We start from the raw sequence: 72,089 nt of genomic DNA, 5'->3' as shown, positions 1-72,089 counted from the left end.
TTGGAGACATATGGGGATAGGTAGGATGATAAATGCCAAAGCTATAAGTTATTGGCATGTGATAATTTAGCTTCCAAGGCACCGGTATTTATAAGTTGGTTTTTGGTGTAATTACAATCACATTGCAATGGTGTCTAATAAAAAAATATTATTTTAAAGAGAAATAATATTCCTACACCACTTCACACACCCACATCCAATACACTAATCACAAATACGTCAACAATGATTTTTTTTTTTTACTTTTTTTGATAGATTTTTCTTTTTTTTTTAAAATTATTTTGGTTAATTAAATATTAGAACTTGGTTAATACAGTTCAGAGTTTGGTAGTATATTCTAACATAAAAAGTTTTTAAATTATAAAGCAAAGTTTAATTGAGAATTATAAATTGGTTATTATAAATTGGTTAATATAGTTTATAGTTTGGTTATCGAGTATTCTGATATGATATATTAAATCTTACATAGTAAATCAATTTTGGTTATATTATTAATTTGATTGATACTGTTGATAACTTATTTAAAGAGTTCTTAAATATAAAAAAAAAAATTAAATAGTAAAATAAAGTTGGTTAATGAAGTGTAAAAGTAGGTTATACATTTATAATTTAGTGTTATGGTTAATAATATGTACTTTCTTAGTTAATAAAATAGTGAAAGTAGTTAATAAGTTACAAGTAAAATTAATGGTTAATGACGTATTTTTTTTAGTTAATGCAATTGTGAAATTGGTTAATAACATATATATATAATATTTATGGTGATGAGCCTCATTTTGTACTATGTTGCTTTTAGATAATGGCACTGGCAGATGTACATACAAGTTTATGGGGTCTGATGCCCCCCACCAATTTTTTTTCCACTAAACATTTACATATAGTATTTCTCTCATTATATAAAAATTGAAATTTCTTGGCCCCCTTCCCTTCAATTTCTACGTTTTGCTTAATCTCTAATATTATATCTCTTATTTTATTTAGTCTTAATAAACAATTTAATAATTATATTATTTTTATTTTATTAAACAGTATTCTTAAGTAATTAATTTTTTATTATCAATTACCGAATACAGATTTACTCTCTATGTTTTTTATTATAAATCGTTTTAGACTTTTCACACAGATTAAGAAAAATAATAATTATTGTATAAAAATGAGAAATTATGAAGATTTTTTATAAAATTATCCTTCATTAATGACATGTGAAAAATAAATTTATATAATTGAAAGGAGAGAGAATAATAAATATTTAAGGATATAATAGGAAAAGTAGCATTAATTATTCATTGGAATTGTAAAATGACTTATATTTAAATACAAATTATTTTTTCAAAACGACTTATAATAAAAAACGGAGGGAGTAGTTATTTTCTTCTAAGTTCTTATTATCATTTTGTATGTGTTAAGTTTTAGTCCCTTTATATGGCCTAATATAAATTTATTTTAATAGGTAGTATCAATTTTATTGATGAAAAATAGTATACTAAATTTTTTTTAGGAAGGTTAAAAATTATAAATTTATATAAATCACCAATTTATTTTATTTTTTGATGAATTGAAATACGTTGTAACATTTATAGCATAATTTTAATAAAAAACTTTATCTAAAAATTAATATTTTTAACACTCATTCTTCGACTCGTTCAACGCAGACATTATTTTTCTATCAACTTATACGATTTAATAATTGTATTTATTTTTTATCTTTTTCATTAAAAAATATCTTTTAATTTCTTGCTCTCATTAAGCAGATTTTTAGATCCGCCATTGAATAATGAGTTGGGTTGGCCGGATTCGGGCCAAAAAACACCACTCAATCTAAACCGCGGATAGTTATTAAAGACTCATTTTTACCCAAATTCATATTCGATTTAGACGGGTGTTTCGGATTAAAGATTGATCCAATATTTATTATCTTAATAAATTCATTCTCTTAAAAAAAATCTTTTTTATACTCTCTTCTTATTTCTTAACCAAAGAGACTAATGCGTGAGAGCTCCCAACATATTCTCATTTTACAACAACTCTATCCCAAAAAGAGCCAACAATGTACTATCAAAGTTTTCTATTAACCAAGGCACTGTAAGGAAATAAAAAGAGAGAATTTCATAGTATTATCATTCTAACTATTCAAAAGTTCATGTTTTCTACAACTTAGAAAATGTTACAGTGAGGGCATAAACGAGAGATACCACGATAATAACATGATTATCAAGTGTGTCATTGCTGTGTCATTCGGGGCAAATCTGGGTATCTGTGGTTCAATCTTTTCTACGCAAATCCGCAGATTTAAATTTGGTTGAATCCAACTCCATTACCCGTTAAACCTATTGGATGGATTTAACCCGCCCAATTTGATATATTTTTTCGGTCTTGTGCGGTTTGAATTGGGTCGCGGGTTCTTGTCCACCCCTACATAAATATTGATAGTGGCTACTTGTGGCAGAAAATAATAATAATTAATTGCAAATAGTTTCGTTGAATTTGTATGTGTTAACTAATATTTTTTTTTTTGAACTATATTATAGGATTAGTGGGACCCAATTTAAAATTTTAGATGTAAAATATGTAATTGAGTTGTTTAAATAATTGGAAAGTGTGAAAAAAAATATTATATGAATATGTTAGCGGAAAGATTCTTGTTGTTGCCGGCCATTTGAATACGAAAGTTGACAGCTTTATTTTCTGAGTTCTTGGATGTGAAAGAAGACGATCAAGAAGATGCAAGAAAAAGAAACAAGGAAGCCGAAGTTTTCATAAGCGGCGCCACTGATCTTGAAGAGTCAGAACGGGTTGGCCAACAACAACGACGTGATCTTCGGTGATGGTTGAGAAAAAAATGGGTTGTACCTACAAGGCACTCCGATGCCAAAGTAAGGACGAGAGCAAAGGTACAACAGAAAGTATAGATTTTGGAGAAAGTTTTCAATATCTTGCCCTCTAGATGTAGAGGGCTATTTATATTATTCTCCTAAGCGTGTGACTGGGTCACGCTATCTTTTGGGCTGGGTGCGATTCCAGTGTCAAAAATATACGTGATGGTTAGAATAGTCTTCGTTCATCCGGACAAAGTGAATTAGTTGTTGGCGAGGATGGGAGAGTTAGCATGCTCGAATGATCCATTATTGTGATAAGATCGTTGTTCATATGTGCTCGGTAGGTGGGCAAAAGAGATATTTTTACCCTTGTTTGCCTGAGTGTGTGGACCAATGCTTATTGGGTCGGGTCTATAAGTAGGAGTGGATTAGGCCAATTCTGAAGATTGGACCGGTCCACAACAAAGAGATTAAAGAAAGTGTTGCAAAAAATGTTTTTTTCCTTTCACTAAAAAACGACTAAATATCCTTTTTGTCCCTTAAGTATAACTCGGGGTCCATTTTGGTCCCTTAAGTTCAAAAAGTTCCAAAGTGATCCTTTAAATGTTTAAATAGGTCCATGTTTGTCCTTTCTGTCCAAACCGTTAGTCAAAGTCAATGGATTTGTACATCTGGCAGACAAGTCTTATTTGCAATGTTAAAAGTTAATACGACTTGAAAAAATTCTAGAAACATTTCAAAAATACAAAACAACATTGATAACAAATTAAAAATCAAAACTTTAACCTTCCAACCTTCTTCAGTGATGTTCCACTCACTTTGATTATCAAGACTTAACATTAAATCTCGTGTTCTTCAACCTGGCTTCATGTTCATTGAAAAAGTGGTGTTGTTATTCAACCTAGGTTCATGTTATGAAGAACTGGGTTTGAGGATGAAGCTGAAAAAGTGGTGTTGTTAGAATCAGAAGCACCATTGCCACCATCTCTGATTTATGTTTCGATTTTTGCAACATGAAAATCACATATCTTGAATGGGTCAAACGATTTTGGCTTTCGCTTATATTTTGGATTCGATTCTGTTTTGGATTTCGATTCTGGAACGGGCCAAACGATTTTTACAAATCAAAATCACATATCTAAAACTTGTCAATGATAAATTACATTCACTAATAAATCAGAGACAACTTGTCAATGTAAATTCATAGCCTTTGAAAATTCTTCAAGATATGCGTCTGTGTTTTTCAAGAGTAAAATTATATTCTAAGAGCATATCTTAGAGAGTCTTCATATAAACCACTATTTTCTTTCCCACTACATCACTTTGATTGTCGATTAGATGACGTAAAATTTAGGATAAATAATTTAAAAAGTATCTTTGTTATATTGAATTCCTGATAACTTTTGTTGTGGTAAATGATTATAAAGACTCAGAAAAGCAAATAGATTCCTCAAGACTCATAAAAACAATATGATTTAGCATCTCAATTAATAATGTTTTGAAAAAGTACTGTAAGAAAAGAATTGGGAAAGCATAATGCATACTAATTGTTTGATGTTTTCTTTATTTACTTTTTATAAATAAATAAGACTTCAATTATATTTAATGTGTACTAGTGGTAAAGTATTATGTCCAACAACCAAGGAGACTAAGGTTTGGTTCCCGCTCAAAGCAGATTTTTGAGACCTCAGTATTTTGTCTACATTGACTACATTGACACCTTTAAAAGTTAAGGGACAAAAATGATCTCAAAATATAGATAAGGAAAAAAAAACTATTTTGTCTTAAAAAATTAACCACAATTTTCCACTAAAACCCCTAATATAACCTAATTATAATTAATAATATTAGTCATACCAAATTTTCATTTATTAAACTGGATTTTTAAAATAATATTTATATTAAATTATTAAAATACCCTTCTAATGATAAAAGACTAGTTTTTTTCCTTATCCTTCAAATTCTTTTGATTTATTAAAATAATCTGATTGTATATAATAGTTTAAGTCTAGATATACCAAATAAAATGACACTAATGATCAATTTTAAAAAAAAAAGTTAACATGGTCATTTAATTTATTTTATAATTAAAAATTCAAACTCTTATCATTGTGATAAAGACTAGTGGAATGACCCTTACTATTAAAATTAATAAATCGATATTTTAATTGTATTTGGTAAGAATCATAGATTAACATTTTTTAAAATACTTACTTTTTGTACAATAATTCCTTTATATATAAGACATTCAAAATAATTATTTTAATATATTGCAAGTTTGAATTGTAAAGATTATTTCCTAAAGTATAATAAAACTTGTGTTCAACCTCTAGAATTATAGAAGTTGATTATACAATTTATATTTTATAATTAAATTACCAAATATATTTATTTTCTATTTTTATTTTATAATTAATTCATTAATTTTTCTCTATATAAATATATCAGTTTTCTGCTTTTGTTTTTGAAGCAATTTGAATTGAAATGGCTAAAAACTCTTTCATGCTAATTATCACTCTTTTCTTCTTTATTTCAGGTATACTAATCTTTCCAACATTACTTTTTCTTTTCACAATTATTTTTTTACATAGTTTTACACTGTCAGTGAATCATAACCATTAATTTTTATGGAAATTTGACTTTTTTTTAAATTACCTATAAAGTATTTTTTTTTTAAGAGTTGTGATCTTCTGACCGAATAAAATATTTTACACTGACATTTAAGCTCTTATTTTTTATGCTAATTATGCTTCTTCTTTTTTTTCAGTTATGAAAGTCTCAATGGCAAAAGAATGTGTCACAAGTCGTGAAGGAGAATGCCTCCTTGAAGCTTGTGGAGAATGGTGCTTTAAAACTTATAAGGGGCATGGAACTTGTGTAGAAGCTGGTGGAGATCCCCTTCAACCTACTTATAAATGTATTTGCACTTATACTTGTTCGATCTAGAATATATTTTTCTACATTTTGAATGTAAAAGTATATAAAAATAAGTTTGATAAATTTGAGGCTTTTTAATTACTTCAAAGTTATCAAAGTCTTCTTGAAATGTATAGAAAATGAAAACATAGAATAAAATAACAATATTGATTTTGTTGAGTAATTTTTATTTTAGTATGTTGATCCACTCTTTTAATGGTAGGATATTGTAAAATGTTGTTTTAAAACCCAGGTCATAGATAATCAAAATTGCTATTAGTTAAGAAATGGATATGGTTCCAAAATCTCACAAATCTCCATAAGAGATTTTAGAATCACCTAAACCAACTTTACTTTTAGACTTACAAACATCATACTATATAATCTAAGGCTATGTTTGGGAGTTTGGAAGGGAGGGGAGGGGAAGGCTTCCGAAAACGAATTTTTAAAAAATATAGAGAAATATTTGACATTTTTTGAAAAAATGATTTTATTTAGAATGATAAAAGAGTCATAATCATTACAAAATTTTTAATTTTCAAAATAGTATAACAACCTAAAAGATATTTGGAAAATTTATATAAGCCCTTCAAAACCCTCCAAAACCCTCCTTCAATACAATTTTTGAGTTCCCCCATTTTATGGGGTTTTTGGTGTTATGAATAAAACCAAACCCTCCAAAACCCTCCTACTCAAAATCCTTTTATTCTTTTCACCCAATTCTTCTTATTTTTTAAAGCCCTCCCCTCCCCTTCCCTCCAAACTCCCAAACATAGCCTAAGAGATCTAAGAGTCTCCCTTCACATCACCCCTAAAGAAGTTGTCGTTGGATCTTAAATAGCTTCTTCTAAATCTTCACAGACATTTTCATAAAAGACAAGAAGAAGATATGGATAACAATAATCATATAGATGATTAAAATCACTCGATCCCCCACACTAATATACATATGCTTCCACAAATGAAGTCTCTTAGACAACAGAGTAAGAAGATATTTCCAAGTGGCTTTAAATGGGAATTAGCCCCCAAGATATCTAAAAGCAAGGGACATAAGCTTACAATCGAGAATATCACTAACTGAATCCAAAAATATATAATCTGCATCAACTCATATTAGATTACTCTTGAAAAAATAATTGTACGGCTCGATATCAGGTCAAAACCCCTAAGAATAGCCTTAATAACCCATGTGCTCTCTACATAAGGATCGATCAAGATCAATGTGTCATCTTTATACGGAAGATGGAAGACACCAAAACAGACGATCCAACACTAAAACTAGAGTAAAGGTTCAACTCAACTGTCATACTAAACATGCCACTAAACCCTTCTTCTGCCACTATAAGGAAAAGAAAAAGCAAGAGGATCGTCTTGTTTCAAACCCTTTATACGTTAATCTTTTAGATATGGGGAATCATTCACCAACACCGCAAAATTTCTATAATACACAAAACTTTTATTCTAGATCTCCGCTTGTCAATAAAATTGAACATGATAAACATATAATATAAAAAAATTCAACTACATGAATCAAACGATGTTCGGTTTCTCTTATAGATTCAAACTCTAAAAAAGAGAAAAATACAAAGTGCGAAAGATGGATAAAATGATTGCAAATTATCATAGAAAGACATGTAGTCACTTCTAGCCACAAGAAAAATCATACTTAGAAATTTCAATAAACTACATATACATATATAGAGTTGAATTGAGTACATCTAAGACTCTTTTATTATGTATTATGAGAAGGAAATACCATGACAACATTTGCATAGCCAATTATGATATTCATGCATGGTTGTTACATATAAATAACTAAAAGCATTGAGTTACACATAACAACTATCATTGTATCTTATCATGATTGACAACTTTATTAATTGAAGACTTCATATTTTAGGGAGGGAAATAAGATTGAAGCAACATTATTTAACTCTAAAGTTAAGACCGGATCCACCTAATTTCTCTTCAATAATTTTGGATAATTTTTCAACCATTGAAGGTGAAAGGTAATTAGTCCAATCACCAATTTCACTTTTCCTAAACAAGAACTTATTATCAAATTTCCCTCTGAATGTTCCTGTCTTGTTTACCTCCAACTCCTTCATTTTCTCAAAGCTACACAACTTTATTATATTTTCAATCACACCCTTTTTTTCTTCCTCCAAAGTAAAAGGGCATTCCAAAAACCCAGCCAATTTTTTCAAGTAAAAATTCACATCTTCTTTCATATCTTCATACTTCAAAAAAAGAACATTTTTTGGTCTCTCTTTGTTCTCATTCCAATAACCCAACATGTGATTCCAAAATGGGCCAAACCCAAATGTCCCATAACAATACATTTCAAAAACTTCCTCTAAATTCAATGTAGGTATTGAAGGTGGTTTAGCTTTGTTGATAAAAAACCAATAAGAGATCAAAGTGTCAAAAGGGTTCCTACAAATATAAACTATCTTGCAATTAGAATCTTTGATTGACTTTGACAATGAATCATAAGGAATATGTGTGCCAAGAAGTCTTGGCTCATGAAAATTGGACAAATCTGAAATATTGCCATGTTTACCATAAACATGGTATTCAATGAATGGAACAAGATCACGTGGATTGAAACTAAGCAAAGGATGGTTTTTCGATGAAACGAAATGGTGTTCGAATTCGCGATTCACAACTGCGAATGTAAGCGCTTTTAACCAAGTTGTGCCTGATTTTGGAAAAGTTGCAACAAAGACATCACTATCTTTAGCTTGGAAGTGATTTTGGAAGGTGCTTATGGCTTGGATTTCATTTGGGTCACACCAAAATCCTTGGAATAGATATATGTAAGGTGTTCTTCAACCTTTCTCTCTTGGAAGGGATAAAATCATTTCCTTCATTTCTTGGCTAAGTTGGATTTGTTCTTGAATTAATTCATCTCTATCATGTTTTGTAGACATTGGGAATTGATAGGATGATAGAGACCAAAAGTTATGGTATGTGTTACTTTAGCTTCCAAGAAACCATGTATTTATAGAAGAACCTTGAGGATTTTTTTTCTCACTATTTTGCTTATTAGTATCCTAAAGTCATTTGTTAGTAAATTAATAAGAAAAATCTTTGCATTATAAATTAGTCATTTATTAATCTTATAATAAACCTATAATCATTTTTAAGATCTAGTAGTTTGGACGTGACAATGTTTTATCTAAAATTATAAATTTAATTTTAAGTCACCTTTGATAAATTAAAGATCGTAAACTTATTTCTTTTAAAATTTTCTTCAAAATTTTGATTTAAAATATTGGAACTCATCACATAAACACCTCATTTATAATGCGTCTAATTATGTAATAGGAGCGGTCCTTACACACAAAAAATAGACAGGGTTCCCCGTGTCATTTATTATATTTTATAGGGTTTTAAATTTTTTGGCAATTAGGTCCATTGAAATAAAATAGACTTTAAAAAATAGATTAATGAATATAATAGTGTCTTGTAAGAAAGGTTAGAGGGTTTTAGATTTCTTGTAAACCTAGAAGAGCAAAGAAATTGTATGTCTCTTGAAACAAGCATTGGAGGGTATCCCAACCTGTGTACCCAAAGGATCCTATAATTTATTATCACTCTAGTTTTTCTCTTCAACAAAACAAAATAAAAATTCTCCATGAATATAAATTTTGAAAGTTGTCACAACTAAGAACAAGAGAAACATAATTATACTTGATTGTTGAGCTAACACTTTGATTGTTCATAAAATGAATATTGCAGTAAATAAGAACAATGATTTAAAGAAAATATAACATTAGCTTTGATAATTGTTTGTTGATAATTATAGATAGCATTTTTTATTAAAGACTGCAAACCAATTACAGCGTTTTGAAGGGCTATTAAATCCCCAGTTTTTAACAGCATTTCCAATAAAATCGCTATTAAAAACCCAATGTATAATACCGCTTTCCTAAAAGCACTATTATAGCCATACGCCTCTTTTTTTCTTTAAAAAAGAATATTTATAAAGATTCTTTAAAGGAGTTGTTTTTAAAAACAATTTTATTCATCATATAAACACTATAAGAAAACTTATATACAATTCATTAGATATGATTTTTATTATATTCCAATATATGAAATGTATGAGTGAAAATATAATGAAATTGCATATACGTAAGATAAAATTATATTTGTCATTTTTTATTAAACATTAGTAAAAATTATACCTAAAAATTATATTTTAATTTTTTCCCTATATTATTCAACGCATTTATCATAGAATATCCTAACAACCAAAATACAACTCAAATACTAATAAAAATGACATTCTTCATCGTATAAAAGAATTTGTATAAAAATGAGCTATAACATTTGAATAGATGTCCAATAAGAATCATTGAAATCGGTCTTAAGTAGAGTTTGCATCGGCAACACTACTGCAAAACATGTAAACAACAACGTCAAAGTTACCACGGTTCACCCAAAACCGTGTTGACACTTCTAAAATCATGCACTAACAATTGTGTTTTATTTTTTTATTAAAAATTTTAAGATTATAATTACGGTTATTTATCTAACCTTGGTGATATAACTAAGCTTTTCTGGGTTCGATCCTGAGGGTCCTTAAATAGTTAATTCATATTAAGTTAATGCACACCTATTCAATTTTATTTATATTGAATTAAAAAATAACAAGTATATCACTACGGCTCCTTTATAAAACCGTTGTTACACACTGGTGCTTCTGTATATATGTTAAAACTAAGTATTTATTTTTCCACTAAAAAAAACAAATCCTAACACCAACGCCGTCGACATCGTCGGGAAGAAGACAAGAATAACCATACTTATCGTTGTTGTTCGATTTCATTTCAAATGTCGCATTTGAAGACAAACTCATCCAAAAGCTTTACTATATCTTCTTCCACTGTAAAATCTACTTCAGAAAATTTGTGTGGTTGTGATAGTCGTATGGTTTCGTACCAATGCAAGAAGGGATAGAGTCAAGGAAGGCTTTTTTGGAGATGTCCATTTTAGAGGAGTGATGAAACATGTAATTTGTTCATATGGGATGAAGACATTAGAGAAAAATCGTGAAATGAATATGAGAGTAATATAAAGTCAGAGTTGGAAGCTATGGGTTATTTGAAGGTTATGTATGAAGATTCAAAAAAGAAGAACAAGAATTTGAAGAACAGACTGAAGTCAGAGAGATTTTCTAAAAATTTGAAGTTGTTGTGTTTTTTTATCTCCTTCATGTTTAATATTTACTTTGTTATGAAATACAATAGTTGAAGTAGGGTTTGAAATTTGAAAATTGTACACTGATTCTTATCTGTTTTATGTTTAATATTTACTTTGTTATGAAATATAATAGTTGAAAATACAATGAACTTGACAGGAATGCAACTAAAAGACGGTTTCTTACGAACAAATTCATTGCAAACTGTTGAATTTTCAATTACAATTATCGGTTTGTTAGTTTATCCAATTTGTAGTATAAGCGGATAGTTTAAGTTGATAGTTTAAGTTATTACGTTAATAACCTTAAGACAATTAAACTTTCAATATTACAAAATCAAAAACCATTATCATATCTAAACCTTCTCGCTGAGATAAAATTAGACCAATTATAGGCCTCGTCATCATCAGAATCTAAAAAATTAATTATTTGCCTGAACACAATACCCTCTTCGGCAACATCTTAAATTTATTGTTGGTTTTGCACCACAACACCATCTACAACAACATCTTGACGCCGATGTTGATTTTCCACCACATCATCCTCTACATCAACATTTGGATTCTCATATTTATTAGTATCAGATTTTTTATTAGTTATAATATTCTAACACACAATTCATCAACAAACAGACCATCAACTCTGCCGCTGGCTATTGTGTTCACCTCCCCCACCAGACCATTATACCACCGCCACCATAGTTCCAACATTATTCAGCTTACTGTAACTTTGGTTTCTAATGATCTCAAAATATAACTTCCTTCGCTTCATCATTTAAAGTTTTAAAAAATCCTTCTATAAATAAATAAATATAACTGTCTAATTATACATGAACATACTTGTTATTTATACTTATAACGATATTGCTTTTAGAACAAAATCTATCCTTGCTTCTAAATTGTACATGAAAGAAACGGTTAATCAAAACTATCCTTTCGTGATTACGATTACCACGCCCCATTGCACTACATTTTATTTAACCATTGTAAACATTTTATCAAAGCATGATTTGAACTTAATATCTTTTTTTATACATTTTCAATATATATAAAAAAAACCAATTATACAATTAAAAATGTGCATGTGTATCTATATTTAGAATACAATATTTGTATGTCTAAATCTAGAATGCAGAATATAAGGTTATGTAGACTAACTAATGTTTACAATATATAGTAATCATTGATGATTTAGAAAAATTATATTTCTTCACTCATATAAACATAATTTCGAACTTCAGGGACTTGAACAGATTGCAGTGAAATCGAACTGTTTTCTTCCATCAAACTCGGAGGAATTAAGTTTCCTGAATATAGGCTTTTTATGATCCAGCTAGAAGTCTGCAAAGGGAAGGGAAAGAATGCACTTCAGAAGTAAACACAAAATAGCTTAGAGAATATATGAAATGAAAGCTTGAGTAAATCTAAAATGTGTGAATACTACTTACCATAATAGGAATGTCCCGCTCCAAAGCGCAGGACTTCAGGTGACGCGATATTGTAGCCTTTTCTTCAACTACAATGGCTCCCATCAAAGTCCTTTCTTCATCGGTACTCCGAACTAACCATTGAAGAGTTTTGAACGCCCGTCCACCTCCATGCTGCGCAACATTAAATAAAAACGGAAAAAAGGAGAGAGGAGTAAGTACAGACTTCATACAATGTTAAAGAGATGTTGGTTTTAACAAAATAAAAACACATGAAGGGACAATTAAGAGAGAAGAAAAAGAAAGGCTGAAAACCACATCTTACTTTGATGATACATGCAAATTTGGTGCAGAAACTATGCTTCCCGTGAAGCATAATGCCTACTCTTTCAAAAATATGCTTTCGGTTTATGTGAGGAACTGTCTTCCCAATTCTGGTCCACTTCATGTCATCTCGAGTTGGAAGAATCATGTATCTAAGAAAAAGAACCAGAATCATCTGATTAATTTCAAATTACGATCTAAATTCTCAAAATCATGCCTGGATTAATCTGTGTCATGATAAAAAAAAATTATGTATCTACACTTTTACTGAGCACTCTCATAAATTCCAAGAATAAAAATGTCAATTTATTAAGAGCTGAGCACGCGACTTACTTTTCAGGTGGCAAAACAGTTCCAGATGCAAGACAATCAGTAAGCCAGTCAACTTTTAGTATTGAGGCACCAACAGCACAGCCATACATGAATTTGGTGGTTTGCAGCTGAAGAAAACAACATGCACCATTGTATTTGAGTTAAAAATGTAATTCGTATATGACAGAAACATAATATGAGACGAAGGGAGTACTTCGTTCTCCTTTATCGAGACAAATTTTCTCAACTATTATCCTTAACTAAGCATAAGCTCATAATGTGTAAACTATCTATGTATAGATCATCGAGTAATCATAATCCAAGTATTTCTTTCAAGTTTAGTATTTGATTGGACATATAATTAAAAAAGAACATATTACATGATATATGTAAACTATAAACGAATGACAAATTTTTTATTTACTACACAATTACCAATTCTTGAGACACGCTATTGTTATAGTATTAAGAAAAAGGAGAAAGGTGATATTGATCCTGGGAACAAACCTTTTTTTTACATAGAATAATAGGAAGCTGCAAGCAAGATAAGGTTGAACTTTTTTTGCCCTTTGAATTTGGTGGAGAGGGAATATCGTAAAGAACCACCCCGCCAGAACTTCTTATAAGTGCTTCCAGTTCCCTTTCCATTTGACTAGGTAATCCAGTGAGGAGGAACTCTCTACCTCGAAATATGAATTCGTTCACTGCACCTCTGCAATAATTTGTAACAGAGTGTTGCATACGATGTGCAGAAGTGGTCAATGACTTTGAAACACGTTGTCTTTTTGCTCTAATAGATGAACCTACATTATTGCAGCCAAAATCAAGTAATTTCTACAACATGTAATTCCTAAAACAGAAAGATAAATTAAATGAACGAAATTAAATCCATACATCTTTTATGAGAAGATTCCAACTTTGACAATTTCCTTTTCTGATGAAGCTCTTCCACTTTATCTGAGAAACGTACTTGCTTTCTGACTCTAACATCTCCATCAATCTGTACCTTACTAGGATTATTGTTCTGTTGATGCTGAACAACAGTCTCCAGTACTACATATTGGTTTATATTTTGATCAATACTGATATCATTTACACCAGCTTTAGGGCCCAGCAAGCGCTGGCGTATCCTATGGTTTAGATTAATAGGTGACCTCTTTTGTGTCAGTTCTGAAGCTTTTAACTCGTCACTCTTGTCATCGGTTATTTGTATAATTGACTTTTGATCAATGGAATGTTGATGATTCACTTCATTTTTGTTTTCATCTGCATGTTTGGATGCAGAGGGAGACTCTGAAACCCTTGTGTCCAAAGATGCAGCAGCAACATCACTTTGATTAGTTGAAAGCGGCGTCGAATGAAAATTTTGCTTAAGGTCTTGGTTTGGTGTAATCATGCTATAAGTCTTGAGACAAGTATGCTCAACCCTGGTTAACTTCTCAGACATCTGTTGTACCACCTCTGTTGTAATAGTTGGAATATCTTTCCCATCTATTATAGACATGATTTTCTCATCTCTACAGTTCAACGTAGCATTCTTTTGACAATTGTCCGCCTCAAAGTCAGAGACCAACGGTGCAAAATACTCGGTGTCATTTTCTTTGTCAATAAGAGCTTTCTCATAGTCATGTCCTGAAGCAATGCTACATGGAACAACTGAACAGAGAGGATCAATTAATGATAGATTAGAACATCTGACCATATCTTGAGAATGCAATACATCCTCATTAGGTTTGTTGTGTGAAACTTCACAAGGCATACTTAGTTGAGAATTAATAGCGCACATGGGATCATGTTTCATCACACATGAGCTCTCATCTGGAATAATATCTGCAGATTCTGAAAGAAAGCTTGTCTCTTTGAGACACTTGGGATCATGTTTCAGCACAGGTAAGCGCTCATCTGGAACAATATCTGCAGAATCTGTAAGAAAGCTTGTCTCTCTGACACAGTTGGGATTATGTTTCACCACTCGTGAGCGCTCATTTGGAACAATATCTGCAGATTCTGTAAGAAAGCTTGTCTTCCTGAAAAGAAACTTCGGAATACATTTTGCATCGTTCTGGTTCAGTTTTGCATTGTTCTGGTTCAACGAAGACGAATCTAATTCCTTCCAAGAGGGAGACAGAAATTAAAACCAAACAAGAATATGAGCAGAGTATGAAGATAGTGTAATCAATGATAGTAGAATACAGAGATGCAAGATAAAAAATAACAGTCTGAAAAGGGGATGCAAATTTATATAGAAATTCAACATAATCAGGTGACTCAAATGTAGGGACAATGTGCAGGAAGTGAAAAGGGAAAAATGGGCAGGGTCTTGGCTGGAAAAATGATTTGATGGAAATTTTCAACCATCCAAAATTAAAGTTCATCTATCATATATGAAAATTAGCATTTCTCCACAAACAGATAAGCAAATGATAGAGGACCAAGGCATTTTTTAAACTGGTCATTAACAAATGAAAATCATCAACAGCTTGAAAAACAGTTGGATTCTATTTGAAAAACAGTACACCAAAAGAAAGTGACAAATTTGGTGTGACTAAGAGAAGTAAAAGATGAGGAAAAAGAAGAAAATACCAACCTTACATGCCCAGCCCCCTAACCAGCGGCTTCTAAATCTTTCTGGAGCTAGGTAAGCTGCCCAGTTCTCATTTTTCTCATCTTCTGAAAAATTTAACATCATAAACTACATAAGTTTTACTAACTAGGGAGAAGAAGGCAATAACATAACCAGGAAAGTACTTAAAACTCACTGAAATTTTCAGAAGTCTGAAAAGGTGAAGAGTTCAGACAACTTTGTGGCTTGATAGAAGTAATATCTGCCATAGCCAAACCATCTGTCTGGAAAGTGGAAATCAGTGTATAGCATCAATTATTATAAGACAGAGAAAGAAAAATAAATCCAGTAATATTGGAGAGATGCTTGATGCTGATCAGAAAGAACTGAATAAGAAAGATAATTAAAAATATTAATAAATAAATAAATAAAAAGGAGAATACAAATATATATTTTTCGCCATTTTTTTTTAATTTTGATTTCCTTTGCAAAGCATATGTTAAATAAATACAAGTGTAAAAACCAGTTACTCCATTTGTCTCAAACTACGTGTCCTCTTTGAGTTTTACACAATTTTAAGATGATGACTAATTTTTTTGACTTCAATTAAAAAATAGTGTCATTTACTAAAAAAAAACTTATTAATAGTAGGTAGTGGAGCAATTACATGAATTGGAGTACAATAAATAAGGGTAAGTTAATGGGAAAAAATGTTGCATTGGTATTCCCAAGGGACAAAAAATTTGAGCCAAATAAAAATGACAAAGAGGATACCTATTGTGAGACGGATGGACTATATATCTTCGCCTAAAACAATCAAAGCCTACGCTACATAAATCTCTAATTCGGTAACTCTGAACAACAGTCATTGTTCTGATCATAAGTTGAACATCAACATCACACAGCTGGGTTTGTGGATTTCACACCTCAAGCCCAAAGGAATATTTCATGAGTCGGAGTGAAATGTCTAAAAGAATAAGACCGTCCATATACATACCATGACTTAACAACCTAAGCTTTATATATAGCTGGTTTATAACAAGCCAAACGTAGATGCTTCTCTAGACAGGTGGAACGGAAAGGGCAAGGTAAAGAAGTAACTTACCTTGTTAAGGGATAAATCATCGGTCTTATCATCTTCGTATTGATGAGATGTAGGAAGATCATTCACAAAATTCTTTGGAGTATTAGCCCCCAAATCAGGATCATCATCAGAATCCATCACCGTCTCAGCACAAAAAGAATGTGGAGATGAGTCTGGATTTTGCTGCACTCCCATCTCCATGTTGACTTGTAACTTTTTTTGCTCAGAATTATAATCAAATTTATCAAGCTTAGATGTAAGCACTACATCACCGTGTTTATCATTGCCTTTATTATAATTTTTATCACCAGACACACCTTTTCCATGAAATGTAGCTGAATTAGAAAGATTTTCTTCAAAGGAAACACCAATAGATAAGCCTATATCTTCATAGGCATCTTCCATAAGGAAATCATTTAAATCAGAGAGGGAATCACTACAGTCAGATTCTACACTTGATGAAAGGAAGCCATCTTCTAACCCCTCAAGACGTGCCTGCTTCACACGAAGTGCAATTTCAAGCACGGCTTCTGTACTCAATGTTTCTGATACTGACTCCATCTTTACTAAATCATGTATGACCAATGCCTCGGATGCTGCAATAGAAAGTTCAACTGCATCACTGATATCATCACTTTTGAAATATTTGACCTTGGATCTTTCTTTTTGTTGCCTAACAGAACCAAATGTATCTACAAGAGATTTTAAAGAATCTTTTTTTATTGTTTCAGGAGTGAATGAAGCCAATGCATCTTTTTCACAAGCACGGTTGCCCATCATGGAATGCACATTTTCTCTAAAACCTAAGGAAGTTTGAGCAGGTTGCAATGACAAAGCTTTACTTGGTGCAACCTCATGACGAGATTGATTCAAATCTTGGGTTGGGCAAAAGAGTGAATCCACATCTGAAGAAAGATGCAGATTAAACTGGAACACCTGTTTCAATGAAATAGAAATAGGTCAAGCAAATCCTTGATCATAAAATTTTATCAATGTACAAGTAAATTACTTGGTTTTGGGAAAGAAAATATATAATTACAATTCACAATGATAGACTTTGACAGATACGTGTGCTAGTGTAGGTCATTGGGCATAGAAACACCTAAAATAGAGAAATTGACAAAAAAAAATGAAGAAATCTTCTAAATGTAGTTGGTCAGTTTCTTCATAGTCTCAAGTTCATAACCATTACAAGTGATCAGAGCATATACAACAATTTGTCAAGTCTTCAGTTAGCTTTTAGAAAATATTTTAAAACTAAAATAATTTGCTTCAATAAATATTAATATGGGAGGATAAACAGACTGCTGTAGATAAATTTTGCTAACCAATTAAATTATTTAGTGAATCTTATGTAACTGGCTCTTGCATTGACATGACAAGGTTACACATTCTTATATGTTTGAAAAAAGATTTTATTTAATAACATTTTTTAAGCTGCTATAGTGAAAGAAAATAAAAACAGACGAGAGAAAAATAAATAAAACTTACATTTCCAGGAGATGGAGCAACACTCAGAGATGAGGTATCGCCTCCAGATAAGAATAAATGGCAACTCCTGTATCCACCTTCTTCCCTTGATAATACATTAAGGCCTTTGACATCAATACGATGTTCTGGAGAAGGTGCCAAATCCTTGTTGGTTTCAAAGAAGATAAGGTATCAGCAAAAAATGTGACTGATAAAACAATCCCAGGGGACCATCAGAAATGTATCTAGTTGGATTAAATACAAACACAGCACGGTTTTAAATATTAAGCAGAAAAAGTAGTAATGTACTATTTGCAATCCAATGACATGAACGTACTGTGTCCATGTAAAGACTGGTTACTTAGAATAATTAGAATTTAAAAATATGAAAGCAATCATCAACACTCGGAAACAAAAAAAAAAAACAAGTTTTAAAATAAAAACATTTCAAACCAACATGTAACGCACAAAAAAAAAGGACAAAAAGCTTTAGAATCATGCGAGACTTGGAAACAGACCAAAGATTCGATTCTCCGCTTAGCAACCCTGTCCCGTATCCTTATCTGACATAGTTATAGAAACAAAACACTAACGAAGTAAACTTGGAAAGAGAAATTCCAACCTTCTCTGCTTGGATGGAAAGAGATTGAGACTCCTTTGCATATTCATTTAACCCATTAGTTCTAAGATTCTGAAGCCAACATGGTACCCAAGCTACATCCTGCAAACATACGTTCAAGTGTCACGTAGCCTTCCAAATTGAAGATATAAAAAGCTGAACCATAGAAACAGTCTTTGATGCAACAACATTAAAAAAAACTAAATTGGTGATGGTTATCATGTGAGGGATGCTCTCATGACAGGAAAAATTCTTAACCCTCAAACATAAATGAATGCTCAAGATTAGCTTTAACTAAAGATAATCAACAATAACCAAAGCCTTAACACACTGAGTGGAGTTGGCTACATGGATCAATTTCGTCATAATGTTCTATTCAAGACCATGCTTCTATCCAAATCATTAATCTCAAGATCTTTCTTAATAATTTCTCTTATAATTTGTCTAAGTCTTCCTCTATCTCTAGTTGTTTGATTTCTCTCCATCTGATTTACTCTCCTAAATACAGAATTTTTCTACAGATCTTCTCTCTACATGCTCAAACCACCTAACTCTATTTTCCATCATCTTTCCCACTATAGATGCTACCCTAGCACTCTCTCTAATATTGTCATTTCTAATCTTATCTTATGTAGTCTTACCACGCATTCAACGCAACATCCTCGTCTCTGATACACTTACTTATTCTCGTGTTGATTCTTAATCGTTCAACATTCAGTCATGTACAACAACGCAGGTTTTACCACAGTCCGATGAAAAATTTCCTTCAGCTGGAGCGGTACCTTTGTGTCACATAAGTAAAGATAATCATGATCATCTAAATAGGATCAAGATAGAGGCAATGAGGATAAACATCTCAATAAGTAACTTATGAAGAAAGAAAAACTAAAAGAATCTAACAATAATGAATGAGTTTTTAAACAACAGCTTCTAATATAAGTCAAAATTATCTACAGGCAGTCATCTCCATTTTTTCAGAACCTCTATCATTCAGCTTCCGAAACACATCTACAAAGCTTGTAAGAACTTTTCCCTAAGTGAATAATCATAAACTTATTTTACTCCAGACATTCCTCTAATCTAGAATCTAATTCAAACCGAGTCCAAGTCTTTTCACTCTCTCACTTCCACATCTTCAGAATTACACACTGGTTAGCAAAATTGCATAAAACTACTGGCAAATTGCATAAAATCGCAATTGAAATCTACTAACAAGATTAAAAATAAAAAAAAACAACGGAAATCGGAAAATGTTAATCTCGATGTGTAATCAGAAAATTTCCTAATTCCTACATTAGATCGAAACTCATAAACCGTGAAATTAAAGAAGTACAATCGCTATGACACTGAGTAGAACAAAGCGTGATGGAGAAAAATAATGGAAGGAGAAAAGAGAAGAAACGTTACCTCGGAGAAGTTAGGAGGACGAAGAGTTTGAGTTTGGGTGGCCATGAAATCGAATCGAAGAATCTTTTAGGAGTTAAGGGGTTTTGCTCGGAAGCATCAGTATACAACGGGAATAGACTTGGATAATTTGGCGCCAAATGATATCACATTCACACGCCACGCGCCCATTTAGGTTTATATATGGTGTTTCTGGAACGCCCTAAATTCAGCGGATTAAAATTTGAAAATACATATTTTTAAATTAACTTAGTCTTTTTTATTAGTGAATTTTTATTTTATTACTTTTAAAACAAATAAGTTAAATTAATTTGGCATAGTTTTCTATATTGATTGGTTTATAATTAATAATTTGGAGTTTCTTCAACCAAAATATTATTATTTTTTTGTTTGATTAATATTCTGTCACAATATGGGTCAAAATTTTATTGTTTCTTAAAGAATTTGTATGAGTTTAGAATGAGAGGAGAGAGTTTAAAAAAAAAAATAAGGATTCACTAAAAAGAATAGAATGATTTAGGTGGGGCCGGAAGGTCAATTGCAGAAGTTAATGTGTTTTAAGTGTCAATCTACGGTTGTAATTGAGCAATGAAATTTTTTTATGTGAAAGTCACTTAAAAATTCTAAACGTAGATATTGGAAGTGTCAAAATTCTAGTTGTAAAATGTTCATATGAGAAGATGAACTTGAACGAAATACAACAAGTGAAACCATAATTTCGAGTAGATGCAATTGTTTAGATGTGTTGAAGGATTTAAGTTACATTATTAAGGAGTTTGAGGTTGGGATAAAAGCAAAGATGAAGATGAAATTGAAAAAAGAAAGGAGAAAAGCCAATTTGTACAAGTTTTTGTTGACTCTGTCATGGATTTGTTCATTGCTTATAGGGGTGGAAATAGGTCAGGCCGGCCTACAGGGGCCTACGGCCCAGCCTACATAGACCTAGGCCAGACCAGGCCTATTTAATAAAGAGGTCAGGCTAAGGCTTTTTTAAAAGCCTATTTTATTTAATAGGTCAGGCTTAGGCTATTAAAAAAGCCTATGAAGCCTTATAGGCCGGCCTATATTTTCATATGTATTAGAGATATGTTAAATAAGTTGGTTCATGTATGCATATATATTAGAAAAAAAAAGCTAAATGGGCTACCCTATATATATATATATATATAACAAATGCTAAATAGGTTCACTTATATATGTATATATAGGCTGACCTACAAGACTTCTTAAGTTATATAGATTAATTGAAAACTTTAATTAGATACAGGCTTTTTAAATAGGCTTTCAGGCCAGGCCAGACTTTTAAAAAGGCCAGGCCAGGCCAAAAAAACTGAGCCTATGATAGGCCTTAGGCCAGGCTTAGGCCTTTTAAGTTTATCGTAGGCCAGGCTTAGGCCTTCTAAAGCCTAGCCTAGCCTAGCCTATTTCCACCCCTAATTGCTTATCAAAAATGGTGGTAATTCTCATTTGAATGTGTATGTAGTATTTTTTTTATTTTCCGTCCTTGTAACAAGCAGTCGTTATGAATTTTCATCCTCAAGAGCACCATTGTCCTCAACATTAGTGTTAAGAATATAGCAAGTATGAGTAGTATGGATAATAGTCCTACATTAAATAGGAATGTTGTGATTTGAGCATTTATAAGTGGGAGGAGAACTCACTCACCTATCACCTTAAGATTTTTGGTGAATAAATGGTGTCTCTCATAAAAGTTTGTTGCTCAAAGAAAAGTCCCACAAAGTAGAATGTTCCTCGTCGACCCCCGATTGTTGTGTTAATAATTAACACCACCATCCTTAACATTGTCACCCTAATTATCATCAACATTAACATTTTCCTCAACATTAACAACACCAACACCATCAACATAAGTAACATTAACACCATCATCAACATTAACAGTATCATCATCAACTATTTTATGTGTTGACATATATGTCCACTACACACTTCATTTCAACAGTGTATTTATAAACCTCATTAGCATCATTATCACTATCCATTCTACTATCTTATCTGATACATTGTTATACCACTATAGTCAATATTATGAGTACTCAAGCTAACATAGGTCTTTCACGATACCAGTAGCTTCAAAGAAGCTCCACTTATTAGGATCAATGTATTATATGTTCATGTATACCTAGATAATATACTACATTGTTTCTAACAAATTTTCTCCCATAATAAAAGTTCACAGTAAATATCATGCATGGTTGAATCGATCGTCTTACTCTACCACATTTTTTATTTCTCTACCACAGTCGCGCCCATAAACCTCTTCTTCCTCGCAATTGCCTCCCAAAGAGCCATCAAAATTTTTCTCTTCCAAAAACCTAATTTATAAGGACTAAAATTAAATTTGTAAAATGCATTTTGATGGCAATTTTTGGTGAGAAATAAATGATCCACGTGTATTAATGTTTTTAATATAAAAAATGAAAAATAAAAGTTAATTAGTCAGCAACGTTAGTCACATAGACTTTTTTTAACAGAACTTTGACAACAATGACCAACAAGAAAGTGACATATAGGGAGGGGCTTTAGACCCAAAAAAAAAAAATTAAAAATCAAATTCAAAAATTCGCCAACTTACATGAAATAAAAGACTCTTTAAGCCACATAATAGTTATGAATTTTGCAATTAAAAATATATCATGAGAAAAATAGTCAAAATGTTAGACCTCGATATTTTTAAAAAAAATTATAGAACAAACACTTGGGCAGTCTGAAAAAGGTGGGTTCACCTAGTATTCAAGGATCAAGAGAGAGAAAACCATCACACCTCCATCCAAAATCGTAATACCTCACTCATGACTCATTTATAGTCAAGGTATCCCACTAGTTTATAGTCAAAATTTAACTTTTGATATATGCACTCTACAAAAACATTACAAAGAATCTCGAAATTCTAGAATCTTAGCTGATATAACTAGGTTGAACGCTAATTTCAAAAGTCAACCCATGGATCTCAAATTAGTTTGATAAATTTTAATAAAATACCATGTCGTAGTTTCATCCAGTCAGTTGAAAAAAATTGTTGATCTGATTCTAAAATCATTAAAATGTGTTCAATGTTTTCCTTTACCATCCCACATCCAGAACAAAAGTGCCCAATGCTCACTCAAAGAAGAGTGACATCAAACCTGTTCCAAACACAACATCCTTTTACAATGTAAAACAACATCGTTTCGCGATCGTTCGTGCCCATATTAAAATTTGGTTCTCATTGTCCCAATTTTTGTTTGTTACACTCCATAGTGCGTTCAAATTGAATAGAGCTACACCAAGCATCAACAACACAGACAAAGACAATAACATACTCTATTCACTACCAATACTCTTCCAAATTCCAATGACCAAACTCACCACTTCCCATTTCCTCAATCCCCTCCACACTCTCTCCCTCAGACTCACTTCCTCCCTCTCCCAACCCTCCAACCATCACCCTAGCCGCAACAACCCTCTCCCAAAACCCACCCTCGCAACCGAACTCGCCTCACTAATCCAACCCCACTCACCCGCCAAAACCCCAAACCCTTGAAAATCTTAAATATAGATATTGGAAGTGTCAAAACTTTGGGTCAACGTCTAGTTGTAAATTGTTCACATGGAATGATGAACTTGAACGCAAGTGAACCCATAACTTCCAGTGGACGTAATTTTTTTTGATGTATTGAAAGATTTATGTTGTATTCTTAAGAAGCTTGAGGTTGGAAAAAAAGCAAAGATGAAGATGAACTTAAAAAAGGAAAGAGGAAGATCCAATTTGTTCAAGCTTTTGTTGATTGTGCTATGGAGTTTATTCATTGCTTACCAAACATGGCGGTGGTTCCCATTTGAAAGTATATGTAGTATTTTTTTTTCATTCTTGTAACAAGCAGTCGTTATGAATTTTCACCCTCAACAACATCATTGTCCTCAACATTGTCACCCTTATTGTCATCAACATTAACATTTTCCTCAACATTAACAACACCAGCAACGTCAGTAACATTAACACCATCATCAACATTAACAGTTTCATCATTAACTACTCTATACTCGACATATATGTCCAATACACATTTCATTTCAACAACGTATTTATAAACCTCATTAGAATCATTATCACTAACCATTTTACTAGGTTTGTCTAATACATTGTTATACCATCATAGCCAATATTTTGAGTACTCATGCAGACAAAGGTCTTTCACAATACCAGTAGCTTCAAAGAAGCTCTACTTATTAGAATAAATGTCTATTATATGTTCATGTCCACCTAGATAATATACTACATTGTCTAATAAATTTTTACCGTAATGAAAGTTCACAATAAATATCATATCTAGTTTAATCGATCGTCTTAATCAATCGCATTTTTTATTTCTCTACCACAGTCGCCGCCCATAGAGCTCTTAAAAATTCTCTCTTCTAAAACCTTAATTTATAGGGACTAAAATTAAAATTATAAAATGCATTTTGTTTTGATGATAATTTTTGGTGGGAAGTATATGGTCCACATGTATTAATGATTTCAATATAAAAAATGAAAAAACAAAAGTCAATTCAACAATATTAGACACATAGACTTTTTTTTAATTGAACTTTGACGTTAAAAGACCAACACCAATAAAAAAATAATATATAGGAACAAAAAATAATTTATAGACCAAATTCAATAACTCGTCGATTTAGATGGACAAAAATAGAGTACTATTTAAGCCATGTTATAATTATGAATTTTGTAATGAAGAAAGCAATGTGAAAAATAGTCAAAATGTTAGAACACATTACTTAAAAAAAAAAATTATAGAACAAACAGTTGGACAATCCAAAAAAGACAGATTCACCAATAGTATTTAAGGATCACTAGAGGGGAAACCATCACACCTCCATCTAAAATCGTAAAGCATCAGATATATGAGTATTATTTCATATGAATCCAACATCTCCCTCATTCATACTCAAGATATACCTTCTGATATGTGCACTCAACAAAAACATTAGAAATAACTAGGTTGAACGATAATTCCAAAATTCAAACCATAGATCTCAAATTAGTTTGATGAATTTAAATGCCATGCCGTAGTTTCATCTAGTTAGTTGAAAAAAATTGTTGATCTGATTCTAAAATCATTAAAATGTGTTCAATGTTTTCCTTTACCTTCCCACATCCAGAACACAGGTGCCCAATGCCCACTCAAAGAAGAGTGAAATCAAACCTGTTCCAAACACAACAGAATCGACTTTGTTCAAATTGAATAGAGCTGCAACACTAGCAACAACACACATAGTCCTTTCACTACCGTCACTGTCCCAAATCCCAATGACCAAACTCACCACTTCTCATTTCCTCAAACCCCTTCACACTCTCTCCTTCCTCAGACTTACCTCTTCTCTCTCCCAACCCTCCAACCATCATGACAACACTCTATCAAAACCCACCCTCGCAACCGAACTCGCCTCATTAATCCAACCCGAATCCCCTACCGCAAAAACCTTAAACCCTAAACCCCAAACTCGCACGCAACTCAAACGCTTCCTTGAACTCCAAATCAAAAAACGAGTCAAATCAAACCTCTCCCACAACACCGGCAAGTTCCACAACTTACTCCAAAACGTCGTTTCAAATCCCCAAACCCTCAACGACGCTTACAACATCATCAAACTCAACTCCAACATCATCCCTAACAACCACCCCGTAACCGCTTCCGCAAATAACGCAAACGGTTATTTCATAGATGACGTGGCACATCAGCTTAACGAAAATCTCACTATCCACCCCGTAACCGTTTCCGCAAAATCCGGCGTAGATAACGGAAACGGTTATTTCATCGATGACGTGGCAAAGCAGCTTCACGAAGGTAGCTTCGACGCAAGCGCGAATACGTATTCAATCTCCACAAGGAAGAATCAGAAAAAGAAAGAGTCTCGATTGAAAGAGGATGAGGATTTTTCGACGTTGATTCTTCCGAATTTGAAGCTGAGAGTTGTTCAGGAAGCGTTGAGGATTGTTCTGGAAGTGATTTTCAAGCCGAGTTTCTCGAGAATCTCGCACGGTTGTCGGAGCGGGAGGGGACGTGCGGCCGCGTTGAAGTATATATGTAAAGGTGTAGTGAGTCCTGACTGGTGGTTCACTTTGCTTGTGAGGAAGAAGTTTGATGGTTTGTTGATGGAGAAGTTGGTCTGTGTGATGGAGGATAAGATAGAGGATGGTTGTTTGTTTGATTTGATGAGGAGTATGTTTGATGCTAGGGTTTTGAATTTTGAGTTTGGTGGATTTGCTAAGGGAGATGGTTTGCCGCAGGAAGGGGTTTTGTCGCCGATTTTGATGAATATTTATCTTGATATGTTTGATAGTGAGTTTCATAGGTTGGCGATGAAATACGAAGGTGTACGTGCTGGTGGAGAGGTTGTTGATGGAGAGAAGCCGTTCTCAGCGTTGCGTGGTTGGTTTAGGAGTCAGTTGAATGGTAATGGTAATGGTAGTGATGATGGTAATGTTGGTGTTGTTGAGAATTCGGGTGTTAAAGTTTATTGCGTTAGGTTTATGGATGAGATTTTTTTCGCGGTTTCTGGTACGAGGGATTGTGCGGTTAGTTTTAAGTCTGAGATTGAGAGTTATTTGAAGGAATCTTTGATGTTGGATGTTGGAGATGGAACTGATGTGCTGCCGTGTGTAGGGACTAGGGGTGTTCGGTTTTTGGGGACATTGGTAAAGAGGAATGTTGAAGATAGTAATGCCGTGAAAGCGGTTCATAAGATGAAAGATAAAGTTGAGTTGTTTGCTTTGCAGAAGCTCGAGAGTTGGAATTACGGGACGGCGAGAATAGGGAAGAAATGGTTGGGTCATGGTTTGAAGAAAGTAAAGGAATCAGAGATCAAACATTTAGCTGATAGTAGCTCTCTCCTTAGTAGGGTTTCCCGTTTCCGAAAACCCGGGATGGAAACCGATCATTGGTATAAGCATTTGTTGAAGATATGGATGCAGGATGTTCAAGTGAAAAATGCTAAAAGTGAAGAAAATGTCTTGTCGAAGTTCGTTGGAGAGCCGGCTCTTCCGCAAGAGCTAACGGATTCCTTTTACGAGTTTATGAAACAGGCCGAGAAGTATATATCGGCTGAGGCAGATTCTATTCTCAAGCTTTTGCCAAATAATAACAGCTCAGAAGAAAAGGTGGTTGCTAAAACCGAAATCATTGCTCCTGTCTATGTCATAAAGAAACGTCTCGAGAGATATGGATTGACTACACCAGATGGATTCCCGCGGTCGGCTAATTTGCTAGTCATGCACGATACAAGTGAAATTATTGACTGGTTTTCTGGGATTGCTTGCCGCTGGCTGAAATGGTACGAGAACTGCGCAAACTTCAATGAAATAAAGCTTTTGATATCGGATCAAGTTAGAAAATCATGCATTCGTACTTTAGCAACAAAGTATCGGATACATGAAACCGAGATAGAAAAGCGGTTTGATGAAGAACTTAGCTGGCTTCCACAAGCGCATGACGCGGAGAAGGAGACAATGAATGAAGTATCGGGTGTTGAAGTTTTTGACAATGACGAGGCGTTAATGTATGGAATAGTGTATAGCGGTTTGTGTTTGTTGTCTCTCGCAAGAATTGTGACCGAAGCAAGACCGTGTAATTGTTTTGTAAATGGGTGCTCAGCTCCAGCACCAAGAGTCTATACTCTTCATGTAATGGAAAGACAAAAGTCTCCAAGCTGGAAAACTGGGTTTTCAACTTGCATTCATCCAAGCTTAAATAAACGGCGACTAGGGTTGTGTAAGCAACATTTGAAGGATCTGTATCTTGGTCATATATCACTTCAATCCATTGACTTTGGTGCATGGAAGTGAGTGTCTTCAGTTTTATGATCAGAATGTTTGGTCATTGGGTATTACTTCATTTCGTGCGTGTTTGGATTCGAGTATGGCTGAATCACAATTAGCCACTGAAGTTGCAAAAGCTACACTTTAGAGCTTCAACATAATCACGGTGCCACCGTGATACTACCACGCATACTAAAGATGAAGATTCTATTGGAAGTGAGGTGTATTGTTTAGTTGGGATTATCACAACCAGAATGCCCAGTCCACCATAGTCCAAATGAAGAGGAGTTATCAGAAGTCAGAACCTTCACCTCACTTGTCAATCGATCATGAATGTATCGCGATGCCACCACTTTATAGGTGTCTGGTAGAATTATCACAACCAAAAGTAAAGCTTAAATGTGAATCACCAAAATACTCAAATTTTGAGATGTTATGTTATCCTTGTGGCTGGGCTCTCCATAGACAGAGCCATCACTCTTGAAGCCCGTCGGTGAAAGAATCACCAATGAAACAAATCAATCCATTGTAGGAACCAATTGTACCAGAGTATTATTTGTCGTTCAAATGATACTAAGGATCAACAGAAAGGCTCAACAGATTCTCAATTAAACATTGTATGAAGTGCAGGGGGACCTGCATGGGATTTCTGTGACGTGATTTGGGGTTAGTGTGAAGTGCAGATTCCATGCTACCGATTTCTTGAGATGCGATTTCACGAAGGCCGGGATCAAAGATGAGTGTTATCCAAGACTTACTCACACACATAAGTTGCACACGAGATTTCACATGAAGAATGGATAATACCTCGCTGATGATATCGTCAGGGAGTTCCACTGACGATGGAGTCATAGACGTGGCTGATTGTATATAACAACATGAAGAGTTTCCTATTCTGTTTCTTTACTTTTGTTTGAAGGATAGTACCACGCATCTCACTATTTTGAGTTTCTTATATGCTAAACTCATGATAATACACTAACTTATGATAATGCGCAAATTTTTTAGTTTTGATTTTTTATTATAACAATTGATAATGTAGTTAAAATTAGTGTTGTGCCTCAACTATTCAATTTCTTTGAAAATTGGAATTGTAGCAGGCATGATATGGTTAAAGAAAAAGGTTTAAAGCTTGACAGTGTTTAAGGTTGCAGTCTGAGGGTTATTTAAAAATGATGACAGATTATGAAAAATTGCATGCACTACATTGAGGCAAGCATGCAGCAAGCTGATACTGGTGTTATTAGTAATGCTAAATGTCTATGTTATATAATTAGCTATAAGTTTAATATATTGATTCAACTACGTTATATATCGGTATAAAAGTATTAAAATATTAAACGAAAAAGGAAAAGAAACAGTTGAATCGTCCGCAATTGAACTACAGTTCAATCCATTTCATCTCCAATTCGGTCTGGTTTTCGAAATATTATTTTAAACCTTGGAAATCTATATGACATAGTAATATTTGAAACATGGCTTCACTATTTTGAGGATTATAGATAGAATTTAGAAATGTAAGGCTTAACCTTTAGTTAAGTTGTGCTTGTATAATCTCTCTTTCCTTATCAAAATATAAACACACTTAATTTGGTAGCAAAAACATTTCCATCCATCATCAACCTTGTATACATAAGCTCATATTATGAACATAAAATGAACTACTTTTCCATGCTCTTAAAGCAAAAGTAATCACTCAAGATAAAGTGTCCAGTCAAAACTTGAAGTATCTGGCTGAGTCTTAGATTCATCTTTAACTTGAGGCACTTCTGCAGGAGAATTTTCAGGTTGAACAGATGCTGAAACATCAGCCTTGGAGCTCTCAGGTTGTTGAACGGATAACGATGCATCCGCCTCGGAGCTCTCAAGTTTTTGAACAGATAACGATGCATCCGCCTCAGAGCTCTCAAGTTTTTGAACAGATAACGATGCATCTGTTTCAGAGCTCTCAAGTTTTTGAACAGATAATGATGCATCCGTCTCGGAGCTCTCGAGTTTTTGAACAGATAATGATGCATCCGTTTCAGAGCTCTCGGGTTGCACAGGTAATGATGGTTCTGCCTCGGTAGACACGGGGGGCGCTTGAATAATTTCTTGTGACTTGAACTCGTTGATGTAGTAACTAAGTGATGGACCAGAGTATTCGGGTGCTTTGACCGGAGGAGGAGCATTCTTGCCAACTTGTAGAAGTATTGATGATGCTGCGGCGATTGAGATCAGCGCAAGACCAGCAGCGATCGCCGCTGTGTTTTGAGCTCCATCAGAAGACGAACCAGGTGTTCCTGAACTTATAGCACTTTCTGCCACATAAACTGCTGGCTGGAAAAGATCAATATGTATTAGACAAATTGAAACTTACCTACTGGCATAAGCACTTGTGAGACCGTTTCTGAGAACTAATTCAAACACGGTAAATTTGATATCTAGATGCGAACAATGTATATATGATCATCAAAATAAATACTAAACTTCAACAAGTGAAAGGAGCGCGCACGCACACAAAGACACACATAGAGGCCAAGAAAAACAACAAATTATGAAATGAGAACAACTTTAATTCCTTAAAAAAGAAAAATCCGAACCTCGACTGAATATATGTTAGTCTGTCCAGCAGTGTCCTTTTCAACATAGCCTGTCCAACCCGCTTTACGGCGTGGGGGATATGTACCTACCACTTTCGTCTTCTCCTCTGCTAACCATTCCATACTCACCTTCCCAACCTACATCACCATCAGCAACATAGAATTAGCTTTCTTTTCCGAGTATTCGTTCGGAAACTTCACAAATGGACAATATAGATTTTTCCTTTTGTTTATCTCGATTCGAAAGACGAACTTGTACATAAAATGGTTCAATAATTGTAAACACATTGAAACATAGATGAAAACTACTACTACTATTACAATCATTGGTTATATAATTCAATAGTTTCTAAACTACTACTACAACAATTAAAAATTGCGGTCCACCATCACAGTCGCAACCCTAATCAGAGTTCGCAATATAAAGAATTTTGAGGTCCCACAACAATATCACAACCGTATTTTCAACCACATTTTCCTTCAATATAAAGAGGTTTGCAACGCAAAACTCTCCCTCAAGAGATTTAACACTATTACATTTTGACACCTGATTTCGAACCCAAAACCACTTGTTAAGCATAAAGAAGTCAAATTCATCTCATCCAAGTGCTATTGGATCAACAACCACAATTTAAAACCCTGCTAGTATCTATATGAAACAATAATAACCAAAACCAATTCAAAAACCCTACTTTAAATTGAAAAATAAATAAATATCAAATTTACCTCTAAATTCAAATCAAATTATATAAATCTCCAAAACTAAATTAAAGTATACTACCAACAAATTAGCACCATTCATTAAAAAAATGTTAAATAATTCCCTAATTTTCTCAGCTATCACATAATCATACAAAGCAAAACAAAAGACAAAAAAAAAAAAAGGTTTGAGAATTGAACAAACTAACTTCCTTGTCAGGTGCACATTCTTCTTGATTACAATCAGACTCATCAGAAGAAGCTCTAACAGTGAACATGCAAGAGCTTCTCTTACAAATCTTCTGCTGCCTCAAGGAGAATCTCCTTGTGGAGAAAGCACATGTGTTGGCTGATATTGTTGCTTGCAATGAACAAGCCATTATGTGTAATGAATCTTTGTGTGTGTTTGAAGTTTAAGGTAAAAAGAATCTTAAAAACACAGAAGAACAGAAGACAATGAGTTTGGTTTGGTTTTTTTGATGGAAAGAGAAGGTTGTGTTGTGTGTTATGGATTGGTGATTGGTGGTTGAGTTTGAAGGGATATATCTACTTTCTTTGTTTTTAGACCACAAAAGTGTATATAATGAAACCATGGACAATTTTTGTCTTGTAAAAATGACTCGTTTAATTATCACCCACCCCTTAAATATTAAATATAGATTTTTTTTTTTGAAGTTAGAAATTTTACATAAAAATTATAATTTTTTATAGAGTTGAACAGACTACTTTTTTAAAAAAAAATTATAAGTTTTTAAACATGTATTATTAGTTATTATGATTTTAATATTATTGTTATTTTATTTATTTATTTTGAGTTCTACTACTTACTAACTTTAAGAGTGTCCTTATTTCCTAATATTAATGAATAGAAAATTTATTATAAAAAAATATTAATTATAAAAGTAAATTATACATCCGTCGTTTGAAATATACTCATAATATTCTGTTCTTTGTTTAAAAATACACTCATCTCCTATTTTATAAAAAATATATTACATTCTCTTTACAGATATACTGATAAATAGTTATATTATGTTACTCTTTCATCTTGTGTTAAAATACACATCGTTTTTCCCATTTTAGGTCAAGTATGTTATGTTTCTCTCTTTTAAGAAATGTTCATCTTACACTATCTTCCTCTTTTATTTATTTTTTGTTTAGTATTTTAGTTTTTCGACGGTGTATGCAACTAATAATTTCTTTTCTTCTCCATGGTCGGAATGTCTCTATTTTTAGTCACTTGGACTATTTCACTCATTCTCATTTGCGGGCTTTCTTCTTCCTGCCTCTTTCCCTTAGATCATATTTTATCTTAGGAGAAAAATCTAGACAACTCTCCCTTCTTGATTAAATCTTAGACAACATTCTTCAGTTGTACGCATTCTTCGATGTTATGGACGTTACACAAGTGGAAATGACAATTCAAGATTTGTCCACTCTTAGACGTTTTCAAAGTCGTTTTGGTGTTTCAACGTGTTCTTTTTTAAATTTTGTGTTGGTGCATTCTTGCAAGATACACTTTATTAATACGTTCAATGACATGTAATCTTTGTATCAGGAGGCAGTCCTCCCTTGGCCTCTCGGTTGACATGTAATCACACATGAGCATGTCCCCCCTTTACCCTGAGTCATTAGATGGTCATCCACCGAACATATGTGATTTACACCGAATAATATGAAGACAATTACAACGGTCTTATATATATATATATATATATATATATATATATATATATATATATATATATATATATATGTGTGTGTGTGTGTGTGTGTGTGGATGTGTGTGTGTGTGTGCGCGCGCGTGTGTGTGAGAAACCTATGTACGATTTATTACACACTTGCATTGTTTCACCTCAATCTCATAGTGACTTAAGCGTCCGAGTGCTAACATTTTTTGTAGAAACCACATCCATCGAAAAGCTATCTCAAACGCATTGGAAGTACCATCCACAATGGTCTACATCACCATGCCAATCATCTTTTGTTCTAATAGAATAATGACGTTGTATGTGAGAATCAACTTTTGATTCTTTTAAATATTTTAAAGCATGAAAGTGTAACTACCATAAGTGTATTTCTAATGGTTGGCTCAAAGTTGACTTATGGCCAAAATGTTGTCACCGATTGTATTTGATCATCAATTAAAATTCTTAAAGATAACGATACACCAATTCTTTCCCTCAATCAGTGAAGATCTTCCTCGACATCAAGATCCACAAAATTTTACAACTAACCCTCGACTTCATGTAATTGTCCATAATCTTTAACTCTAGGAAAATCACTGTCTTTCACTGCATACTTCAGCTCTTCCACCGCATGCTTTAGTTCCTCCAATGCTTGCTCAAGTTCCGCTATTGCATGCTTAATTTCCTCCATAAGTACAATTCTTTCAACACTCTCAAGCCTTATTCGGTGCTCCAAGCATGAAAGACCTTATGTTGGACATTTTTACTCTTTTCCAACAATAAAACGATAGGCTCATTCGTGTAGAAGAGATTTGGAACAAGATTCTTGGTGAGATAATAACACAAATCTATGTCTTGCAACACAACCAAATTTGAGGAATTTCAATGAACACGCGTCGATGCTAGTTTGCAACCATCAAGATTTAAAGCATGGTCAAAGAGGCTCTAGTCTTTTTGATATGATGATCCTTCTACAACACTTGACTCTTATGGAAAAAGTAGCATCCACGCGTTACATACTAGTCATCATCTAATGAGGCCTTATTTTTTCCTCCATCCACGAAGGAGACGCGAGCAAAACTCTCCAAAGATATTGTCATTTATTGTCAGCAGAAATCATTCACAAGAAGAATAATAAAATGCACCATCTTTAGATCGTTGGAGAAGCCCCTTAAGCTGGAGACATATGATGGAACTGGGGATCCTAACGAGCACGTAGACAATGTCTTAGACTACCATTAACAAATGAGTGCAACAAAGTGTACAATTTTTATTCCCAAGTTGAAATGGGCCATGATTACTTGGTTAAAAGGTTTGGAGGATACTTCTATCAATTATTGGAGGATACTTTTCAAAGAGTTCACATCTCATTTAAGCTCCCAAAAGCATCAACCAAAGAAAATGTATGTACCCAATGCCATTTTACAAAGGAATAAGAGGACCTTGCGATAATACATTGACAGATTCACCAAAGAATTCATAAAGGTTAAAGGGAAGAATGACAAGTTGAAGTGCTTGATTTATAGTAATGTTTGAGGTTAGATTGCATGTATAGAGAAAATATGGGTTTGGAATAGCCATAAATCATGAACGAACTACACACCCCAACTCAACCATATATCAACTACGAGGATAAGTCATTGATTAAAGAAATTAAGAAGAATAAAACATTTGGAAAAACTAGGAATGACAAACGCTACAAAGAAAGAAACAAAGAAATGAACAATGGACCTCCTTCTTGTTTCTTATAGTATATCCCTTTGAACACATCAAGAGAACAAAATCTAACAATAGTTCACCAACACAAAGTTTAAAGAAGCCAAGGGAAACCTACCCAAGAGCAATGATTGAGTATCAGATGAATAATTCCTCGAAGTATCATCAAATGAATCACTTGAAAAGTTATCTCAAGAATCTTTTGAAGTATTAGATAGAGAGTTCTGTAAAGTGTCAGATGAAGAGACAATTAAAGAATATGTTATGAAATCTTAGGAAACTTCATCAAGAGCATCATTTAGGGAATCATATGAAACAAAACCAATAATATCATTTGAAGAATCAAATGAAACATCATCAGAAGCATCATCTAGAAAATCAGATTAAGAGGTAAACATTTGTTTTAAAACAACTTGTGAAGATGATGATGAGGTAACTGACCTTTCTAATAATCAAATATATGCTCTAAGGGTTAGGTTGTGTAAAGAAAATGAGGAGTTAGAAAAAGTTATTGAGTCTTAAAGAAATCACCAAATCTATTGAAGATGAAAATGAAAGACTTATTGATGAATTGAATCAAATTAAGAGATGTGTCGTGAAATCTAATAAATGTGAAACATGTGATCCTATAAGAAAAAAATTGAAGATTTGCATGAAATCTTAAGTATGTTCAATATGGGTAGAGATAACCTTGATATGATTTTATAATCAAAGAGCTTCATATAATAAACTTTCTTAGGTTACAACCATATAATAATGTTAAGTCCTTCATGAGTATATGCCATGCTAAACGTAAAAATATTTGTTTTGTTTATATGTGAAATCATTGTCATAGATTTGATCATATTGAATCTTATTGTTTTATAAAAATGAATGATTTAAAGTGGTCTAAGAGATTCAATGCGGAAAACTTGAATCATCTTAAATCCCCAATCGCTAATGGATCCAAACAAAAATTTAGGTACCTAGGGTAAAAGCCTAACTTTTTTTCCAGGAATTTGCAGCATCATTAATTCTATTTCAAATCAAAAGAAGTTGTAGAAAGCATATATCCAATGACATCTCAAATAAAAATGAGCAAATGTTTAACTTTTTTTTCGTGGAAGTGATTCCTTGGGTAAAGATGTTTTTGGAATGAATCTCACTAATGAAGAAATGGAGTCTGAGATCGCCTCTCATATCAAAAAACTCAAAGAGATGCAAAAGAAATAAGATTAAGTTTGATTCCTGGTGGAACAAAGGGGGAAGAAAGTCCACTCGAGTTTTATTCTTTGTTTGGAAAGCAAGGTAAGACAATTAGTAGAGAATAAACTCAAAAAATCATATTATTCTTTTAACAAGTGCTAAAATATCACACTTTTCACTTTAATTTATATTTCTACTAATTGTTAGTTGAAAAATAAATTTTTTGAGCTATATGAGTGCAAAAACCAAAAGGGGACGTCTCAAAAGCAAAATGGGACGTAAAAGCATTCTCCAAGCCCAAAAATAATGAAAGAGCTGGAAACCCGTTTATTACTAAAAACCCATTGTTTTATTTCTTTTCAAATTACTCATATACTCGCCAACTATATGACTTAAAAGCACTAACGAGCCTCATTGCTTAAAAAATATGGGTCATAGAATTGAAAGGCGTGAGTGCCGATAATATTTAGAAGGACAAAGATAATTTCAAACCACTAAAGGATACAAGTCTAAGAATAAAATTGAATGGTTACCTATCTCACATTAAAAGAATAAATATGAGATAGTCTCCTATTTCCCACAACTAATTTTACACTCCATAAAATTGTCGAAATTATTTCCTGCCTCACCAAATTATATTTTGTGGGATTCTATTGCTGATCAAAATACGATAAGAGGTTCATACCTAATTTTCAACTATATTAATGTACAAAACAACATTACCCAACAAAGAACAACATTCTACCACACATTTATCATCACATGAAAGGACTCATCCTCCACCCCCTAGACCATCACCCCATCCAATTCTTCTCACCCTGCTGCAAAATATTAATGACATCTCATATAGCCGATGGACCTACAACAAATAACACTTCTCCTTCAGCTAAGGATCCCCGTAAAAGGACTAATCTTCACCATTACCCATCGAGACATAATCTGACATCTAGCCAACGATTGATGCTCAACATCATCCTCCCTAACTCATGACAAATGCCTTCCCCAAACATACATTTTACTGCCACCATCCTTAATATGATCATTTTCTACCATATATTTAGCAGTTAACACTTTATACCACAAACCGTAGTGATCAGCATGCATCCTCCACTACTATTTATCTTACAAAGCAAAGTCGAACTCCCTTGCCCTTTGAACCTTTAATCCATTTATTTCTCTATCCGAACACACTTTATTTCAATTAATCCAACGAATCTTTCGAGCATCCTCTCTACTCGAAAAATAGACTTAAATAATGATTTGATAAACAAAATAATACACGAGTGCCAGAAGTAAGAAGAAAAAAAGAAAATAAATAGACATAAACGTAAAAAACCACCCATAAATATTATTCCAACATTATAATTTTTTTGTTAAAGGAAGAATATTATGAATTTTGATATCTCGTCGAACAATTTTTTATAGTTAGGTCTAATTAAGTTGTAAGAATCTAACTCTCGAACAATTTTTTATAGTTAGGTCTAATTAAGTTGTAAGAATCTAACTCTCTATATCAAGAGTGGAGGCAGTAAGACGTATGTTTGTAGAAGACATTTGTAAGCATGAATCGTTAGCTAGATGTCACATTATAGAGATTTAATTAAAACACAAAATCTTTGTTAATATTTGAGATAATTATAAAATAGAAGGAAAGTAAATTTATTTATCACATAATAATATTTCTAGTCATATATAATTGAGACAATTTCAATTCATCACTATCATTCGTTTGTGTTACTTTATAGGTGGTTATAACAAAAGTCAAAATTTATCATAACATCTAACATATTAACTGAGAGAATAAAATTCGTCTACACCGTTAATGTACTTCAATTGGATTCTATATAATTTTCGAATAAGTACAAAGGTTCTTAATTTATTTATTCGTAGAAAAAGTATATATTATTTTTTTTTATAGTGACTTGGAGTGTTGGAAAAGTAATCTCAAAAAAACAGAAAGGGTTATTATAATCGAAAGCCCAACCCACTTTGAGGCTCATCAATTCATCGCCGCTTTGCACTGAAAACCTCAACTCACCGGAAAATCACCCGGAGTTCTTCGTCGGCCGCCACATACAGCGAAAAAGTCCGTCCAGGTTTACATTCTTTATCCAATTTTACTTCCCTTCTCCTGTAGAGCGTCCTGGGGTTTCATTCCAGGACGATTTGCGGCCGCGATGGCCGCTCCTGGGAAGGATACATGTTTTCAATTTTTTTTCAGGTCTAGTTTAGAAATATTAGGGTTAACTTAGGGTTTTCTTTGGATTGATGTGGGATTGGTGGTTTTTTTGTTGCTTTTGATTTCATGTTCATGAAGTTCTTTAAATTTCAAATGGTTTGGTACTAGACTTGCAAATTTTGAAATTGAGAATTAAGTGTGTGTTTGGTTCTGCGGTGATGAGAATTGATTATGACTGAATTGATTTTGTAGAAGTGATTTTGGTTAAAAATGAGTAGAATGTAAAGTAATTTATGCTTGGATATATTTATGTAAAAGTTAGTTGAACAACAAATTTCAATGCAATAATTAAGCTTGAATTCAAAAGCTACAAATCCTAGCTTCAGCAATAATCAATTATAGAAGCAAATCAATTTTACTTTTGAGAAAACAAACATATAATGGTTTAAGGCATACTGGGTTGTCAAAAAGCGGCTATAACTCTACGAGTTGGAATTTAAACAAACCACTATTGTTTTGTGATATGCAAATTAGTATAAATTGTGGTCAAATAGGGGCTATACCAGTGCAATAACATAGCAGAATTTTAACCAATAGCTGCTATAGAAGTAGAGCCATGCTATTGCACCTTAACGTCGGAATTTGAACAAATATCTATTTTTTGAGATCTCCAATTGACAACATTGGTTAACTTGAACATGTTGTTTACATTCTGGAAGCAGAGAATAATCTGTGCATAACTTTGGCAGTGCTATTCAAAATGATGCACCATTTTTTTGTTTTGGAAAGCTAATGCACAAGGCTTTGTCATAGAAATTGTAGATTGAATTTTGTTCTTAGCCAATAACAGTTTTCCTCCTAACTTGGACCTGTTCCCTGGTTAATAATACAGCGTTCTTGTTTTAGTGGCAGTTTTTTCTTCTTTACCATATGTTGAGCTATACAACTGTGAAATCATGCTTAGCCTGTTTCTTCATAAAGCTAAGTGTTTTAATTATAAAATCTCTATATTCAAATTTGTTCTTAGTTATTATCACTTTCCTCCAAATACAAACCTATTCTTTCCTTAGTTGGCATGTCTTCTAGACTTCCTGCAGCTATTGTTTACCTATGGTTGAGCCATACAACTCAAATTTCGTTTTTTTAAAGCTTATATAAGGATTTTAACCATGAAAATTTCAGATTTTGTTGTCTTTTAATTATTTAATTAATGTGAGTTGTTTTTGGAAATTAAGGTTTGGTATAGTACTAATATATAGATTTCAATATTTCTCAAGAGATGGTATGAAAAATTCGTATGTGTTTTTGGAAATACCGATATTTGATTTAATAAGCAAATTTTGCAGTTCAGCTCATCAGAGGTCTGGTGTTATCTGTCTATTTTCTTGTCTTCCGGGGCATGCCTTGTGTTTGTCGTTTGTTCTAAATTGTTTACCGATACTGTTCTTTTTTTTAAACTTTTGGGTATTATGTATGCACTTTCACTGATTACTAAATTGTTACAAGACTTTGATATTTCGGTTGAGAGTGATCGCGTAACAATCATTGATAGTAATGTTTAACTAAATTGTTTGATGATAATTGAGACTTAAGGCTATAACTTGTTACAGCTATTATTGGAATCTCAGAGAGCATGGACACTCAAAAAAGCCAAGTTGAAAAGCAGCCTTCGTCAACTGCAGTTGCAACTTCATGTCGAAAGAAAAAGCACGAAGAAGCCGCATTCTTGGACGATATAAAGGATCACATTGACGAGTTCATTCATGCTTCTATGGACGAACACAAAACCTGCTTTCAGAAAACAATTAAAAAGGTTTGTACTCTACCTAAGATATTGCGTTACATGTTATCTGCTCTACATGCTTTATCGTTTACTGATATATCACGGTTTTGGATCAATTTCAGATGTTTGGTTTGTCTAAGGTAGTTGCTGAAGCTAATGCTGCTAAAGAAGTTGAAAGTTCTTTGGCTCTTCAGACAGTTTTAAAAGAGTAAATTTATTAATTTTGATATGAACTGCTAGGTTTAATTGAGTCATGTGGTAATAACCAACACATATTTTGTTACTATTTTTGCATTAGGATTTAAGTAAATGAAGAAAAGCTGTTTTTTGTGTCTGAAAATAAAAACTCTATTCATGAATTGTCTATTCTAGGTAAGAGATAATCTTCTCAAAAATGAGGAAAATTCAGTTACTACATCTAAACTTGTAGAAAAGTTAGGCTGTAAATCATATTTTTTAGATTATGGAAGACTGACTTAAATAAAAAGCAATATTTTTATTAAAATTAAATTATAAATTTATTGACTTTTTAATTATTTAAATATATTAATCTACATTAATTTTTTCTTCATTTTTTTTATAATATATTAATATTTTAAACTATAATTAAAATATAATATTTTTTATAATCAGACTCTATAAATATTGAATCAAATATTAAAATAAAATGCTTAACTATTTTGAAGAATTTATAAAAATAAATTAAAAAATAACTTATGGATAATATTATAACTTTTTTTTTCAAAATTTTCCAAACAAATTATCTATAAAATTTATGCTTTTATATAAATATTGAGTCTTATTATTTTTTAGAGGTTTTAAAGGTTTTAATAGATAAGTTTATAAGGTTTTTCAAAACCCAATAGGGAATTTTATATTTGTTAATAGGTTTTAAAGGTTCTCAACTTTTAAAGGTTTTAATAGATTTTTTCTCTCTTTAAAATTAGGGAGTTTTTTAATTCACTCTTATGGATTTTTAGGGATATTGGATGAAATTCCCGTAACATCCTTTTAATTTGGATAGATACGCAACATCCTTTTAATTTGGATAGATATATTTGAACTCACCACAATTCAGTTTTTTATCGAATAGATTCGGAGATGCTTATTCAAAGGTAATAAATGGTATCTTTCGGACACACATATCTAAAATAAACATTGATTACCAGACAGAAACAAAAACCTTAAAATCAAAACAACTTAACATAGATAGCCGAAATTACAGATAGTGGAATAGAAATTTAACACTACATATTATTATAAACGGGTAGGTGAAGACGTTGCAACATTTTGATAACATCTTCTCCTGATCTTTGATGCTTCACATCGACTTCAATCAGACTCTTAGTAGAGTATCGGTGAAAAGTACTTCACATAACTTTTAAATCGTCATCCGTCCTCAATGCAAATTGAGTGAACTTTATCTTTCCTTCAGTGTCAAGTGAGGGTGAACGATACTCGAGCTTGACCACCTTTTAATTTTGAGGATATTGCAGAAGAGAATTTAGTATGGTATTCAGCTCAGTGAGAGGCGTGTCCTCGGAGAACCTAAATTGAAGTGACGACATCTTACCACTGAAGTAGACAAAAGTAAGGTGAGGATATGTTTGCCTCATCTCTGTTTGTGGTATGTGACGTTGAAGAAATGATATGTAGATTTTATTTATAGAAGATTTGGAGCAATTTAGATTCAATAATTTTTATTCTGCTACCAGGGCATGTTTCGAATATTAACCTCCAAATTCCCCGTTTTTTAACAAAAATATGGGGTTTTCAAATAGGCATTTCTATAACATTTTAAAAATTAATTTAAGGTGCGTTCGAAGATATATCTCCGAAAAATATTTTCAGATTTTCAAATGTTTATTTCACCCTTATAAGAATGTATTACCAACGCGCTCCATTATTTTTTTCTAATGATCCTTAACTTTACAAAATTAATTGCAATGTAATTCTTATAAATACTATAAATAGAAATGACCACATTAAAATTTAAAATAAAGGAACATATATAACACAAGATTTGATTATATATTGAACATGTGAAAGTTTATCAATGAAAATCAATACACTTGATAAAGATGTATCTCACAAGAACATGAATTTGAATGTCACCATCAATGTCATAATCTCTTGTACTCAATCGAGCTAAAAATTTCACTACCAAAACATGAAACAGTTCAAAACAAAAATGAAAGAAAGTCGGCAAAAATAGAGTCAATTTTAAAGACCAAAAATAGTTATCAAGAATATGAAGGCACGTGGTAAATACATGGGTTGTTTAACAAACCGACCTAACAAAATCATAATGGTGTGTATGTGATTTGATTGCTTTGCTTTCCGGTGGCCATACCAAACCATTTCTATCCTCGTTTGGTACTTTTGTGGCTATGAGCTGTTTTTGTCTCCAATTGCTGCTAACTCTTCATCCATGTGAAATATTTGTTAGGATTTACAATACATTTCAGAGATATTTTTATCTTTTTGGAGATGTCATAAAAACCTTATTTTAACTATGTTTGAAAAAAAAGTAAATCGATTTTGAGAAAAAAATTTATTCGGTCGTTTATTAAATCAATTCAGTTGATAATACATGAATATCAAATACAGAGATGTGAGTTCGAACTTGAATAAAATAATCTATTTCAATCGAATTTTATACTATTTAAGTTGGATCGATTTTTGGATAACCAATTTATAAATTATTTTTTTATTAGTATTATAAAAATATTTTAAAAATTTAGTTTGATGTAATATATAACATATAATATATTAAAATTAGTATTATAAAATAAAAATGATTATTAATATATATATATATATATATATATATATATATATATATATATATATATATATATATATATATATATATATATATATATATATATATATATATATATATATATATATATATATATATATATATATATCAACTTAGTAACATAAGCTTTATAGTAAAATAATTACCAATATAATAAGGGACAAATATATACACCACAAAATTATAATCTTATTAAGGATTGGAATGGAACAAAAACAGAACCGTTGATATTCCAACGACAAAAAAGTGGGACAATGGAATCATGGGATATATGATTCTTATGACAAATAGTTTCACTAAAATGCTACATCACTGGCACTACATATATGAAACACCATATACTTATACCTAATCCAATGATTCTAAAAATTAAAATTAAAATTGAAAAATAAAAATTACATAACAATTAGAATCATAAATTCTTCATTATTGACATCATTTGTTCACTGGAGCTTCATGTTTCTAAACCTGCAAATGAAAACATGAAGCATTAAAAAATGTTAATATAATATAAAGAGTTTGTGATTTTTTTATTTTTCTAAATCAGATATCAGCTGTGCGTAACTGTATAGACTAGTCTTCTCCTACGTGTCTGAATTAGATTTTGTAAAGATGAAACAATGTATGTATATTACCTTTAGCTAGCATTGTTGTTGTAATTTGGGAATGGAACTTGACCTGATTCAATGTGCCTAATATCCCTAACAAGAAGTTCATAGTGTCTCTTGACATCTTCAGCAGTTTTTCCTCCACCAACAGCTTTAGCAACGTTGGACCAACGATCAGGACTGTCCTTATCAAAAACAGCCAAAGCCCTTTCAAATGCTTTGTTCTCCTTACCACTCCATGAACCAGATGCTGACATTGATGCCATTTCTTGAACTACAAACAAATTACTTCGAGGTTGCGACCGAATTATATATCCTGAACACCAAACAGACTCTTAAGGTTTTGAAAGTTAACAAAAACTTGTAATGGTTTAGATGAGAAAAAGGTTATTCAAAATGTGGAAGATTTTGTGTAAGTAATGAAACTCAAAGAAGAGGTGATTTTGAAATGAGGAAGCAAAGTTTGGTCCTTTATATAAGAAGAATTGGAGGGTGTTTGTAAGGTGTGGGGTAGAGCAAATTGGAATGAAAATCTTTGGTGAGATGTAGAAAGAATTTGTATGATTTGTATTCTCAAGAACCACAAATTAGAGGAGGACCAAAATGTTGAGGAGCAATATTGGAGAATCTTCAACTAGCTAAAAAATGGAAATGAATAAAAAAAAAGTGAATATATAGATAGGAATAATAATTTGCAGGGATTGGTTTTGTGGTAAAGACTTAAATTTTTAAAATGCTTTCTTTTCAAAGTTTTCGATTGTGTTGGACTAAATTCATATAGAATTTTGTTCTAATTATAAATGTTTTTTTTTTTGCAAATAGATAGTCGGATAAGTTTATGTATTTAAGTTCTGTTTAGAAAAAATATCTGTTAACGGATAAGTTAGCTGATAGTTTATTGCTTATGACAAATAGCTAACAATTGATAATTTATAATTTATAGCTGATGTATGATAATTTATAGCTAATAAACTAATTGAAGTGTTTGATAAAATTAACGATTCAATTAGCTAATAAATTAAAATGATATAAAAGAAATTTAATATATAGTTGTTTTATTTAAATTAAAATAAATTATAAAGAGTAGCAGTGAGTTTTAGTTAAAATAATAAGTCAAAGAAAAAAATGATAAATTATAAACTATAAACTAAAACGATATTTGAAATATCATCTAAAAATAAATTACACATTATTATAATAAACTATAAGCTCATGATAAAATGACAGTTATCAAACATATATTTTATTATTGGGTTTTTCTAACCTATGCAACCTTACATAGAATAAGAGACAATTAATACACCAATTTTTTAAATATAAATTATCATATTTATTATTATTTATGTTGATCCATTAATTGGGTAGGAGAGAAAATATAAAAAATTACTTTTCAAAAGAAAAATAATTAATATAATAATTTATATGGAAAGAAATAATGTATTAATTACCCTTATCCTATGCAATGTTGCATAGGTTAGAAAAATCCTTTATTATTATATTAGTTTATAAGCAAGGTCAAAATAATATCTTGTTAAATAGAACCTTAATGTCTAGTATGGTTAATGGTTATGCGTGACAAAGTTTGATTTTGAATAATTTGATTTTAGTTAAAATTTGGTTAGATATGAAAAGATTTATATTTGAATACATTTTAATGTAAATTAAAAAAAAAATCATTTTGCAATTAAAAGCTATAAGTATTAATTTCAAATTAATATTAATTCTAAAAACAAATCAACTTCAACATCACCATAACATAACATATTACTAAAATCAATTTTATATGTCTCAAATCACTTTTGTCTCTTCCAACAGAAAAATCAAATGCTCACTTAAGTGACATTGAACAAACAAAAGTGTTTGAACAAGATTATATGAGTTTTATATCATGTTGAGTAACAATCTCAAGTTTAAATTTGGTATAAAAAATATAAAAATATAAAAATCCTAAAACTCTTATATATAGAACATTAAAATATTAGACACGACATTAACTTTTCGCTATGGAGCCACGCACGGGAGCCGTACACCCCACTCACCTCATTTGTTGGAGTCAATTTAACAGTCTTTCACATTCTACGTTGTATTAACCAGAAATGATTGTAATCGTCTTCCATATATAAATGCGATTATGCGCCACACTAAAATACGATTCGTTCTTATAGTTTATCTTTGAGATCTCATTAGTTAGAATATTAACCTTGTAAGTATATGTTTTTTTTTTCTATCTATAAAAGATTGTCGTTGTTGTATTAAAAGGAGTCTACATCATATTTTATCACTAAATTATCAATTTCTTATTCCACACATAAATAATTTCAAATATTATAAAATAGGAGGTCAAAATCTCAATTTTAAAAATTGAGAAACTAAATGCTAACTTTGATAAAAAAAAATATAATACACCTTTTAAAACTAATTTTTATGTATCAAAAATGCATTTAACCCTTAAAAACAAAATGTATAAAACACTTCTAGTTAGATGTTTATACTAGTTTCCAATAAGGCTTAAAATCACGTGGTTGAGCAACTAGACACGACAAAAAAAACAACCTTTTCTATAAAACAGTAGTAAAAACGTTTGTGGTTGAGATCCCAACAACATTATACACGATCAAGTAGGTCATCAAAATGCCTAACTTTATGTTATTCTTCTCTTGCTTTAGCATTTGCATGAAGAATGGTCTTTCTGTGGGTCCAAAATTTCACTCCACTGAATTTCATTTAGGATATCAAAGCCTAATTGACTTATGAAGGATTAGAAAAATATGTAAAAAATTTAACACATGAAGAAGGTTTTATTTTTTTTTAAAATAAGGTTATATATCATAAAATAAACTGATACAAAAGGAGGGGGACATAAACCAAAACCCTCTCAAGAATTGATGAACCCAAAGAAAGGCAAACCAAGCCTATTCTTTACAAAATCTGCTCGCAAAAAACTAGGAATGTTACTATAATTAGTGTAATCAGTAATATTTAGACCTATATTAGCTAGTGAATCCACACAACTGTTTCCTTCGCGGAAAATATGAGACACCAAAAAAGAAATACCTTCTGTAATATTAACACAATTAATCCATCTTGTGCGAAGTTGCCAAGGAACACAGAAAGGAGGAGAGAAAGCACGCACCACTACTAAAGAATCCGATTCCAGCCAAATCTTTCTCCAACCCCTCTCATGGGCGAACTCAATAGCTAATATAGCTCCGGTGAGTTCGGCAATGAGAGAGTTAGAATCACCGATAAAACTAGCAAAGGCTCCAAGGAACCTACCATCATAGTCTCTAGCAATACCTCCACAAGCCGAGGGACCCGGATTGCCAAGAGAGGCACCATCACAATTGATTTTAATCCAATCCCACGGAGGCGGCTTCCAAATGACTTCCACAATCTTTGGAGCGGGAGGGGGCTGGATATTGACTTTAAACTTCTTCAAAACCTCAAACTCATGAATATTGATGAAGGAAGGAATTTTAAAAATATTACCGGCTAAACTACAAACCGAAACAATACGCACAATCGAAGAGGCGGGAGAAATGTTGCGATCCTTAAATCTCACACTATTGCGCGCTAGCCAAATAACATTAAACAAATGAACAATAGCCACATTAAGAATAACCTTACAGTGCGCATGCAATGGCCGACTGCAAATACTCCAAATGTCCTCCAAAGACGAAATCCGCAACCTAAAGTTAAAAGCTGCGCTAAGCCAATTCCAAATCTTTAAAGCATATGAACATTCGAAGAAGAGGTGTTGAGAACTCTCTTCAGCCACCTTGCAGAAGCTGCATATAGAGGGGAAAGCAAAGGATCGCCGCTTAAGCTGTTCGTTAGTAAAAAATTTATTTAGCAAGATTCTCCAAACAAGGAAAGATTTTGATGGAGGGATGAATTTAGACCAAATCCATCTCCACCAATTAACACTAGATCCAGAACTTCTCTTGAACTCGTAAGCATCTTTGAGAGTTAGATCCCCTGAAACCGTGTGATTCTAAATCCTCTTATCCGGCCGTAAGTCAAAAGGGATGTGACAGTTTAAAATTCTGACTTGGACATAAATCGGAACAGCAGCACTATTATTAAAGGACCAGCCGGAGCCGGAAATAAAAGAACTCATATAAAGATCTTCGGGCACGACGGTATCACCCATCTCTAAAAACAGCGGCTGCCCGCACCAGGCGTCATACCAGAACCGAATAGAAGCGCCATTACCAAGCAGCCACGAAGAATTATCAAAAATTGTCGGAAGATCAGCTTTAATACTCGACCATATCGAAGAGTGAATGTGGTACTTTATGAAATTGTTTTTCCTCATAACCCGATTCTTAAGGAGGACGGCCCAAGGATCCTCAGAAGAGACAAAATCCCAAGAAAGCTTCAAATTTGTCGCCGCATTTAGGTCTAACAGCGATCTAATTCCCAGACCTCCTTCCGAGAAAGGCTTACAGATACTTTTCCAAGCCACCGTAATAGATTTACTCTTCGAGATATCCCTGCTCCAAATAAAATTCTGGGCAGCTATCTCAATTCGTCTTAATAACGAAACCGACCAAGAATAAAAACCCATAGAATGAACTAGCATACTCTGAATAAAAGATTTAACAAGTTCCACTCTTCCCGCAAAAGATAAAAGAGATCCCTTCCAAGAAGCAAGTTTAAGAATTATTTTGTCAGCAATAGGCAGAAGAAATTTCGCACAGGGCTTGCCTTTAAAAATTGTAACACCGAGATAGATAAACGCAGAGGTCCCAGCTGTGAACCCAATCAAGGAGGAAAGGAGGTTCAACCGAGATTGAGACATGGCACCGCCATAAATAAAAGACTTCCCACAATTCACGAATTGGCCTGAAATATTCGCATAAGATTCGAAGGTAGCAACCAGACAACGCAAATTGGCCAGACTTCCTTTACAAAAAATAAGAACGTCGTCCGCATAGAAGATGTGAGAAGGAACGTGAATCGAATTAGGACCTTTGATCAAAGTAAGCGAACCAGAAACTGCTTAGCTGCTAATGTGTCTGCTGAGAACATCTTCGACCAAACAAAAAAGCAGAGGAGAAAGAGGATCTCCTTGCCGAACCCCTCTCGTACAATTGAAGAAACCTGTGAGAGAACCATTGACAGAGATTGAAATCCAGGCTGAGGGTAATATAATATGAATCCACTGACAAAATTTCTCATTGAAGCCAAATTGTTTCAAAACTTTGAGCAGAAAACACCAATTTAATGTATCAAAAGCCTTTGTTATATCAATTTTAAGAGTTACGTTAACGCACCAAACTTTAGAATCCAACATGTTGTATGCTTCCGAAGCTAACGCAATATAATCTTTAATCTTCCTCCCTTGAATGAAGCCACTTTGCTCACTAGAAATAAGACGAGGCATGATCACCGCAAGACGAGTAGCAATAATTTTGGAAATGATCTTGAATTTAAAGTTGGATAATGCAATGGGCCGAAACTTATCCAATGAGTCTGCACTGTCCGTCTTTGGAATAAGGACCAAAACATTAGAGTTAAAGCATTGAGGAAGCCACCCTGTATGGAAGAATTGAATGAGCGCGTCCGAGACCTCTATTTTAATAATTTCCCAGTACGTATGAAAAAAGGAGGCACCGAAACCGTCAGGACCGGGAGCACTATCATTATTGAGAGAAAAAACAGCAGCTTGAATTTCATCCAGGGAAGGGAGCAAAGTGAGCAGAGAATTCATATCATCATTCACCAGACAAGGAATCACTGCTTCCACCAAAGAAAGGTCTTGCACCAAACAAATGTTAGTAGAAAACAGAGATTTAAAATAGTCCACCGTGTGTGAAGCAATATGTTCCAGATTCGACAAAGTTTCAGGCCCATTTCTAAGAATTGAAATAGGCTTGAAGGAATTGCGAATTTTGGAAATATGATGAAAGAACGCCGTATTCCGATCTCCCTCAAGATGCCACTTTATTCTAGATTTTTCCTTCCAAAAGCTTCATGAAGAAGGTACTTAAAAAAATACAAGAACAGAGAGGGGAATTTAAGTTGTGTTGAACATTTAAAAACTTTTTCTTAAAGTTACTAATAAAAGAACTTTTCTTCTTTTAAATCTACCACTCAAATATAACATAAGAGAAGAAAAAACATTAAAAAAAAAAGAAGCTAAATAAGATAATACACAAGGGAAATGAAAATGCACAAGTATATTTTATAGTAGTTTACAAGAACATGTTTTTACATAAAGTGGCCCTCATATACATATATCTTCCTTATTGTAGTCAATGTTTTAATTTACTAAAAAAAGTATTATTCAATCTGTATCTCCAAATTACAACTATATTCTTTCTCATATTTATCAGGAAGAGAACAGTTGTGCTGACACTCTAGCTAATATAGGGCTTAGTATTACGAATTCTACTTACTTTTCATCCATCCCTACTTGTTTAACGGCTGATTTTGTTAAGAATAAGCTAGGGATGCCATTATTTAGGTTTATTTTCTCTTGATAGGGTATTGGTTTATGTCCCCATATCCTTTTGTATCAATTTTCCTTTTTCTAATGCCATCATTTAAAAAATAAATAAAAATTTTGTCGGGTGTGAAACACCTTCTTCATCATTAATCAAAATTATATTGCTTGAAGTTTCATTCCACCCAATTCAACATTGCCACCACAACCATTTTACAGATTATTAGTAACAACAACATCAACTTTTACGTCATTGGGAACAATAACATCATTTTGCTCAACATTAATTTCATTTTACATATTTTCTTCATTATGATCTTCGATTATCCATCCATCATCTGAATGGATATCTTCAAATGAAAGAACAACACTTTTGCTTTTTCTTTTTAAATTTTCAACTTCAAATTGTACATGACATAAACCATGTTATTCATCTTTTTTTTATGCAACCTATTTCGTCTCTTTGTAAGAACCTACAAAGTAAATAATAATTCAACCAAATATTTTTAAAGAAATAAAAATCAAGTCTTTAAACAAACAAATGATAATTCAATTACCATTTCAAAGAAACTCCAATTTCGTTCACAACTAGTGGAGCTGCAAATTAAGCTTAGAACACGAATTACAAACCTCTTTAATTATAGAGTCATATCTCCGTAGAAATTACACCATTCCTAAGATAACATATCCTTCATAGAGTTATTTGCAGCTTCATAACCAAACATGCTTCTATCATAATGAATGTTTGACATTTGTTTAAGAATTTTGTTGCGGTCAACAACATCATTTATAATCCTATTTAAACAATTAAATAATTCATTTTTAACTTCAACATCCCCATCTTTAAAATCATCTTCCTCCTAGATTTTTCCAAAAAGACATAAACACTTCCATCTCAATTGGATCAAGTTTTTGATTCCAATTCTTAACTCTTAGGTAATTGTTAGTTATGAAAGTTATAACATGTCCTATAAGATTTCTAATGGTTAAACACTATCTATGAAGATAACTTTCTTATTAATTTGGTGTTTCAATTTCTTGGACTCGTGAGCTCATCCCATATTGTTTGATACTTAGAGATGTTGGACAAGTGACTTCGAGCACAAATGGGGTGTGAATTGTATGATTTAAAATTCGTGATTAATTTTATACTTTTCTTAATTAAGACCGTATTAGTAATTTTGGTTAAGTTAGTTGTAGTGTAAATGAATAATGAAATTAAATAGTAGAAATTTAAAGGATAGGGTTAGAGATCGCAACATATATTTATACAGGTTTGCCCGAACGTTGATCTAGCCTTGTCCCTAAGTGGTCTTCTTGAGAGTTTGACTATAAACTTTGAGCTTTTGAAAGTTATGTCCAGGAACCTTTATACAAGTTAATCTTCATATTTTTACATACTTATCCTAATCCTAAATAGCTTTTATCTCAAGCTAAACTAGAACCTTCTTAGAGATTTTTTAGGATGATCTCAATAACCAAAAGTTAAACTTTTTGTCGAGAAAACTCAATAAACCACACAAGATATTTTAAGATTTGTTTATCTCATGAACCAAACTCAATACTCTCAAGAGTATCACACTCTCAAGAGTTAAACAAACAACACAACTACTTACAAAAATTCTTCCTCACAAGCAAAACCTTACTTACAAGCACTAAGGTAATATCAAGTGAAAGAAATATTTTCTAGAGAGAGATAAAGGAATTAAAGAGATAAATTTCAAAGAAAATGTTAAACATTGAAAAGTTGTGAGTAATGAAGTGGAGGCGAGCCTCCTTTTATATAGGAGTTGAAAAAAAAAACGAAAAAAATAATCCATGGGAAAATTAATGAGTCAATCGATTGGCATAGAGCTCCAATCGATGGTCAGCTAATTTTAAATCAATTAGCAAGCCCAGAAAATAAATATTGGATATAGATTCGTTGTAAGTCATTAATGCATCGTCATAAATTCTTGGTTAATCAATTCGCTCTTATCCAATCGATTGACTTAATGCCCTAATCGATTGGCTGGCTAGAAAAGTCTTGCCAATTGATTGATACAATTTACCAATCGATTGGTTAGTAAAAAAATAATTTGGTAAAGGTTTGGAATTTTTTTTAATAACTTTTCTTGGCTTAGAAAATAATTTTCAAGATAAAATTATATAAAAATATATTTTTAAGTGTGTGTGTGACTTGCCTTAGTACTTCTAAGCTACTTCCTTACTTTTACAGAACGGGGATCACTCAGACAGACATGACCTGGCAAGCTTTCATACTATATCTGAGATTTTAAGATTTTTTGCTTGATTGCTTCTGATTATATGAGCACTTTGATCTTGGGTCTCTTTTTGTTGATGACGCATGAGATGTTTCTATGGTTAGATCGACATCATCAAGATTGAAAGCTATTGCCATTGACTTTAATCATTGTTGTCGTCATCAAAACTTTAGATAGACCTTATACAAGATTGTCAACTTTACACCTGCAAACACATATATCCACAAGAGAGACTCCATATATCAGCTCAAGAGTGTCACACATTTCATTGGAGGAATTAAAATTAGGGACTTAAAGGAATTGATTATCATTTAAAGACATAATTAAAAAAATAGCTTTGATAAATCAAACCTATCACCATTGAATGGTAGATGTATATTTAGGATATTCCTTGTGCTAGATGAAATATTTGAAGTCATCATCCTCTTGACATGATCAGTTCTTAAACAGGCGTTAGGCTCTGATGCCACTTGTTAGACAAGTGAATCCAAAAATAATGGGTTGAATTATGAAGGTTTAAAAATCTTTGATTAAAAACAAAATCTTAAAAAACATCAGAGTTTAAAATCGTTTCTAAAACAAACAAAGAAATGAGCAAAAGAATAAAGAAATAAATGGAAATATAAAGGAAAGAAATTAATTGAACAAGTTAAAGAGATAAGGGAAAGAGAAAGACACCAACAAATTATAGAGGTTCGGTCTAAATGAAGATGACTTAATCTTCTCCCTAATAATTCTTGTTGAGAGTTTCCAATCTCTTGAGAGCTTTTAATAGGATATGCCCATGAACTTCATTTTACAAGGAACAATGATCTCATCCCAATGCTATAATATCAGAGCGACACAAAGCGTACTAAATAAAACTGAACAATAATGAATAAGGTTGTAACTGTCATTTCTCAACTCAGTAGCTACTACTCGCTATCTATATCTGCAACATAGGGATAAAAGGTCACACAACAATAACAAAGTGGTGAGAATAATCCTTACAAATATTAGGCGTAAAAGTAAACAGCGAGACATTTATAATAACACTTAAATTAGTCTCAGATAGAAACAACAACAACAATAATTATTATAATGCAAATGCGAAATGCACCAAACTCGTCCTCCAATATACATGTGGTACCGGGTTTTTGGGCATTAGAGGTGTGTTACTGATTCATCCTTGTCTCTGGTTCCTCTCTAGACCGTGTTCTTCTCTGGACATGAGACCATCATGATTCTTCTCTGAACCTAACCTCACTAGACCGAAGTCCTACCTAACTCCAATATACATGTATGCATGAACATGGCAACAGAAATGACAAACTCAAAACAACAATAGAATTATACTCACAACTCATACTCAAACAGGTTCCTATTTGAACCATAATTTCGCCAATATAAGGCCTACAACGTAATTCCTCTGAATTACTCAACTAAAACATATTCATATAATTACATTTTAATAATTATATTATTGCTAAAAAATAATCAATAATATAGTAAAAATATGTTATTACTCTGCAACTCAAAATTACACCTCAACTTAACAAAACACTTAAAAACACATCAATTGAATAATAATTTATTTATTTCATACTCGCAACTCGTCAAAGGTTAACAATTTTTATATATAACTCAACAAAGCTCTTAAAGCAAACTCTAAACAACTCTATAACAACCTCCACAATTCTAAAATAACTCTAAAGTGCTAAAAAAATACTCAACTAACAACCATTTACGGGTAATAACTCTACTGAATTCTTATGGGCAAGCGGTCCGACTCAAAAATTAATCAAAACAACTCTAAGAAAAAAAAATTGTTCTCAAACTCATTAATGGGTAATTAAAAGTCACTGACATCAAAACTGCTAGAAACCACAAAACGCTGAACCGTCGACGAAATCATTGTCTATACACTCTGATATATGTACAGTCCACACGCGGTCCGCCCGTATAGTCCTCATGTGCAATCTGGTCTGTACAGTCTATAACACCCTAAAATCTGGAACTTATATATATAACAATACATGGTAATTTAATGTGTCACCAACGATAATTCTTTAACAACGCATAATCATTTAGCAACACGCAGCGGAAAATTAAAACATCATTCAACACCTGTCATCACACGCTCGACATAACTTAGGCTCATTGCAACAAAATAATCAATAAAACACAATATTCAATTACTCCTGTTATTGTATGCTCACCTCCACTTAGGGTATCATTGCAGCAGAATAATAAACTAATAATAAAATATACCAACTTTCATTTTTGGTCTCATAAAACATAACTTTCATAAAATAAATGAAACAAGAGTTGTACTCCCTACATTCCTTTTTAACTGTCATTTCAGAAGAATTTTTTTGATCTTATTTAAGTATCGTTTTATAATTTAATGTTATAATTTGTCATTTATACCCTTATTTTCTCAATAACTTCACCTCAAATTTTTCAATTAGTTATTGGAAAAAGAGAGTGTAAGATTGAATTTATTTAGAAAGAGAAAAATAAATAAGGGTATAATAGGAAAAGTAACTATAATAATTCACTATCTTGGTTGAAGAGCTTTTTGCTAAAACGACACTTAAAAAGGAACAAAGGGAGTAGCATCCAACTCTCAACAAATCTCCAACGGTTTAATAAATCAAACACTAACTTCAACAGAATAAAAAACCAACTTAAGAATCAAATTTGAACATAAAGAATATGCTTCATCCTGAAGTTACAGAATCAGAACATGACACCACTAAACAAACGATAATTAAAGGAAAACAACTGAGAGCTATTTTTCACTTACATCAGCAAACTGTACTCCTGGATATCTATAAGATGTCCAAAGTAGACAATATTAAAGCAAAGGGGTGAGAAACATCATTCAATATAAATAGGGTAAAGAATGCTAATGGTTATCAATTGACCACTTAATGCTCATATCATATTTATTAAATTAATCTCCTCTTATTTTGGTAATAAATAAATTTTACTTTAACAAATCGTAATATTTTAGTTATATAAAATAAAATTATTTTCTCTCTCTTTTTCTAACGAATCACGTAATTCTTCATATATATATATATATATATATATATATATATATATATATATATATATATATATATATATATATATATATATATATATATATATATATATATATATATATATATATATATATATTATTTGGAAGAAATCATGATATAAATAAAAAATAGTTCTTCTTATTTTTATACAAATTTCACTTTTTTAAAATTAAATAATATTCTATTCACTTAAAACAAATAATAAAACTATTACAATTTTTATACTGATTATGAAATAACACTAAAAATATTTATAAAAAAAAATTAATTAATAGATGATAAAGATATAAGAATATAGTTGTGAATTAAAAATAATTTTTCAATATATATAATGAAATTTGTCTTAAAATATTTTTAAAATTCATCAATTTTAGTGTTCACTTTATGTATATTTTTTTCAATTTTTGAATTAATTACTAGGATTTTATTACTCATATTTTAATTTTTATATATATATATATATATATATATATATATATATATATATATATATATATATATATATATATATATATATATATATATATATATATATATATATATATATATATATATATATATATATATATATATATATATATATATATATATATATATATATATATATATATATATATATATATATATATATATATATATATATATATATATATATATATATATATCTTTAGTATAGTATTTTACTCAATATAAAATCCTACAAAAAAATTTATGGTTTAATTTAAGCAAATATAATATGATTTCTTGAAATAAAATACAATAAGAGATTGTAAAATTTATTCAAAAATTAAAAGTAAACAAATTTTTATAAAAAAAAAAAGCACATTTGTTATTAAAAAACTATTTCTTAAATAAATATTAATAAAAATCACCTTAGTTATGAGAGTTCACAAAAATTATAAAATGTGATTTCTTAATATTTCTTAAAATACGTGATTTTAATTATTTTTAATAATAAATTTGTTTTCTATTAACAATTATTTCTTCTCAATATTAAAATGATTTTACTATCTTTTTTATAAATTTAAATAAATTATATTCTCTTCATTTATAGTAAACTATAAAATTTCTTAAGTTTTAAGATAAAGTATAAAATAATATTAAAGAAATGAAATAAAAAAAGAGAAAATAAATCAAATCATGAGGGCATAACAATTAAGTTTTAAATTCTTTTATATATATATATATATATATATATATATATATATATATATATATATATATATATATATATATATATATATATATACACACTAGTGTGTATACCCGTGCGAGACACGGGTTTAAATTGTATTAATTAAAACAATTTTGTCTATTACATATAATTTTATATATATATATATATATATATATATATATATATATATATATATATATATATATATATATATATATATATATATATATATATATATATATATATATATATATATATATATATATATATATATATATATATATATATATATATATATATATATATATATATATATATATATATATATATATATATATATATATTTAAGGTTTAAATTTTGTTTTGTTTTCTATAAGTTATAAAAAAATACAATTCAAATAATATAATAGAGTTATTATTTTATAGATTAGACAAAACACAAAAGGTAACAAAATAATAGAACTAATTTATTTATAAAATCATTCTGCAATTAAAAAATAAAAATAAAATAATATAATAGATTAAATAATAAAACTTAGTATTTTCAAAGAAGATAGTAATATATAAGTTTTGGAAATTGATCATATTGTTTACCTAATAGTGTAAGAGTGAGGCTTCATCGTAACTTATAGATTAAAGCACACAAATTAAACTTCTATATAAAAGTTCATTATTTTACTCAAAACGAATATATGTCTCTTTACTTCAAATATAAAATCTTTCAACCAAGTTGATTTAGTAACACAATAATTATATGCAAAAGTTATGAGATTTCTCTATGTTGTTGGTTTCAATATCCTTATAGTACACTCCAGAGATTTCTTTAGCTATAAAGAAAAATAGTGAAAGTTATAAAGTAGAACTTAAGAGCACATTTAAATCTAATTGGAAATAGAAAAAACACGTGATATATGAAGGTCTCGTGAGGATATTTAATACAACTTAGCCTAAAACTAAACATAACATACTTTAAAATGGTTATAAGCAGTATCTACCATTATCTAACAATGATAAGCTCTCATATTTAACTTCTTCACCAACTTATATAAACTTAGTAGCATCCTGCATAATTCAATTCGGCAGTAGTAATGATAATTTGCGAACATTATTCCACCAAAGCTTACTCCATATCAAAGATGAGCAGTAAATCAACACCAAGCAAACACAGATCATGCATCGCCCAAATTTCAAATCAACACCAAGCAAACACAGATCATGCATCGCCCAAATTTCATTTCGAAACAAAATAAAACATCCTGCATAGTTGAATCCCGCAATAGTAACTATACTTTGAAGACAGTTCATGCTCTCGTCTTTGTTCAACCTATGATATAGTAGAACACAAAAATATAAGTTTAACTTTCAAATACTAACACTGGAATGTAAGTACAGGTCGCATTTGTCACCCTTTAAATTCATAAATAAAACAAAAATAATATCACATAATGTAATCAAGAAATAAGGAATTAAGTATAATAAAACCAAACAACAATAATAACCTTTTCATTATCAAAACTATTTCAATTGCATAAAAATTTTGTTTGGAATTCAGATAGTGTCGTCGTGTCTTCCGACGGCCATGAAAAATACCTGATAGAGAATCAATGAATGATAATTGAAGAAAAATAGATGAGGAAATGGAAGGAAGCGTGTTTTAGAAAAAGGAATTGAACCTATTTATAAACCCAAATTCATCAGAAATCAAAAATCACATATATTAAATGTACTTACATGAAAAACAATATGGATAAACGATATTAAAGATTAGATGTATGGGAATTGGAAGTGAATTGGAAGGGTTGCATTGAGAAGAACAACTCTGAATTGATAGAGGAAGGTCCCTGTTTTGAGGTGAAAGGCGTTAATTGCAGAAGTCCCAAAGCTATGTCGGTTCAATGCTGGAGCGGTAAAGCGGCAAGCAAAAGTAAGTAGGATATTATTCCCGGGTGATATAGTTATATCGTATCGTAGTCCACAGAGATGTGTGTCATTCGATCAATTAATTCGTTCTTGAGTTTGGTTTTATAAATGTACAAGAGAGTAAATGTATCAACAAGAAAACTACTCATTCCTTAATAGAATAGAATTGTCAAGTTGGAATATGATCTAGTTCTCACAGACTTAAACTTATTGACCGAACATACTCTACTTGTAACCTATCAATGTTATCACATGTCAACAAAACTACCCACAATATTATCTAAGTGACGATCTCTCAACCACCTAAACAACACATGAGATATCCGAACTTCCCGTAGATGCCGATCTCTCAGACAAACACGACCATTCAGAAGCATTAAGCACTGACACTAAGTGATTATCAACCTAATCCATCTCTGCAATTAAGTTAACAGATAATTATCCTAGATAAGCATTAGAGCCCTACGTCTCCATAGCGACTCAAACACATTAGCAACAAAGCAAAAATCCAAGATAATAATCCACAAAGATATGAAAGCAAGCTTTATACAACATAATGATCAACAAATATACATGAGTTCAAAGGAGATACATACAAACAACCCAACAATGGAAATTACAAAGAGAAGAGAGAAAGAGAAAGCAAACATGTCTTGGTTTGTCAACACCAATTGATGAAGAATACACTCCCAATCCACCAATTGCAAGATCCAATGTTGTTATCTACTCCTAATCTAACAAGAAATGAGGTGATGGAGTTGAGAGAACCCTAAAACTGGCCTCCAAAAACCATAACCCTAAAAATGAAATGAAAAGAAACTATATACACAAATCTGTCCCGACGCATTCGCCCGGCGAGCCAATTGCTCCGCCCGGCGAAAGGCTTATTTCTGACCACACAGCCTGCGCCACGTCATCAAGTGGGAAAAAATATCTACTTTCGCCCGGCGAATGAATTGTTCCTCCCGACGACTCCTTCTTCTTCCGCCCATCGAACGAGAGGCGGCCCAAGGCAGAGACTTTGTAATTATTTTCCTCGCTCGCCCGGCGAGCCAATTGCTCCGCTGGGCGAATCACACCAGTCTGCATTTTTTATTTCTTCAATTTCTTCTCTTTTTATTGATCCAAAAATTGCATCCTTGAAGCTTTATTACTCAATGCTCCATACATGCTCAAATACCTACAAAATAAATGAAAAACTATTAGTCGGTACATAAATGAATCAAAAACTCGATTAAACGCAAAGTATACGTATTGTATGTAATATACACTAAAACGCGTCTAAATTGAGGAAAAAGAGAAGATAAGTGCAACAAAATTATACACAAAATAACTACAATTTGGCACTTATCAAACTCTCCCCAACTTAAACTTGTTTGTCCTCAAACAAGAAACAAACAAATACTCACTCAAAAGAAAGTTTGTCCTCAAACAAAACTAAACAACTCGAAATGACAAAAACGATCAATCAAAGAATCACGAATCGACAAGTTTTGAAAAACGAAAACAAATGTATGGCTCAAATGAAAAACGGTACACGCAAAGTATACTACTTACCACTACTTTGATGATAATATAAAAACATGAAACCAATGCTAAATACAAAATTTATGCCAAACATTTTAAAACAATGCAAGTTCACATATGAATCACACCTAGCAAAAAGAATCATCGGTAGATGAAAAACACAAAATGAAGAATTTCCACTCATCCAACAATCTTGCAAACAATAGACAAAATTATGCATTCATCTCAAAAAATTCACATTGACACATGAAAACATAAATCACAAGGGCTTTTCAAGGTTGTAATGTGGTCGGGTAAACAAAAAGGGATGATTCCTAAAGCTAATCGAAACAAAAACTTGCCTAATTCTAAGGGAGATATAACTTCCACAAAGTTTCAAACAATACAATTTCAATCCACTTCTTCTTTCACACCAAGTGTTACACCAAGCACAAAACTTATTAGCACAATTTATTCCATACTCTTTTTGTCTTACTATTTTTCAAAGCTTTTCCTCTTTTTTTCTTTCTTTTTTTTTTCTTTTCCTCAACACATACTCAACCAACCAAACAAGCACATAATCAATGCTCTCCCCAACTTGAATTCAACCAACATTATACAATTAATACTCCCAACTTTCTAAGGCAAGGTAAAAACTCATACAACAACAATAGGTTGAGGGTTCAAGAAAAAAAAACAACAATCAAAATCCACCAAAAAGCGAACTAATTCCCAAGTTCAAAAAGCGAAATGGATAATGACTAAAAGCTCTAAGGGGTTAACAAAAGATCACACACTCACAAGGTGAAATGAATATATGGCTAAGGTAGTTGTTCTCAAAATCAAGCAAAATGCCTTGATCATTTTCATGCTTTCACAAAGTCAATACAAAAAAAAAAGATTAAACATAATAACATCTAGTTAAAACAAGAATTGTGGTCTCCCGCATATGTAAACAATGGAAAGCTTCCTCACAAAAAGGTTGGGAACTAAAGTGATTCACAAATGAACAAGTATACGAAAGAATGAATGGCATACAAGTTGCAAAAAGCCTAAGTATCATGAATATGCTACAATCTAGAAAGCAATAAACACATACCTCGAACGTGTACAAAATGTTAAACTCTATCATTACCATACATCCGAAAGTCGTAACGATCAAACTTGACAAATCACCAATTGCGACCTCAAGCTATCGAGCCAAACTTTGAACACAAACAATCAAAAACAAAAGAAAAATTATAAAAAAATTATAAACGTTGGGGTGCCTCCCAACAAGCGCTTGTTTTACGTCGTTAGCTCGACGCCTTTATTGAGCTTGGTTAGTAACTTCCTCCATCATGCCATGGTGAGGATTCACCACGCAACCTAAATAAAGTGTCCTAACAAAGACTCAAACAAACGTTATAAAACAAGAATATTTATAACAATAAGTAAATAACACAAACGATAAGAAAAACAAAATATTTGGTGAAATTAGTTAAACAAGTTGAAAAGTGAAGATATGACATCTAAGAACTATCCGAGTTCAACTTGTTTAATAAGTCCACCAAACTAAATTAAACAAGTATAACTATACAAAGTATATAAATTCACAAATGTACGATATTTACAAAACTCAAAAATAAAGAAACAATCGCAATCCAAAACACATCCCCGACAACGGCGCCATTTTGCTGGAACGGTAAAGCGGCAAGCAAAAGTAAGTAGGATATTATTCCCGGGTGATATAGTTATATTGTATCTTAGTCCACAGAGACGTGTGCCATTCGATCAATTAATTTGTTCTTGAGTTTGGTTTTATAAATGTACAAGAGAGTAAATGTATCAACAAGAAAACTACTCATTCCTTAATAGAATAGAATTGTCAAGCTGGAATATGATCTAGTTCTCACAGACTTAAACTTATTGACCGAACATACTCTACTTGTAACCTATCAATGTTATCACATGTCAACAAAACTACCCACAATATTATCTAAGTGACGATCTCTCAACCACCTAAACAACACATGAGATATCCGAACTTCCCGTAGATGCCGATCTCTCAGACAAACACGACCATTCAGAAGCATTAAGCACTGACACTAAGTGATTATCAACCTAATCCATCTCTGCAATTAAGTTAACAGATAATTATCCTAGATAAGCATTAGAGCCCTACGTCTCCATAGCGACTCAAACACATTAGCAACAAAGCAAAAATCCAAGATAATAATCCACAAAGATATGAAAGCAAGCTTTATACAACATAATGATCAACAAATATACATGAGTTCAAAGGAGATACATACAAACAACCCAACAATGGAAATTACAAAGAGAAGAGAGAAAGAGAAAGCAAACATGTCTTGGTTTGTCAACACCAATTGATGAAGAATACACTCCCAATCCACCAATTGCAAGATCCAATGTTGTTATCTACTCCTAATCTAACAAGAAATGAGGTGATGGAGTTGAGAGAACCCTAAAATTGGCCTCCCAACACCATAACCCTAAAAATGAAATGAAAAGAAACTATATACACAAATCTGTCCCGACGCGTTCGCCCGGCGAGCCAATTGCTCTGCCCGCCGAACGGCCTATTTCTGGCCACACAGCCTGCGCCACGTCATCAAGTGGGCAAAAATATCTACTTTCGCCCGGCGAATGAATTGTTCCGCCCGGCGACTCCTTCTTCTTCCGCCCAGCGAACGAGAGGCGGCCCAAGGCAGAGACTTTGTAATTATTTTCCTCGCTCGCCCGGCGAGCCAATTGCTCCGCCGGGCGAATCACACCAGTCTGCATTTTTTATTTCTTCAATTGCTTCTCTTTTTATTGATCCAAAATTGCATCCTTGAAGCTTTATTACTCAATGCTCCATACATGCTCAAACACCTACAAAATGAATGAAAAACTATTAGTCGGTACATAAATGAATCAAAAACTCGATTAAACGCAAAATATACGTATTGTATGTAATATACACTAAAACGCGTCTAAATTGAGGAAAAAGAGAAGATAAGTGCAACAAAATTATACACAAAATAACTACAATTTGGCACTTATCATTCAACTCTCTAACAAATGAATTGCCGTTTAGGAAGGTCTGCATTTACGTTTTTTTCTAAAAGCCCAAGATATGGCAACACACGGTTTATGGGTTTTAAATGTTTCTAAGACCTTTGGTAAAAAAAAAAATGTATCTAAGACCTAAGATAATAGCTAAAATTTAGTACAAATATTATATTATTACTCTTATTTACAAATATATTACATTAATAACACAATATTACATTAATTGCAATTAAATATTTACAATTAAATATTTTGTAAATAAATTAATTGTAGTAATCATTTAGAAGTTAAGAATTATAAAGATAAAGAAGTAACTATTCATAGATTTAAATATAATTAATTACAATTAAATTTTTATAAATTAGATTCAAAAATGCAAAAAGTTTAATTATATTAAATTAATTGATTAATATTAATGATAAAATACTTTTATAAATTATAAATAGTAAATAAAATTGAATAATGTGTATACCCAATAAATCATTTGCACTACAATTAAGATTTTGGTAAACTTAATTGTATTAATTTATATATAAAATTGAGATTACAATTTAATATTGAAAAAGTGAGCAATTTCATATAAAATTTAATTATTTGAATATTAAAAAAGGAGAAGGTTGATTGAATATTGAAAATTCATAAAAGAGAAGTTATTCACTATTAAAAAATTGAATATTGAAAAAGTGATCTTTCTAAAAATTATAATCATGATCATTGTTATAATTATAATTATATTATATATTTCTAAAAATAAATCCAAAAATATAAAAATATTATATTATATTAAATTAATTTTAAAAATTGATCAATATTTCTAAAAAATTATATTTATATTATACATCTCTAAAAATAAATCCCAAAATATAAAAATTTATATTATATTAAATTATAAAAAAAACTGATTACAAAGAGAAGTTACAATTTATATATTTAAATCTAAATAATTATAATTAAATCTTTTTAAAAATAAATTCAAAAATATAAAAGATATAAAAAAATTATTCTGTTAAATTAATTAAAATAATTAAGATATAAATATAAATTTGAGAATAACTAAAAGTAAGTAATTTCTCTTTATGTGTATTTATTATATTGAGAATCCAAGTTTTAAATAAAAATCAATTTTCAGAATTAAAAATAAATAAAAAATCATAACAATCTAATTATAGTAAAGTTTCTTTTATTAGTATTTTTAAAAATAGTATGGAGTGTAATATTTTGACACTTGGCAAACTTGCCATAAAACTCCTTTTGTTTTATTATTATTTATGATATATATATATATATATATATATATATATATATATATATATATATATATATATATATATATATATATATATATATATATATATATATATATATATATATATATATATATATAATAATAAATAACAATTGTAGTAAATGTAAATAAAATTATATAATTCCATAAAAAATAAAATAAAATTATATAATTTTATTAAGGGTTGGAATGGAACAAAAACCAGAACCATTGATATTCCAACGACAAGATAGTGGGACATGGAATCATGGGATATATGATTCTTATGACAAATACTTTCACTAATGTTACATCACTGGCACTACATATATGAAACATCATATACTTATACCTAATCCAATGATTCTAAAAATTACAATTACATGAGAAATTCTTTATTGTTGACACCATTTGGTCACTGGAGCTTCATATGTTTCTAAACCTGCAAGGAAAAGCAAGAAGCAATTTAGAATGTTTGAATAATGACACCGAAACCCTCCCTCCAGAGATTTAACACTGATGCGTGTCTATATTACCTTTTCTCCTCGTCGAAGGCAGCATTGTTGTTGTAATTTGGGAATGGAACTTGACCTGATTCAATGTGCCTAATGTCCCTAACAAGAAGTTCATAGTGTCTCTTGACATCCTCAGCAGTCTTCCCTCCACCAATAGCTTTAGCAACATTGGACCAACGATCAGGCGTGTCCTTATCGAAAACAGCTAATGCCCTTTCAAATGCTTTGTTCTCCTTACCACTCCATGAACCAGATGCTGACATTGAGGCCATTTCTTGAGCTACAAACAAAAATTACTCTGAGGCTATGACCGGCTTATATATCCTGAACACCAAACAGACTCTTAAGACTCTTAAGGTTTCGAAAGTTGACAAAATAGTGATGGTTTAGATAAGAAAAAGGTTATTCAAAATGTGGAAGATTTTGTGTAAGCAATAAGACTCAAGGAAGAGATGATTTTGAAATGTGGAAGAAAATTTTGGTCCTTTATATAAGAAGAATTGGAGGTGTGGGGTAGAGCAAGTTGGAATGAAAAATCTTTGGTGAAATGTAGAAAGAATTTGTATGATTTGTATCTTCAAGAACCACATAATAGAGCAATATGGAGAATCTTCAACCAGCTAAACAAGATGGAAATGAGAAAAATAAGTGAATATATAGATAGGAATAGGACTACTCAAAAGCTTTTTAACTTTTTCTCATATTACTTTCATTTTAAGCATAGAACACTCAAAATTGATTTTAAAAAAAAAATACTTAAATATGATTTTTGAGATTTTCTTCTATTTAGTTATATTGTCTTATTATTCTGTTATTCTTTATTGATAAAAATTTTCATATTTATCGCAAGACGTGCGACACAATTCAATGTAAGAAGCTTTCAAGCTCCAAATATTAACATGACTTTAGTAGGGAAGTCTTCTGTGATATTTCAGGAGTATTTGTGAAAAAAATTGAATTTATATATTTTTTATTAACTCACAAGAGAAAATATCAACACTTAGACAAGTAGATGTTGTAGTTTACAGTAAAATATATATATATATATATATATATATATATATATATATATATATATATATATATATATATATATATATATATATATATAATCTTGAATGAAGTTTTCCTACTTAACGAATAGAGAAGGTTTTAATTATTTATATTTAATATTTTTAACATCAAAGGTCGTTGATCTTTTACAAAGATTTAAAGACCTGTGTATAGAAATTTAGCAATTTATATCTCCTAAGACAATAAATGTAATTTTTAAAAGATTAATTTTTTATCTCAAAAAAATGACAGTGCAATTTATTATCCACAACAAATAGAGTAAAACTTAAAAAATAGATACCACAAAAAAAAAAAAACACACACACACACACACACACACATATATATATATATATATATATATATATATATATATATATATATATATATATATATATATATATATATATATATATATATATATATATATATATATATAAGTTATATTAAGATGTATATAATATAAGTGTTTGCTGATTTTATACTATAACTATAAAATATTTAAAAAAAAAATTATTTTTTTTATAAACTTAAATCAATATAATATTTTATAATTTATCTATTTATTTTTATTTAAAAAATAATAATAATAATAATAATAATTATTATTATTATTATTATTGAATGAATAGAATAACTCAGCTAACTTATATTAATAAAATAAAATAAATATAAACAGTTAGTCTAAGGTTGAATCTTCATCATTTATGAATCATAAAAATAAATAACTTTATCTTGTTTATAAAACAGATCGATATCTCGCGACTGTGATCGGAAGAGGGTTGAAACCACTTGATGTCAGAACTAACCTTTGAATCGGACTAAATCGGTGGTGATAAATCAAAAACAGAACACCATTTATGTATTATGAAAATAAATAACTTGATTATATAACTAGAAGTAAAAAAATTTGTTTGTGGTTGAGATTCCATTCCAAGAAGCCCTTATCAAGTAGGTCACCAAAGTGCCTAACTTTAATTTTATTCTTACTTTTGCATGAAGGAGGGTCCAATCTCTCAATCCAGTGAATCCCATTTCAGGATATATCAGACCCTAATTGACGTATGCACAACACAAGCCACAATATCTTTGTCCATTTGCATAGGTAAAAAATAAAATAAAAAATCTTTGTGTTGTGTCTGTTTTCACCATTGCAGGTGACGTTTCTAGGATTATTTTTGTTTGTTTGTACTGAACATCATTCCAAAATTCTAGCTGGCTTCTTGTGTCCGTACAATTATTATTTTGTGTTTGCTATAAGTCCCAAAATGAAAAGGGTCATATAGGAAATGCATGGTTTTAAATAGTTGTCATGGTGATAGTTGTGGCAAGTCGCCATCCTTGTAAAATTGTGGATAATTGAGATCAAATACAAAAACTAAAAGATTATTTAGTTAGGGTTCTATTCGCTTTTTGAATTTATAATTTATAATTTATAAATTATAAGTTCATACGACAATAAAAGTCATGTTTGATAACAGCTTTATTTTAATAGTTTATTTTATTAGTTTATATCTTATTTTTTAGACGTTATTTTATATGATATTTTTAATTTATAATTTATATTTTATAATTTATCATTTTTTATTTCATTTTTGTCATTATTTTAATTAAAATTTATCACTATCTTTTATAGTTTATTTTAATTTAAAATAAAATAATTATATATAAAATATCTTTTACGTCATTTTAATTTATCAATTAATTGAACTATTAATTTTATCAAACACTTCAATTAACTTATTAGCTATAAGTTATCTGTCATTAACTATAAAATATAAGCTATCAGTCATAAACTATCAACTAATTTATTAATCAACCGTTACTTTTATCGAAGAAAACCTTAATATTTTATCTTTTTAACTATTTTTACAGTGTCTAAAATGGAACAAGACTCAAACAGATGCACTTTAAGTTAGAATTTTGTTTCATTTTATCTTAATCATTAGTCAGAAACATTTATACATGACAGAGATGATATGACATAGTGAAGAAGTATTATGAAATGGGTAATGCTAACTTGTGCCCCAAGGGCACATGTTAAGAAAATATAAACGGAATGTTTGTATTAAAAAAGTAAATAAATAAATTAACTATAAACTTTTAATTAAATTAATACACAATTTTCAAACCCAAAGTTTCTATATCCAACTCAAATATTCCATTTATAAATTTCTTAACATGTGCCCTTGGGGCACAAGTTAGCATTACCCTTATGAAATATGTGTTGTATAGAAAATATCACTCTAGATGATGCATGGGTGTTGATGGAGATAGTATAAGGTAATGATTTTTTTTTGGGTTATGGAAGATGGTGGAGTGGTGGTGAATATGTTTTTTTTTCTGGTCCTCTTTATCAGATGAAACTTCTCTTCTTTACAGTGACAATTTAGGGTGAAGATTTTAATTCATTTGAAATTGTTTTGGAGATCTGATGAACTTGCCATTTTGGTAATTCTGGGATGATTTTGAAATATTTTATTCTTTTAAAATAAAATTGATTATGCCACCAGTATTGATTTTATTTAAAGTTAGAATTTGTAGTTTTAGAGTTTAAATGTAATTTTTATATTAAAATTTGTTATTGAACTCACTTTTGCATAAATGTATTCGATCATAAATAATTTATGTTAAACTCAATTATGTTAAAATTAATTCTATCAAACTTAATATGTCAAAGTCAATTTTTCCCATCGATAGTCGAAACACACGTTAAATCGTTTTTAAATAACTCTAAACCATTAATTTGAGGGCTAAACAATGAAAATTAATAAATGTATCACACATTTTGTGTAACGTTGGGTCAATACCTTGAATTATCAGTTTAGAGTTTAGAATATACATACAAACTGCTCCCTCTATTCCAAAATAAGAGTCTTTCTAACTAAAGAAATTTGTTCTAAAGTAAGAGTATTTTTACATTTTTAATGCAATGTTAATTAATTTTTTCCAATTTTACCCTTGTCTACACTACTATCAAGCTATTACATCATATTACTTTTATAACAACAAATAATAATTAAAGGACAGTTTTGTAAAATTATTATATTTAATTATTTAATTTTTTTTTTAATTTATGTGCAACAATTTTGAAAGATTTTTATTTTGAGATGGAGGAGATATTAAGTACTAATTTTAGTATAGAGGATATTACCATTAGCTGCATAGTTTGGTCACACCTTATGCAAACAGGACACGTTTATGGAGTTTTTCTATTTCTGGCTAAACACATAGCTACAATCTAGCTGGCTTATTATCTGTTAGGCCTTTATACCTGTAAATAATAAGCAACATAATTTAAGTAATATTTGTCTGTTCAACAAGTAAAAAAGGTAACAAACTAATAAACCTTATTTTCCAAAAATAATTATCACTAAATTAACATAATTTTTCAAAAAAAAAAATATCAAATTAAATTGGTTAGTTTGATCCGGTTCCATTTTTTAAAAAGACTAAAAACTAAATCGATAGAAATATCATCAATTCGAACATTTTTCTTGACCAAAAACTAGTATAAACCGAGCTGATTACACGCCTACTCTAAATAATACATCAATGTTAAACTATTATGTATTTAATATAAGTGTTCGTTTATTTCATAATTAAAGGATATATTTTTTGAAAATTTTTAAATGTTTGTACAAATTTAAAATGATATGATATTTTATAGTAATTGATTAATTTATTTAAGAGGTACTAGAGGTGGGTATGAGGACGAATAATATAGTGTTAGAGGTACTAGAGGTGGGTATGAGGACGAATAATATAGTGTTAGAGTTTATCTCCTTTCCGACCCTCGCGTCGTGAGTTTACCTCCTTTCCGACCCTCGCGTCGTGAGTTTACCTCCTTTCCGACCCTCGTGTCGTGAGTTTATCTCATTTCCGACCCTCGAGTCGTGAGTATATCTTTTTTCCGACCCTCGTGTCGTGAGTCTATCTCCTTTCTGACCTTCGTGTCATGGATTTCCAACAGTTGCAGATAGTTGTCATATATACTCCAATGTGTCTGTAGGCCCATTACTTGATTAGCATCTTTACAATCAACACGAATATGCAGAACTATGAAAGTCAATGTCTGTTTGGTCCCTTTGAAGTCAACACTTGCTTGACCCATTAATCCCACTTGTTGGTGGTGTTCCCTTGAAGGACTAATTCTTGTTTGATGCTCCGGCCGATACTTGTTTGGTGTTCTAATCATTGCTTGCCTATCAGCTCATTGAATCCAGTGCCTGTATGGAAAGTTTCAAAGCCAAGATGGCTGACAATCTATTTGCTCTTGCATTTGCCCATTGTGGGTGAGCATTACCGTTCTCTGCCATGTGAGGAGACCCTGTGAAAGATGTCATGCTATATCCTGGGGCATTTTCATTTGTTTGTCTCGCAGGTACGTCCTTGCAAGCGCTTTGCATCAACATGTTGGCGGACCTAGCCATGAGAGATTCTCACTCCCCAGACGAGTGCTTCCTAACGAGAGATTCTCATTCCCCAGTGGATTACATTCAGATGAGACTTTCTTTGCTCCAGGATTCTCATATCCTCAGTAAAGCACATCTTAATGCATTCTCTATGCTCCAGAAGCCTTATTCCCGACGGAATGCTTTCTCCCCAGTTGAATCATGATGGAATGGTGTCTGATTCCCCAGCTAGCTCTTAATGAGGTTCCTTGCCCGAGTTCCTCGTTCTTCCCAGTAGAGCGTTTCTCTCCCCAACGGATTGACCCGTTTTCCCCAGGAGAGTCATCTTATTCCCCACTGGAGTGATCTTAGCAAAAGATTCTTATGCCGGATTCCTTATCCCCAACGGATTCCTCATCTCATCAGTGGATCTTTGTGCAAAAGTATTCATCTTCCCCACCGAGTCTTTCCTCAGCAGAGATTCGCATGCATCCTCAGCAGAATCTGTTTCCTTCAAGGATTTTCCCAGCGGAATGCGTCATACGCAAGCTAGTTGGTCACTCCCCATCAGAGTTGTCTTCATGACTTGCTCTTATCTCCACATCCCCAGAGTGTCGAGAATTTGCTTCTCCAGTGAAGTTGTCTGGGTATCCCCAAGCAGGATTTATTCCCCAGTTAGAGCTCGCATCTAGATTTGATCGTCTCCAGCAGATTTCTGATCCATCTTTGCCAGCTCGTAGTTTGTGACTTCTAGTCACTCATCTTGTCCTCCCCGCAGAGTTTTATACTCTCTCCAGGACTGTTTCAGCAATTCAGTGCTCTTCCGTTGTCTCCCTAAGCAACGTCCAAATCATGCATCATTCGCATTGCATTCTCTAAGTGTGTAGCGTCTTCCTTCTCGGAAACGTTATTCCATACACATTCATACATGTATCATGCATAAATCATATCATATCTGTTTCTTTCTGCAGGAAAGTCATCAAGATATTCTAAATGCTCCCTAGAGAGCAATATTCGCCTAGTCATTACAGGCGCTTATCCTGATGTTTTGAATCAGAAGAGGATTGTTCTACTTATTTTCTGGCATAGCTCAGATCAGTTCAAAGACATTCCTATTCCCGATGCCCCCAGATCGGTGGAAGATATTTGTTCCTATTCCTGATAAATCAGACTTTCAGTTGAAGGAACCGCCTCCGGATCTCTATAGATCTTCCGAAGGAGCAAGCCCTCTGATACATCAGATCAGTTGGAAATATCTACTCCCTGACGATTTAGTTCGTTCAGAAGAAGAAACTCGCCTGCCCAGTCCTGATGCCTAACCATCAGTTGAAGACGTTTTCTTTACCCGGCGTACACAGTTCGGAAGAGATATCTGTTCCTATCCTAATATTCAGATTCAGATTAGTTGAAGGAACCGCCTCCGGATCTCCCAAGGTCTTACGAAGGAGCAAGCCACTGATATCATCAGATCAGATGGAGATATCTGCCTGATCGACTTTGTCTTTCAGATGAAGATTGTCCTACTTATTTTCTGGCATCATGTCCAGATCAGTTTAAAGGCATTCTTTCCCCGGCGTACACAGTTCGGAAGAGATATTGTTCCTATCCTGATTACCAGTTCAGTTGAAGGAACCGCCTCCGGATCCCCGTGGTCTTACGAAGGAGCTAGCCGCTAATTCCCAGATTAGTAGGAATATCTACCTGATGATTTAATTGCATCAGAAGAGATGTCTGCCCAGATTCCCAGATCATGATTCCCAGATCAGAGATACTTATTACCCGTTGATATTCAGATCAACCGATGTATCTCCTTCGATTCCCAGATCGACCTAAGACATCTATCCCGATGCATGTTCGGAGACATCTGCTACGCCTGATACTCAGATCAGTCGAGATGTTCCTTCTCTTGATGCCCAGATCATTTGAAGTGTTTCCCCTGCCTGTGGGTGCTCGTTCCTTCTTATCACAAGTTGGAACATATTTATTATCTAGATCGATTGAAGTTTTTCTCCCTGCTTGCGGGGTGGTACATTCCTTCTTATTGCAAGATGGAATCTTCTATTGATCAAGAGCGCAAATTTTCGAGTTCATTCTGGTATTCAATCTCCTTCCACCTCAACGGTTCGAAACCTTCGTTTCTCACTCGTCAGGTTTAAGAAGTTTGAATAGGGGCAGCTGTTGCACCCCAAAA

At 31.7% G+C, this 72,089-nt stretch overlaps 6 protein-coding genes and 1 pseudogene across 10 annotated transcripts; 2 read left to right on the top strand and 5 right to left on the bottom strand.

Annotated features, from left to right (window-relative positions):
* Positions 1 to 7,495: 7,495 nt before the first annotated feature.
* Positions 7,496 to 8,665, bottom strand: LOC131659694 (cytosolic sulfotransferase 15-like; annotated as a pseudogene).
* A 3,273-nt stretch (positions 8,666 to 11,938) lies between these two features.
* On the bottom strand, positions 11,939 to 20,340 carry LOC131593247 (uncharacterized). Of its 2 annotated transcripts, none has more exons than XM_058865592.1 (12): positions 20,147 to 20,340; positions 18,743 to 18,841; positions 18,142 to 18,285; positions 16,672 to 17,586; positions 15,763 to 15,850; positions 15,591 to 15,670; positions 13,898 to 15,113; positions 13,511 to 13,806; positions 13,025 to 13,131; positions 12,693 to 12,843; positions 12,389 to 12,541; positions 11,939 to 12,281 (listed from the first exon to the last, which is right to left on the bottom strand). In XM_058865592.1, the coding sequence occupies exons 1-12, from the start codon at positions 20,189 to 20,191 to the stop codon at positions 12,141 to 12,143; spliced, it is 3,435 nt and encodes a 1,144-aa protein (XP_058721575.1). In that variant the 5' UTR covers positions 20,192 to 20,340; the 3' UTR covers positions 11,939 to 12,140. The 2 variants fall into 2 exon arrangements, with proteins under 2 accessions (XP_058721575.1, XP_058721574.1); XM_058865591.1 differs by having other exon boundaries at positions 11,940 to 12,281; positions 15,591 to 15,673.
* A 4,659-nt stretch (positions 20,341 to 24,999) lies between these two features.
* On the top strand, positions 25,000 to 28,944 carry LOC131593245 (nuclear intron maturase 4, mitochondrial). The gene has a single exon (XM_058865589.1). The coding sequence runs from the start codon at positions 25,455 to 25,457 to the stop codon at positions 27,987 to 27,989; it is 2,535 nt and encodes an 844-aa protein (XP_058721572.1). The 5' UTR covers positions 25,000 to 25,454; the 3' UTR covers positions 27,990 to 28,944.
* A 485-nt stretch (positions 28,945 to 29,429) lies between these two features.
* On the bottom strand, positions 29,430 to 31,787 carry LOC131593246 (protein MAINTENANCE OF PSII UNDER HIGH LIGHT 1). Its single transcript, XM_058865590.1, has 3 exons — positions 31,453 to 31,787; positions 30,545 to 30,682; positions 29,430 to 30,281 (listed from the first exon to the last, which is right to left on the bottom strand). The coding sequence occupies exons 1-3, from the start codon at positions 31,621 to 31,623 to the stop codon at positions 29,655 to 29,657; spliced, it is 936 nt and encodes a 311-aa protein (XP_058721573.1). The 5' UTR covers positions 31,624 to 31,787; the 3' UTR covers positions 29,430 to 29,654.
* Positions 31,788 to 37,766: 5,979 nt separating this feature from the next.
* Positions 37,767 to 40,242, top strand: LOC131593243 (uncharacterized). 4 transcript variants are annotated; one of them, XM_058865585.1, is made up of 3 exons: positions 37,767 to 37,918; positions 39,622 to 39,824; positions 39,917 to 40,231. In XM_058865585.1, the coding sequence occupies exons 2-3, from the start codon at positions 39,645 to 39,647 to the stop codon at positions 40,004 to 40,006; spliced, it is 270 nt and encodes an 89-aa protein (XP_058721568.1). In that variant the 5' UTR covers positions 37,767 to 37,918; positions 39,622 to 39,644; the 3' UTR covers positions 40,007 to 40,231. The 4 variants fall into 4 exon arrangements, with proteins under 4 accessions (XP_058721568.1, XP_058721567.1, XP_058721569.1 ...); XM_058865584.1 differs by having other exon boundaries at positions 37,773 to 37,928; positions 39,917 to 40,225; XM_058865586.1 differs by having other exon boundaries at positions 37,775 to 37,928; positions 39,640 to 39,824; positions 39,917 to 40,241.
* Positions 40,243 to 42,794: 2,552 nt separating this feature from the next.
* LOC131593244 (protein RADIALIS-like 3) lies at positions 42,795 to 43,855 on the bottom strand. The gene is made up of 2 exons (XM_058865588.1): positions 43,254 to 43,855; positions 42,795 to 43,086 (listed from the first exon to the last, which is right to left on the bottom strand). Exon 1 carries the CDS (start codon positions 43,490 to 43,492, stop codon positions 43,256 to 43,258), a length of 237 nt encoding a protein of 78 aa, XP_058721571.1. The 5' UTR covers positions 43,493 to 43,855; the 3' UTR covers positions 42,795 to 43,086; positions 43,254 to 43,255.
* Positions 43,856 to 64,104: 20,249 nt separating this feature from the next.
* LOC131657095 (transcription factor RADIALIS-like) lies at positions 64,105 to 65,072 on the bottom strand. Its single transcript, XM_058926589.1, has 2 exons — positions 64,473 to 65,072; positions 64,105 to 64,378 (listed from the first exon to the last, which is right to left on the bottom strand). The coding sequence occupies exons 1-2, from the start codon at positions 64,721 to 64,723 to the stop codon at positions 64,363 to 64,365; spliced, it is 267 nt and encodes an 88-aa protein (XP_058782572.1). The 5' UTR covers positions 64,724 to 65,072; the 3' UTR covers positions 64,105 to 64,362.
* Between the last annotated feature and the right edge of the window lie 7,017 nt (positions 65,073 to 72,089).

Source organism: Vicia villosa, linkage group LG3, assembly GCF_029867415.1.
Source record: "Vicia villosa cultivar HV-30 ecotype Madison, WI linkage group LG3, Vvil1.0, whole genome shotgun sequence".
Taxonomy (NCBI): domain Eukaryota; kingdom Viridiplantae; phylum Streptophyta; class Magnoliopsida; order Fabales; family Fabaceae; genus Vicia; species Vicia villosa.
This window is presented reverse-complemented; position numbering and strand designations above follow the sequence as displayed.

What these genes read in the sequence shown, in the direction of transcription:
- LOC131593245 (XM_058865589.1), top strand. Translation starts at nt 25,455, where the DNA reads ATGACCAAACTCACCACTTCTCATTTCCTCAAACCCCTTCACACTCTC.
- LOC131593247 (XM_058865591.1), bottom strand. Translation starts at nt 20,191, where the DNA reads ATGGCCACCCAAACTCAAACTCTTCGTCCTCCTAACTTCTCCGAG. An exon ending in GTCCTCCTAACTTCTCCGAG is followed by an intron (nt 18,842 to 20,146) that starts GTAACGTTTCTT and finishes GTATGTTTGCAG; the next exon opens with GATGTAGCTTGGGTACCATG. An exon ending in AGCGGGACATTCCTATTATG is followed by an intron (nt 12,282 to 12,388) that starts GTAAGTAGTATT and finishes TTCCCTTTGCAG; the next exon opens with ACTTCTAGCTGGATCATAAA.
- LOC131593244 (XM_058865588.1), bottom strand. Translation starts at nt 43,492, where the DNA reads ATGGCATCAATGTCAGCATCTGGTTCATGGAGTGGTAAGGAGAACAAA.
- LOC131657095 (XM_058926589.1), bottom strand. Translation starts at nt 64,723, where the DNA reads ATGGCCTCAATGTCAGCATCTGGTTCATGGAGTGGTAAGGAGAACAAA.
- LOC131593246 (XM_058865590.1), bottom strand. Translation starts at nt 31,623, where the DNA reads ATGGCTTGTTCATTGCAAGCAACAATATCAGCCAACACATGTGCTTTC. An exon ending in AATGTGCACCTGACAAGGAA is followed by an intron (nt 30,683 to 31,452) that starts GTTAGTTTGTTC and finishes ATGGTGATGTAG; the next exon opens with GTTGGGAAGGTGAGTATGGA. An exon ending in CTAACATATATTCAGTCGAG is followed by an intron (nt 30,282 to 30,544) that starts GTTCGGATTTTT and finishes GATCTTTTCCAG; the next exon opens with CCAGCAGTTTATGTGGCAGA.
- LOC131593243 (XM_058865587.1), top strand. Translation starts at nt 39,645, where the DNA reads ATGGACACTCAAAAAAGCCAAGTTGAAAAGCAGCCTTCGTCAACTGCA. An exon ending in TTCAGAAAACAATTAAAAAG is followed by an intron (nt 39,825 to 39,916) that starts GTTTGTACTCTA and finishes GATCAATTTCAG; the next exon opens with ATGTTTGGTTTGTCTAAGGT.